Source organism: Psammomys obesus, unplaced genomic scaffold (assembly GCF_907164565.1).
Source record: "Psammomys obesus unplaced genomic scaffold, mPsaObe1.curated_primary_1811, whole genome shotgun sequence".
In the NCBI taxonomy this organism is placed as follows: Eukaryota; Metazoa; Chordata; class Mammalia; order Rodentia; family Muridae; genus Psammomys; species Psammomys obesus.
The window spans coordinates 13,969,757-14,041,646 of record NW_026592510.1 but is presented as its reverse complement, the minus strand read 5'-3'; the positions used below and the strand labels follow the sequence as shown (position 1 = coordinate 14,041,646).

At 45.2% G+C, this 71,890-nt stretch overlaps 1 protein-coding gene across 1 annotated transcript; it reads left to right on the top strand.

Moving 5' to 3' along the window:
- The first annotated feature begins 24,814 nt into the window (after nucleotides 1-24,814).
- Klf9 (KLF transcription factor 9) lies at nucleotides 24,815-50,015 on the top strand. Its single transcript, XM_055614251.1, has 2 exons — nucleotides 24,815-26,078; nucleotides 46,600-50,015. The coding sequence occupies exons 1-2, from the start codon at nucleotides 25,574-25,576 to the stop codon at nucleotides 46,827-46,829; spliced, it is 735 nt and encodes a 244-aa protein (XP_055470226.1). The 5' UTR covers nucleotides 24,815-25,573; the 3' UTR covers nucleotides 46,830-50,015.
- Nucleotides 50,016-71,890: the final 21,875 nt, after the last annotated feature.

The window sequence follows — 71,890 nt, the reverse complement described above, 5'->3', positions numbered from 1 at the left end:
TCAAAGTCCTCTCCAAGCTGACTGACTCACTCTAGCTTCCTTCAGTTTCTCATTGAACTGCTCTGCTTGACCTCAAACTTTAGCAATCTGTTCTAATCTTCTGGCTCCTTCTCATTCTCTAGCTCATTCTGTCTTCATCTGTGTCTAGTTTGTTCTCTCTTTAACCTCTCCCAGTAAAACTGCCTCTGAATTCCACAAACAGAACTGCCATGAACTCAACTTCACTGAACTGCCTCGAAACTCACTGACTCAACAGCCTGAACGGAATTCAGAGATGTGCATGCCTCTGTCTCCTGAGTGCTGGGATTTAAGGCATGTACCACACCTGGATTTAAGCTTTTCTTTTCCTGAAACTTGCTCTATAGGAGGCTGGCCTTGAACTCAGATCTGCTTGCCTCTTGTCTCCTGGGATTAAAGGCGTATCAGTCTGTGTAATTCCATTACACAGACCTAGAAGGTCTTGGATGTGAACTCTTGCCAAAGCAGCCATGTTCTGAGTTAAAATTCCTCTACAATCGGGAAAGAAGTGGAATAGGATGAGGAGGAGAAAGGATGAGTGGGAAGAAGGGCCCAGGAGTGGGAGGGCAGGGGCCTTCGGGAGAAGTATGGAGGGGAGGCACAACACAAAATTTGTATGAAAATGCCATTATGACCTCATGGCTTTGGATGCTAATTGAAGAACAAGCAAGCTTTCTTTTGCAAACAGTGTCCTAGTTTGTTTTCTATTGTTGCTGTGTCAAATACCATGACCAGCTTGGAGAGGGAAGGATTTAATTTGACTTGCATGTCTATTATTGAGGGAAGGACCTCAAGCAGAACAGAAGCAGGGACCATGGAGGAATAGTACTTGCTGTCTTGCTTCCCCTGGCCTGCTCAGCTTGCTTTTTTATACAACCCAGGACTGCCTGTCCAGGATTGGCACCACCCATAGTGCCAAGGACCCCTCTTATACCACACTTGTGCCCGTATACACACACACTACACAAAATAGTTTTGTTTGTTTTTGTTTTGAGAGATGTTTCTCTTGACTGTCCTGGACTCGCTTTGTAGACCAGACTGGCCTGGAACTGCCTCTGCCTCCCCTGAGTGCTGAATTAAAGGCGTGAGCCACCACACCTGGCTATAAATTAATTTTTAAGTTTTCTTTCTCAGAAAGACAGCTGCTACAGCTAAACAACTCTCCTGAGCAGGGCAAAGTAGCACACACCTTTAATCCCAGAACTCAGGGAGGCAGAGGCAGGCATATCTCTGAGTTCGAGACCAGCCTGATCCACAAAAACCAGCCCAGGACAGCCAAGGCTACACACACACACACACACACACACACACACACACACACACAAACCCTATCTCAAAAGCCAAAATAAAAAAAAAAAAAAAAAAAAATAATAATAATAATAATAATAATAATAATAATATATAGTCCTCTGTATTTACAAATCCAACTATGGATCAAGAAGAAAGTATGTGTTGGGGGTTATGTACAGACACACACTTTTCGTATTATTAATTCCTTAAACAATACAGTTTTATGACTATTTGCACAGATTTACATGGTATTTGGTATTATAAGTTATCTATAGGGGATTTAAAGTAACGTGCAAAGGTCATATGCAAATATTACGCCACTTCACGTGTGAGACTTGAACATCTAGATGTTGGTTTTGGTTCTGAATCCAGTCCCCCATGACTGTCGTAGAGCCAACTGACTGTTTCAGTAAACAGAACCTGCCAGATCCTGAGCACAGGGCACAGGTCAGTGAGATAGTGCTACAAACACTTGCTGCCATCTTAGTGCCTCTGACACACACACACACACACACACACACACACACACACTGAGCTAACCACCTCCTCCTGTTTGATAGAGAAAGCAAACACCACCTGCAGTGAATTCCGAGCCTCTCTTGATCTTCACCATCTCCAGACTTCTCCCATTTCTAGACAGGCTCAGTTTCCTCTTTCCACATCAAAAGACAATGTGGCCTTCCTTCTCCTTCTCTGGCCCTTGCATCTTGTTCCCTTCTGCTCTTTAAGCAACCATCTCTTCAGGGCTGTATCCTCCATTCCTCCCATTGCCTTTCCGTTGTCTTAGCTGATACCAGCCTGAATCAGGAGCCTCAGCTTTGTCTAGATTTTTCTCACTATTCTCACCTTTCCTGAGCCCCTTATTGCTGCTTCTTGACCACAGTCTCACCCCTGTTCCAATGCCCTGACCCTGTTCAGGTTTTGTCTCTCTCTGTCTCTGTCTTTCTGTCTCTCTGTCTCTCTCTTTCTTCCTCTCTCCCCTCTCTCTTCCTCTCTCCCTTTCTCTCAGATTTATTTATTTTTATTTTATGTGCATTAGTGTTTGGCCTGCATGTATGTCTGTGAAGGTGTCAGATCTTCTGGAATTGGAGCTACAGACAGTTATGAGCTGCCTTGTAGGTGCTGGGAATTGAACCTGGGCCCTCTGGAAGAGCAGCAAGTACTGTTAACGACTAATCCATCTCTCCAGTTCCAGGCTTTTGTATCTTTAATCAAGATTTTTATAATTACCTTGAAATTTGCTTCTGACTTCCTGGCTCTGTCTGCCTCAGTTTACCCTCCATCTTTTTCCACAGCAATGTTCTCCCATGAGGCCTGCTGTAGACCACTTGTCCTCAAAGTTCTCACATTGTATCAATGTGATAACATTAAAGAGACAAGACCTTGGTGAGTCCCAGTTAAAAGGCTGAACTCTCTATGAGCTGGAGAACAGCCTGGTCCACAGAGTGATTCCAGGACAGCAAGAGAAACCCTGTCTCAAAAAACAAACAACAAAACAAAACAGAAACCCAAATTGTGGCATTTTGCTATAGCAACACATGGACCAAAACAAGGCCCTTTTTGGCAGATTCATAATCCCTACCACTCTCAAAAGGGAAGCTTAACTCTTGCATGCATTCAATGCATGTGGCACTGTCTGCTCTTGCAGCCTCCCTCCTGCTGCTGGCCACTTACAAGATGTCTTTTCCTCCTCTTCTCATTGCCCTTCGAAGCCTAGCACTAGTATAATCTCCAGGATGAAGCCTCCCAAGAAAAAAAGAGCTGAATTGTGCTGATCTAAACTTCATCTTCCTTCACCATAATGTAACATCTTTGGGAAAATATTTCATGGCAGCCATCTGTGCATCAAATATATCTGCTCAGAAAACTTAGTAAATGAAACTAGTAATGTTATGGGTTTACACTATCCCTCACGCCAGAATTGCTGTGTAGAGTGCACTTATATTATGAGAAACCCTATAAAGCTATAATTTTGGACTTGAACATTCAATGTGTATTTATTATCTCTTTTGTTTGTTTGTTTGTTTGTTTTGTTTTCAACAGAGTGTTTCTCTCTGTAGCCCTGGCAGTCATAGACTCGCGTTGTAGAGCAGGCTGACTCCTAACTCAGAGATCCAATCAGCCTGCCTTTCCCTCCCACTGTGTGATTAAAGGTATGCCCCCCCACCACCCGGCCTCTTCATAAAATGCTTTAAAAGCCATTTGAATGTACTCACATATTTATCATTGCCAAGGCTGTGCACAATTTCTGAAAGAGCCCATTCCTCCAAGGCACAATAGCTATGATCCCACCAGCTCTCCTGAGATTAGGAAGATTGCCAATTGTTCTAGCCCAGCCTGAGCTATACAATAGGTTCCAGGCCAGCCTTGGCTAGAAAGTGAGACCGCATCTTAAAAACAAAAACATGGAAAGAAACAAATAAAAAGCCAAATGAAACAAGAGCTTTCCCCATTACAATCAGAATTCACTTTCCATCCTCAAAAACTTCTTATATGGATCTGCTGGTGACAGATTCTCGTTTTCCTTTAACATGGAAGTATTTTATTTTGCCTTCATCCCTGAAGAGTAGACACAGTAGACACAGAATTCTGGCTCACAGGATTTTTTTTTTCACTCCTGTAAAATGCCATTGTCGCTTCTGATGGGAAATCCGTGGTACTCAGATTCTGTTCCTGCAGTTAGTTACTCTTCTGATAGCTTTAAACTCCTCCCTTTATCTTCACATTTTCAGAGTTTGCCTGTGATATGCATACTTATTATTTTCCTTGTAATAATCCTGCTTAACTTTCACTGAGGGTTTTTTTTTTTTTCGTGTCTGTCAGTGTATGTCTTACTATATCGTTCTTCTCTTATCTTCAGGGGATGTGTTCCAAGACTCCCAGGAGTTGCTTGAAACCACAGATAGTGCCAAGTCATATATATAATATATATATATATCATATATATATATATGATATATATAATGTTGTATGTGTTTGTATATACCTACAAAAGGATTAACTCATAAATTCAGTAAAATAAGAGATTAACAGCAATAACTAAGGGTTAAAGATGGAGGTGAGAGGCAGAGTGATTGCTTAATAACTAATGATAAAATTGAATATTAATGGACTGTAGATGTAGCTTAGTGGCAGAGAGCTTGCCTAGCTAATTATAGCTTTGGTCCTTTGGACCTCAGAAAATTATAACAATATACTGTTATAAGAACTATATGATTTCCCACTCTCTTTCCCTCTCCTGCCACTCTCAAAATATCTAGTGCTGAGCCAGGTGTGCTATTACACAATTGTCATCTAAGTACTTGAAAGGCCAAGGCAGGAGGCCAGCCTAAGGTACAAAGCAAGATCCTGTCTCAAAACAAAACAAATATATAGGGCTGGAGAGATTGCTCAGTGAGTAAAGGCATTTGCTGCCAAGTCTAACAGCCTGAGCCTTGTATCCGGGGCTCACATTGTTGAGGAAGAGATCTGACTCATCCAAATTGTCCTCTGATCTCCACATAAATGTCACAGTACGAGTGCCCATCAATGAGTAAATGAATGAATAAATGTAATAAAATGTATAAACAATATTACATTGTGTTAATATTTTTTACCTGAAGTTGACAGTGGGTAAAAAGGTTTGCATATGTCTTCAAATACACCACCTGCCTCACTCCCTCTTTCTTTTTATGCTACATAGCACATGTGTTAGGTTTTCTGATGCTGTCCACCAAGTCCCCAAGGCTTGCTCTTTGTATTGTTTAGTTTTTCTTTCAGCATTTTTTTTCTCTCTGCTCCTCTGAGTGCATAATTCCAATTGATTTATCATCAAGTTTACTGACTCTCTGTTAATCATCATCATCTGATGTTAAGCCTATACAATAACTTCATTCCTCTTCCCCTTTTCTTCCTCTTCTCCCTTCCTTCCTTTCTGTTTTTCCATCTTTCTTTCCATGTGGTGCTGGGAATTGAACCCAGAGCCTTGTGCCTGCTATCAAAGTACTCTACAACTGAGATACGATACATTTCTAGGCTCTTTACGTATGTTTTCAAATTCTAAAACTTCCATTTGAGTTATTTCTCTCCTGGGGTTTCTTATCCACTCATCATAAGTAGATTCTTTCTTTTCATTTATACAAATAATAGCTGCTTTAGAAGCCTTAGGTCCAGTATTCAACATCTGGCCAACCTCTATCGATGACTGTCTTTTCTGGTGGTAGTGGGCTGTGATTCTCTCTCCACATGCTGAGTTTAAAATCCATTCTGGGCATTTTAAGTAATGACTCCACCATAGCCTACTCTCTAGCTCTCTCTCATTTGAAATTTCTTCTAGCTTTTCATCAGCCCCAAACTTTGTCCTTTGACTCTCAAGACACTAAGTCCAGGTGTGGTACCTTGGGCCTGTAATCCCAGAACCTGAGAGGCAGAGGCAGGAGGATTTCTGTGGGTTCATGGTTAGCATAAGCTACAGAGTAAAAGTTTGCCTCAAAGAGGGAGGGTGGGGGATAGCGAAAGAAAGAGAGAGGGAAAAACAAGATCATTTGTGTACACACACACACACACCCTGTTTGCATTTTAGCCACTTTAAATAGCACAGATTGGTAATGTCCCTGTTTGCTTTCTATTGCTGCAATCAAAAACAACTTGTGGAGAAAGGGTTTATTTTTTCTTACAACTCCCAGATCACTCATTACTACTGAAGCAAGTCAGAGCAGGGACTTAGGACAGGAACCTCGGAGTCAGGAACGGAAGCCTGGACCACAGAGAAAGGGGGCTTTAGCGGCTTGCTCCTCCTTCAGGCTGCTTTCCTTTAGAACACTATATCATCTGCCCAGTTGTTCCACTGCCCAGAGTGGGCTGAGCCTGCCTATATCTGTCTTCAGTCAAGAAAATGCTCCACAGACTTCCTCATAGGGACAATCTGATGGAGACGTTTCCTTCCATTGAGATTGCCTCTTCCCAGATGACCCCAGCTCAGGTCAAGTTGACAAATAACCATCGTAAGGATCTTTGCTCACTCTTGAAGCTGTTGTAAGCGAGAAGTTACCTCTTTTTTAATTTTTACATTTTTAATTGATTTCTGTGATATTAGAGATAAAGTCCAGACACTCACATGCTACACAAAGCTTCACCCTGAATCCTCAAATTTTTAAATATTTGATTGACAAATATAGATTATATATGCTACATGATAGCAATGACTAATCACCACAATCAATGGATTAATGCTTCTGTCACCAGCTATGTTGTACCTTAGACTTCAGAACGTTTTGGACTTAAAAGTGAAAGTGTGTGCCTTTAATCAACATCCTTTTTTCTCGCTACCTCTGTGAGCCTCTTCATAGTCATTCCATTCTCCAAAAACATCAGCTCCCTTTGCCTGCTCTGCTTGCCTTCCAGGGCCCTGAGCAGCTGAGGTATTTGTTTTTGTTTGTTTGCTTGTTTTTCCAGTTCACCTAGAGTTTTGTTTTAGATATGTAAGTTGTTTTGTTTTGTTTGAGGCTGGAACCGGTAATGCTCCTGCCTCAGCCTTCATGTTGAGATTACAGACAGGTATCACACGGAAAATTTATTTTTATAGTTTATCCAGAGTGTATAGTTTATTTTGTTCTTATATGTAGATGAATATATACCAGGAGCTTACTCAGCTGTACTAGATATAGGCCCAGCAACTATTTCCATCTCTCTGCCTTCTGGACATGTGGATGAATCGTGCTTTCTCTTCCTTATGGGCGAATGATAACATACGAAATGTGAGTGGAAGTTCTGCCTTCAGGGTTCCATATGGTGGCTCCTCCATCAGCCAGAGCCCTGGATTGTCAGACACACCATCCAATCTTTGTTTTAAATGTGTTCTGAACAACAAACAAATCATTTTTTATTTAAGCAACTAGCGTAGGGAATTATATGTTACCACAGCTTTGTCACCTATCCTATCCTGACTGATCTAGGCCTCACTTTATTCTCATTTATATTAGTCCCCGAGGCTGCTGAGACAATGTACCACAACTTGAGTGGTTTAAAAAAAAAATTACCAAAACTCATCAGCTTTGAAAATCAACAGTCTAAAACCTCACTGTAGTGCTGCATTCCTTCAGAGGCTCTTGAGGAAAACATCACCTTAATTTTCAGGCTTTCTGGAAGCTGCCTGTTCTTTTCTCCATCTTCAGAGCTAGAACCATCCCTCCATACTCCTCCCTCTTTCTCATAAGACGCTTGTGCTATGCCTCCTCTGTTAAGCTAACATAACTGTCCCATTCCAAGGTCCTCAACTGAGCCACACCTGAAAACTTCCTTTTGTTATATAAGGTCGTGTATTCAAAGGCCAAGGATCCAGATGTGGACATTTGGAGGAGACTAATATTCAGCCTAACAAAATGCCTGTACTCACTAATATACTAGCTTAGAGGAGGCGCTTGATAAATGTACACCAATTAGAAAAAATCTTTGCTATTAGTATTACCACCACACGGGAGCTCATTAAAATGTAGCACTCTGGCCCACCCCAAACCTACAGAACCAAAATCTCCATTTTAATAAGCTCCCCAGGTGAGCCTCTCTACCAGGAAGCATGAGGTGTATGGGGATGAGTCATCTAATCTAATAACAATGGCTGACGAAGACTGAACCCTTGCAATGGGCTTTTCCTATGTTCTACATGACCTACCTCTAACCTCGGCTATACCAAACATTTCTGTGGAGTGCAAATTTCCAGCTAATTCCTGATTACTTTCTGCCTCAGAGCCTTCTCCAAAGTTGAGGAGCCCAGAAATGGAGGGGTTGATATTACTGGAAGAGACTCATCAAAGAAAATTAGTGATGGTGAATAAGTCCCCCTGTTTCCCATTCTAGAAAAGGATAATTGTAAGAAGGGATTTGAACTATGCTCCCAAAATACTGGCTTTTCTCCTTCCATGGGATCAGTTGCAGAGGAGCTACTTGCAGAGAAGCTCCAGGTTCTTTCTACAGCAAACACCGAGGTGGTACTTGCGATTCTCCATCTGGAGGGAGTCTGGGACACAGTTGTGAGCTTCAGATGACGAACAGAAAGACCCCCTCTCCTAGGAACAGCTAGAGCACTATAGGGAGAGGCCAGAAAGTTTCCCTAGTGTTATTATTTATTAAAAAGCATGAGGCTGGTGACAACTGATATTCTCTGCAAGAAGTTTATTAGGAGGGAAGAGGGAGCAGGACATGGGGAGAGAGAGAGAAAAGGGAAAGGGTGCCCCAAGAGAGAGAGAGAGAAAGAGAAAGAGTGTAAGAGAGAGAAAGAAAGAGAGTGTAAGAGAGAGACCACATGTTGGGGTTATCCCTTTAAGGGGCAAGGTAAACACGCCTTCCAGGTGTGGCCACCTGGCTGGCGACACATGATGACATCATAGGTTGCTGGGTAACACAGGAGCTGGTTGTGTTCCAAACTACTAACACCAAGAAGGGTTACAGTTAGTTAGCTCTTTTAGAATGAAATCATAAGTGTCAGAGGCAGTGGAAATTCAGGAGTTCCAGAAACTTATGATGATAAAGTGTTACAGCCCTTTGGCTACACCCTTGTGTTAATGGCAGGGATTTGGGTCAAAACCCATGCCTAGTGGGCTTGTAGGCAGGTGAGGCCCAGGCCCAGCAGCCAGGAGGCAGGTCTGGTGATACACAAGCCCGTCAGGATACATGTCAATGGCCCCTGAGGAAGTTTTGCATGCAAGTGAATGGAGGAAACTGAATGCAGCACATAGCACACCAACAGGAGGCTCCAAGCATCCAAGCCCCAGGAATTCAGTGGCAAATCTCCAGGAAGGAGGGAAACCCTCCCTTCCCCAGAATAAATGAGGACGCTCAGGTGGTCATGGTGGGAAGATGATGGTATCATAACATGCAGCACCTAGCATATTTATTTCATGTGAAATCAGGGACTTATAAACCTTGGGCAGTATGTGGGGTTTGGAGAATGAATGTGTTTTATTTGATGGGACTAGAAATACTAGGGATACTTGATTTACATGTACTGTTACAGTGCCTCATTTACATGCAGTAGCATGGTCCTATCACAAGAAGAAGAATACATTACTTAATTATCCTATGGGTGGGGGGAAAAATCTCCAAATATAATTGAAGGTCATTGCTGAAAACTAAGATCTCCTTACTTAGGGTGGCGTATTTCCAGGAATTCCCATATGTTTGCTAAGCAGGTTTTCTTATCAGGAAAGGGTTCCCCCTGAAATCTTCCCTGAGGGCTATGTGAGGCTCCTTAGAGGAGCATCTCCTGTAAGATTCAGAGACGGCACCCTGCTGAGAAAAAGTCATCATAATAGACCAGGCTCAGTTGGCTATCTGGAAATGCCAGACTTCAGCCTTAAAAGCAGCATTCCACAGGCACTTACTCAGCTCCGGGTTCTCTGCTGAATGTCCTTTATAGCATTTTGTACTTGCCTCAGTTCTGTGAAGCGGTGCTATTTTTACTTTGTTGTTGTTTGTTTGCTGTTTTTTTTTTTTTGAGACAGTGTTTCCCTGGCTATTCTGGAACATATATAGACTAGGCTGGCCTCAAACTCTCAGAGACCTGCCTGCCTCTGTCTCTTGAGTGCTGTGATTGAAGGAATATGCCACCACCAGCCAGCATCATTTTTAACCCCTTAAATGAAATTTTAAGAACGTCATGTAGTGATACATGACCACAATCCCAGTCATGCTCAAATAGGGCAACTGTCAAGAAGACCAGACCAGCCTCAGCTACATAGCGAGAATATGTCTTTTAAAAAAATAGACAAAAAAAAATAAACCCAGTGTGGTGATGTATGCCAGGAATCCCAGCACTCAGGGGGTCGAGGCAGGGAGATATGAAGTTCAAGGTCATCTTCAGGTATATAGCTAGCCAATTGTAGGCTAACCTGGACTATATGAGGCCCCTTCTCAAAAATAAACAATTAACAACCTTTCAAGTCCATGACATTCTAAAAGAAATTATATAATTTATCCAACTTCAAAGAAATAGTGTGTAGTAGAACCCAACTGATAAGGGCCAACTGGCTTGGCTTCAGAGCCTGTTTACTCGGTGTATTGAACTTCTTCAGAAAGAACACACAAATGGCTTCATGGAATAGAATTTCTCATAGTAAGACTGAAAAGAAAAAGGGCCTGCTGCATACACTTTAACCAGTACTGGGCAAGGTAAAGTAGGTAGATTGTCACAATCTAAGGCTAGCCATAGTTACATAAGGACTGTCTCAAAAAAGAGGACAGCAAGATGGCCCAGTGGATAAAGACACTTGCCTGCTGATCTCCACTCTCTCCTTGACACCCAACTGTGCCCATCGTGTATACATGTTAATAATAAATAACACTTTAAAACTACAAGCAAAAAGAATTAAAGAGTTAAAACTGAAAAGGAGCAAGGCCTGGTAGGTGGGGTTGTCATCTCAAATTACTCAGAAAGCTGAAGACAGAAAGATTGAGAGTTCAAGGTCTGCAAAGTCAAAGCCAGCCTGTTCAACTTAGCTCAGAATAGACCTAGCTCAGAATAGACACAGGTCGGCTGTGGGGATGGACAATAGCTCAAACAGAAGAACACTGGCTGCATAAGTATGAGGATCTGAGTTTAAATCCTCAGCATCCACGTAAAAAGCCGTAAACCTGGTGTGGTGGTATGTGTCTGTAACCCCAGTGCTAGGGGATGGGGTTGGGGGATGAGGAGACATAGGGATCCTAGGGCTAACTGGCAAGTCTAGCCAAAACAGTGAACTCCATAGTCAGTGAGAAACTTTGACTCAAGTCTTTCTGAAGACCAGCATAAGAGGGGTGGATAAAGCAGGCAGAGGCCCCTGCAGAGGAAACACCAGCTACCCATCAAGCTCCTGTTTCATCCTTCCTTCCCAACAATATCCCAAATGCCACACCTCCTCCATTGTGACTATAGTCCCCAGCAAAGAAAATCTGCTTCTAAATCCAAAAGAATTTAATCTATAACAAGGTCTAGTGTCCCATCCTCTTTTCCTCCTTTCCTTTATTCCTTCCTCCCTTTCTGCCACTCTTCCACTCTCCCACTCTCTTCCCTCGCTACCTACCCCTTTCTTCCTTTTTTCTTCCTGTTTCTTTTTTCTTTTCTTTCCTTCCTTTCTCTTTCTCTCTCTCTTTCTTCTGTTTGTCTTTCTGTCTTTCTTTTTAAAAAATTAAAAAGAGTTTTGGGTTACAGCCCAGGCTAGTCTTGAACTGGCAATCCTCCTGCTTCTGCTTCTCAGTTACTGGGGTGACGGGTGTGAGCCAATGTGACCTAACTCTTTAGAGCTTCTCAATGGGCCAGCAAAACGGTCTTGAGTATACCAGGCAATGCATTTTTCCTTGCTTTACAATTCCCAGCCAAAGAAAGGCTTGTCACTTTGCTACTCATTAACTTTTTAAAATACATTTTCCAAAACCTTCTAGAAAGAGCTGCTGAATCTCTAGAAAGCCAAGGTTATCTTCAGCAAGTACCCCCTAGCCTCCATTACAGGTCCATAGAAGTAACTTAATTTAGCTCAGTCAAGCTGAAGGAAAGACTTGAGTAAGCCATGAGTGACTTTCTCTTTATTATGTTGAGCACAAACAAGAAGGCACATTACACCACTGTCCCTGGCTGGCATTTCCCGCAGTGTAAAGAAGTGGACCAGGAGGAAAATGACACGGTGAAGCAGAGTGTGTGTGTGTGTGTGGAGAGAGAAAGAGAGAGAGAGAGAGAGAGAGAGGAAGAGAATATCACCAGCAGGTGATATTGATGAGATAGACATGCGTTGATCATGCTAAGTCAGTGGACCCTTTGGGTCAGGAGCTTTTCCCACTACCATATGATGTCTTTACACAAATCTGCTCAGCATCTTCTTGAGGATCAGATACTCCAGCCAAGACAAGCATGCAGCCGTGTCCTCACTCTGCACCACTGTTTCTTCAGCATTTGTGTCTGGATTAGGAGAAGTAGTCCCTGTGACACACCCTGACCCCCAGCACATACAGATGACATCTGGAAATGCCATTGTGTGTTTCTGCAGCTGATGGCAGCCACAGCAGAAAGAGCTTGTTTACAGGTTTTTGTTGTTGTTGTTGCTGTTGTTTTGTTTTGTTTTCTTATTCACAGGCAGAGGCAGGATAACAGAGTGCTCAAAAACAAGTTCTCTGGATGCAGGATCCTGGGAGCAAATCCCAGCTTTGCCACTGTGTGACCTGGGTTGGACCTTAATTTCCCCATCAATAAACATGGAGTGTCTAAATCACACAGTGCATATTTTCGTTGTGCCGGGAAAATATAAAAGTTCAAATGTTGCAGGGCTTTATCCTGTATTTGGCATTTGGCAAAATTTGCTAAGAATGTACTATCTTTCAAGCATTGTTGTAGGGATGAAGAATATGTCAATGAACAAAATAGCTTGTATTTCAGCAAGGGAGAGACTCAGAATTAACAATTAATATGAAACAAGAAAACAAAGCCAAGGAGTCAAAAAAAAGGACAACAAATGTTTTCTTTGGAAAAGAAAATGTAAAACAGAGCCAGGAGCAATAGCAGGCAGCAGCATTTGCAATGATAAACCGGCCAGGGTAGCTTTCTCTTGGAAGGGTCATTTGAGCAGAGGCTTGAAAAGGTTAAGGAAAAGCTGGGTATTGTTTGCATGTCTATAATCACAGCATTTGGGAGGTGAAAAGGGAAATCAGGAGGTCAGGGCTAACCTTGGCCGCGCAGAGGCCAATCTGAGACCCTGTCTTAAACAAATAAAATAATGAATGAATAAATGAATGGATACCAAAAAGAACAAGGAGTAGGATGGGCCTTGGGGAGAGAGGAGCCACGTAGGATCTGGGAGAAGGGGGTTCCAGGATAAAGGAATGAGCCTTTGTGAAGCTTTCTAAGGCTGGAGAGCAGTTAAGTAGCTTCCATGAGAAGAAGGTGAGTAGATGGTTGGAGTGGAGTGAGGCTCTGAGAAAGTACAGGAAGCTAGTCCACGCCCTACCCTGTAGGGGCTTGTTCCCACTACACAGACTGCAGCAGGGGTTCTGTGGGTCCTCTAACCTGCTGTGTTTTAAAGAGTCTCTAGGAGTTGTGTGAGAAGAGAAACCAGGGCCAGGTGGAGGTGAGGACACCCACTGGGAATCGGTGTTGTGACTGCAACAAGAGTTGAAGGTGGCAGCAGTAGGAGGTGATGAGAAGTGGGGGGTTGTGGAGATGCGAGGAGAACTTGACTCATAGAAGTTTCTGTGGGGCATAAAGTTAGGATAGCCAGGCATGATGCTGCACACATGTAACCCCAGCACACCAGAGGTAGAGACAAGAAGATTACCGAGAGTTCTAAATCAGCCAGAGCCTCACAGTGAGAGTCCCTCCAAATAGACATCTGCCACATCAGCTTTTGACCCAAGCCACCAAATAACATGGGGAACCACCGCACAGAAGGTCTGAAGTCTTAAACACATTTAAAGTCACCAAATGAGTAGGGAAGATGAGTGCAGACCTCTGGAGTCACTCAGCTCTGAGAGAGTTAGAAGAGGACTGGAGAAATGACCAAGCATGTAAAAGCATTTACCGCACAAGCCTGATAAACTGAGTTTGATTACTGAAATTCAGAAAGTGGAAGGAGGGAGCTGACTACGAAAAGTTGTCCTCTTACCTCCACAGACACTGTGATGTTCACACAACAATTCTTCCTTCCTTCCTTCCTTCCTTCCTTCCTTCCTTCCTTCCTTCCTTCCTTCCTTCCTTCCTTCCTGTCTTTCTTTTTTTCTTTCCTTTTCTTTTTTCCAGACAGGGGTTTTCTGTGTAGCTTTGGCTGTGCTGGACTCACTTTGTAGACCAGGCTGGCTCCAAACTCATAGAGATCCACCTGCATCTGTCTCCCTGAGCACTGTGATTAAAGGCATGCTCCACCACGTCCATTTTTTCCTTTCTTTCTTTCTTTTTCTTTCTTTCTTTCTTTCTTTCTTTCTTTCTTTCTTTCTTTCTTTCTTTCTTTCTTTCTTTCTTTCTTTCTTTCTTTCTTAGATAGGATCCTACTATACAACCCTGGCTGGCCTGTAACTTGCTATGTAGACTGGACTATGTAGACTCCAGCTCAGAGAGATCCACCTGCTTCTGCACCCGAATGCCAGGATTAAAAGCATGCCCGACCTTTTCGTTGTTGTTTTCAATTTTATTTTATGCGTATTGGTGTTTTGCTGCACATATGTCTGTGTACCACATTAGCAGTCACAGAGGCCAGAAGAGGGTGTTAGATCCCCTGGAACTAAATTTATAGACAGTTGTGAGTCACCATGTGGTACTGGGCCTCAAGGATCCTCTGGAAGAGTAGCAAGTGCTCTTAACTGCAGAGTCATCTCTCCAGTGCCTTATAAATAAACTTTTAAAGAAGGGAGACAAATGGAGGTCGTTGAGGGGAACCGTTGAGGAACTGGCCTCTCTTTGCTTTGGCTTCTGGAATATCTGAGTCTGCTCTTTTTGTGATTCTTCACTGCCTGCTCCTTGTCTTCCTTGCTGTGGGGGAGTCCATGGAGAGAGATAACCTCTGGAGATTTTTCAGGATGAAAGTCACTTGTGACCTCAACAAGAGTCGTCCTTTTCTAGTGACACAGGTGACAGCATGACTGGTTTCAGATGGAGAGAGAATAGGAGCTGAGTGAGGACATGAGTGTCACCAACCTGGGGCATGTGCAGCCTGGGAAAAACAGTTAGTGAAGTTTACAGAGGAGTATGGGGCCCTTGAAAAACACTCATGCACATGTATATCCATGTATAAAGACAGGAGAGTAAGCTACAGGCCTCCAGACCTTAGCACAACTGATGCCATGTCTGAGGTACCAAGGCACCATTTTGTCCTAAAAGCCCAACATGGCGACTTCACCAAAAACAAGAACAATGACCTAATCCCTCGTAGCCCTCAGCTCTGGGAAAGTCCTTACGTGTACTGACCTTGCCTTTTGTCCTCTGTAGCTCTGCTTATTGTTACCTGTTCTTACTAATTAAAGTGGGCCAACCACAATATGATTTGTATGCATAAAAAGCCAAGAACAGTAAGCTGGTAGCTACACAATCTGGGCAAGTTCCTGGTAGCCAAATAGACTTTCTATCGGCTTTAGGAGTCTGTGTGTTTTATGAAGTTACCTCATTACAAGTGAACACATTTTTGTGCTAAAATGAATGACTCTGATGATGAGCGGGGGGGGGGGGGGGGGCTAAGTTCAGAAGTTATTAATAGATGGCTTTGGTATAAATACTCGCCTCTAAAGCCCTACCCAGGAAAGACATCATTCACACACACACACACCCATAAGTGCTCATGACTCCATATTTATTCACACACACTATACACACACACAATAAAAAATGAAAATGTTAAAAGCTGTTTTATTCATCTGTTTTTGATTACTGTCTTTGGGTTTCTGTGGCCGTGAAGAGACACCAGCACCCTGGCAACTCTTAGGAAGGAAAACATTTAACTGGGGCTGGCTGACAGCTTCAGAGGTTTAGTCCGTTATTGGCTTGGGGGGAAACACGGCAGCACGCAGGCAGACATAGTGCTGGAGAAGTAGTCGAGAGTTCTACATCTCGATCCACAGGCAGCGAAAGCTACTGTGAGCCATACTGCGTGTAGCTTGAGCATATGAGACCTCAAAGTCCTGTCCCAAAGTGCACACTTCCTCCAACAAGGCCACACCTACTCAGTAGGGCCACACCTCTTAATGTTGCCACTCCTATGGGACAACCATTCAAACACCTGAGTCTATGTAGGCCATTCCTACTCAAACCACAATTACTGTAACAAAATAAAGCAGGCTGCCTTATGAAGAAAGTTAGAGTTTGGCTCATGGTTCTGGAGATACAAGGCCTAGGAAGGTAAAGCTAGTCCTGAAGGCATGGCACATTACCTGGCAAGAGACAAGGATACTGGAATCTGCCAATGACTGTCCTCTGAGCCAAACAACCTCCCTCTTGGGGAGTTCAGCTGTACCCCTTTGCCAAAGGATTCTCATAGTTGTGCTTGCTGACTGTTTACACCCTGACATGGAGAGATGGGAAGAACTGGAGGACCCTCACTTGAGTATCTAGCACTCCCTACCATCTCTTGTATGCAACTCTGTCTCCATCACATGTGATCTCAGGGAGGCAGCAGAGTGTACAGGCCTGAGAAAACTTGCGGAAGGAAGATCAGTCTGTAGGGCTCCAGAGAAGTCCCCACCCCTGCTGGCTAAAGGCTTTCCTGGAGGGGGAGGGGCTCCACATCCCAGTAAGCATCCACTCAGTCTGCCCTGTAAGGAAGCCCACCCAGAACACTCATGGTTACTCAGAGCAAACCCAGGCAGAAGCCTGGCTTGGTTTGTTGCTGGGATCTTAGCAGAAGGGTTAGGTAGAGAAGCATTTACATGGCTTCTGGGGATCTAACCTATTGTCGTCTTGCTTGTAGAGCAAGCACAAAGCACAAGGCAGCACTGGGCAGGGACATGAACCCTGGACTCCCAGATTAAATGATACTCTCACGCTCTGCCAATTTACCTATCCGGGCCTATTCTTTTACAGTCTCACAATAGGGATTAAATTTCAACGCGTGAAGCCTTGGGACCATTTAAACAATATTCTACCCACAGCAACAGACAGTGGGGAGGCTCCCTGGTGCTGTGTGTGAAGTATGGATGGGTGTCCAAGGGACTGGAGTGTGGGCAGCACCTGAGCAGAAAGACAGAGAGCATGGAGGGTGCAGTGGGTGGAAGGTGAAGGGTTTTGTCAAATTGCCTTTATTTTCTCAGTGAAATAAGCAGCAGGGTTTGTTTGTTTTCCTCCTCAGAGTGTGTGTGTGTGTGTGTGTGTGGAAGAAAGAGGGTGTCTGAGGACAGAGGTGCAATTCATTTATTTCAGAGTGTGGGAAAGGAAAGTCCCTGGGGATATTCAAAAGGACAGTGTTGAGAGCCCACTAGTGACTTATGATCATAAATTTAACGTGGCAAACAGTGAGCTTTGTTATTTTAGTCCAGCATGGTGAGTTGGAGCGAAACTGGGTTTTGCGAAGAGGTCCCAAGAACCAGGTGAGGGGGTTCATGCATACAGACCGTGGTGTCATGGCGAGGCAGGATGTAAGGCGAGACTGAACAGTGAAAAAGGAGATTGGAGGCCAAAACCGAGTGGAAGAATTGTTCAAATGTGGTTATTGGAGCAAATGAACTAAAAGAGAAAGTGTTGGTCAGGAAGTAGGGGGCAGGACAGGAGCTCAGAGATTTCAGTGGTACCTGCTGTTGCAAAGGCCTAGAGGACCCTCATAACAGCGGCGTACTTCAGGGACTAGAGACTCAGATGGGCCATTCACCTACTACTGCTGCTAGAATCACTAGCAGCGTTGACAGCGGTGGCATGGGGGTGGAGGGCTATGAGTCAACTGTGTGGGACTCTCAGAGCATGAAGGAGAGTGAAAGTCAGCTGAAGACATCCGCAAGGCATGAGGTGGGGCTGGCGTAGCAGAGGGGCAAGGTCCAAAGCTCGCGGGGCAGGAAGAGACAGACTAGCTTAGTGAACCCCGCTAATGCTGACAATAGGTTCTGAATCTGGAGGCCTCATGAATTTCATCGTCTCACTGGGGGCTAAGAGGCCACCCAGGGTAAAGGATTTATTCAGAGTCCTGGAGTCCGAGTCAGAAGGAAGCAGGAAAACAGTCAGACCTTTTATTTCCATTTCTCTGCTTCCCAAATGTCAATGCAGTGTTTTGGATATTTAAAAGAACACTTAAAATGCCCTTGTTTGTTTCTGCCTCTGTGCAACCAGTGCTGCTCAAGGACAGGGAGGTGGTAACCATGGCAGTGAGTAGAGGGTGGTGAAGAGGTGGGTTTTTGGTTTTTTGTTTTTTTTTTTAATGGGGTGAACCTCAGGCAGGCAGCATACAGAGCCGGAGCCTCTTGTCCTCCTTGGGGCCCTTTGTTCATTCAGTTAACTGTAAGGAAAAGCTGAATTCTTCCTTGAAGGAAAGCAGGCTTAAAGGAGAAGGGTCTGCCTCTCTCCAGCTGCGTCCCTGGGAATAGATTTCGGGAGCCACTAGGCAAAGTTGGGGCAGCTGGGTTAAACAGGACGGTCTGTGGTGGGAAGGAAGCCAGCTTTCTTGCCTGTCCTGGGTGTAGGGTTTTTAGGACCTGTCTGCTGTTTCACCGTCTCTCCCCAGACAGGTGGCCACTCATTGGGGTGGCCCAGTATTCCGGCCCAAAAGGCTGACAGGTCCTGCATTTGCAAGAAGGTATGGGGGCGGGGCGGGCAGAGGAGACGAGAGCGGAGGAGAGAGCTGACGCACTGCTGGATTAGGAGCCACAAGCGCCTTCCTTTCCGGGACGAAGACGCGCCCCAAGCGGTCACAGGGCAGGGCAGGACAGGGTAGAAACAGGGCACACGGGCGCAGGAAAGTCCCATGACTGCAATGTTTTGCGGCAGGTTTCCCAGCTGCTCTGGACAGGAGGGAGGCAGCCGGGGTGATGGGCGAGGAGAGGGAGGGAGGAGGAGGAGGAGGAGGGGGAGGGAAGTAAACAGGAGACCACGGAGAGAGCCAGTTCCCAGTGTTCAGAGAACACCAGCCGCCTCCGGTCCCGGTGGGCGGCTGGATGTGTGGAAATGAAACAGGGAGTGGGAGGGAGAGTGAAGAACAAGCACACACTTTTTTGCCTGTCATCCACTCACCTCGCCTTCCCGACCCTGCAGCCCACGTCCCTACTGGGGTAGGGGTGGCAGGCGGTGGGAGGAAGACAGTTCGCCAACCACCCACCCCAAAGTACAAGCAACTGTCGGTGAATCAGAGCTGTCTCAGCCGCCTGTCACCTGTGCTCGCTCGGGAGGGGAACTTGGCACCATCCCTGACATGGTGGGACTTGGCAACGAGAGGGGGCGGAGGACTCAAGCAAACGGCCAGGGTGCGGGGTGTCTACCTCCCAACATCCTGGGGACCTCTGAGAGAATGGGTGGGACCAGGATCTTGGGGTGGGGTGGGGGGGACTTGGAGAGGCAGGGGAGGCGAAGAGGGAGGGCATGAGCGTTCTGAGGTAGGAGGCGCCGGGGTTGAGGGGCCGCTACTGCCGCCGCCAGTGCGCGGGGTTATGCGAGGTAACCGAGCCTGGAGGAGGAGGGAGGCGGCGTGGGCCGCGGGCCGGGGTGTCTGGCGCTCTTTGGACAAAGAGATGATGAAACGTGAGCGCTATATTTACCAAGGGGGTGGAGACCGGGGGGGGGGGGGGGTAAAAAGGACAAACTGTTCCACAACAACCACAGGAAACACAGCCCTTCTGACTCACCCAGAGGGCCGCGCCGACCCCAGCGCAGGCTTTAGCCCCGAGGCAGAACCAGAGTCGAGCGGCGCCAGCACCGGACCGACCCGGGGCGCCTGGGCATGGGTTAGCTTATAATTGAAAGGCACACCGGGTCGAAAGGCTGCCCGGGTGCGCGCGCGTAGCTTTGGTGGGTTGGGAGGGACATGGAACGACATTAATGTTTTTCAGCCGCGTGGCGGGGTCATCGCGGGAAAGACGCGCCTGCAGTCGCCCAGAGCACGATTCCTGCAAAGTCATCTCCACCCGCACAGCCTGGCCGGCCAGCCCGCCCCGCCCGGGGACAGCAGCACCAGCCACACACACCCCCCCTTCTCCTCCCCACCCCCGCGCCTCGCTCGCAGAGCCCAGAGTTGGGGTGCGGTGCAGACTATGTTTAGAAGCTGATGTCATCGCGACACCCTACTCTGCAGTGTTCCCAGGGGGACCGCAGGGCAGGTTTTCCTGATCTTTGAGGATGTGGGGGTGGGAAGCGGCCTGCCTTCTCAGCACACCCCGCACTGGTACCCCAGAGATTAAAAAAAAAAAAAAAAAAAATTCTCGCTAGAGTTACGAAACAGGGCGGTTCGCGCCAGTGGTAGCGCCCCAGGGGCCACCAACCCTCCCCAGTCGCTCCACCTCCAGCTCAGGTGTGGGGGCTAATTTCAAGGTTAGCTCACGTGGGCGCAGGCGCCCGGAGCTTCTTGCACGAGTTTGGGGCGGGTTCCTCGTCCCCCCAATCTAGGGCAGTTTGTTCAACTGCAGCAAAGAGAGCTTGATGTTCCAGTAGGGAAGGGATTTCTGAGAACTGGGACTGTCCTCAGATGAACCTGCCTCCTCCGGCTGCTGCGGCGGCGGCGGCCGCCTGCGGAAGACTTTTTAAAAGGGCGATGCCAGCCTCAGACGCTCGGCGCGCAAGTGGCTGAAACCCCCGCCACTCTGCGGCCGAAGCCCAGCACCCGCCCCCGAGCGCCACACGGGGCTGCTCTGAGCACAGAGGGGCGCGGGCTAAACTTATCCTCCTGCATATGCATGAACGGATGGCCTTTCCGCTCCGCAGTGGAGAGGCCTGAAGTTTTGCAGCAGGCTGCTTAGTAGAGCGAGAGTAAAGTAGGGCGTCGTGTAAGTTTTCGCGCTTGCCAGAGCTCCCCGCCCCCTCCAGACACTGGGTGTTAACTCAACCTGGCCACAGTCTTTTCGCCAGATCCGGCTTTATCGGATTGTGTTTCAAATCCAGGGACATTACTAGATCGGAGAGCCCACCCCTTCAGTCCCCGTCCTTCCTAAGCCCACCACCTCCCCTCTTTTCTGCTTTCAGCTTTCCCCAGTAAGGCTCAGTATGTACTTTGGGTGGAACTGCTAAAGCTGCGGAGCCCAGGCCCGGAAAGGGAGAGGTGTGGTTCCAGCCCAATGTGAGGTCTGACACGTGATCTCCTACCCCCAGCGGGCCATCTGTTCTTGTTCCTTCCCGCCGGGAGGCTGGCAACTCTGTCCAGGCACGGTCCACGCCTCTCAGCAGGAAAAGACTGAGAAAAGCCAGAATCGGCAGAAACCTGTATCTACAGCATGTGACTTCAGGCTGAACTTCGGGCCTAGAGCAGGGACGATATTTGGCCCTCTGCGTTTTAAACAAAGTGCCAGGTGATCGGCCCCACCCAACAAGATGGAAAAACCCTCCTTTGGGCTCATTCTAAATATGTCTCCAGGGGAGAGGCCCAGAAGTCAGCAGTATTAGCCTGGAAATACCTTACTGGGGCTTACGTAGGAAAAAGAACAGATTCCAAGCTTCCAGGCAACTTCCTACCAGTGTAAGAAGTGGGGTGGAGGTGAGATTAGGGTGTGTTAACTCTAGCTCTTGGGAGGTTGAGAAAAATCTAGAGTTGGAAGCTAGCCTAGACCCTGTTTTTTTTTTTTTTTTTTTTTTTTTTTTTTTTTTAAGAATAACATTGGAAAAAAAATGCGTTTTCGTTAAATAGTGGCCTTAAGGTTCCCAAACCTTCAAGGCAGATAAGGTAGTGTTCTGAGAAGGCAAATCTTATTTTAGTAATTCCACCCCCATTTTTGTTTGAGACAGTCTCAGGTACCCTATAATCTCCTTTCCTCTATCTCCCAAGTACTGGGACTACAGATGTGCCACTCCACAGCCCACCCTACCCTCCAGGAATTTTTAAAGACACCTGCATCCCTAGAGTCTGACAGAGACTATGGGACTGAGTTAATCTAATCCTATCAGTCCAGATAGGAAATGGCTCAGAGGTGGTGAGAGGTCACAGATCTCATTTTAGGCCCAAGAGGCCTATAGCCTTCAGGTACAACCTTGTACTAGATCACATAATGATAATTATATTAGGAAGCGCTGTACACATGGCTCATTTCTGGCTACAGGCTCATACACAGCCAAAAGAACTTGGATAGTAAAGCAGAGGCTTAGGGAGAATGTGGAAAGGGAAACAATATAAACTAGACACAGTTACAATCCGTGAATTCTCTTGTGGGTGCCATTTGTAGTAGAAATGTATAAAAACTAACTTGGGAAAGCTGACCTTATATTTATGTGGCATAATATTAACAGGATATTTTGCCAAAATTGAATTGAGACAACCACATGCTGGCTAAGTAGCATAAGCTGGTTTTAATCATAAAACTATTATAGTACATTCCAACACAGCAAGGAAAATATTGTCGAAAAATACAAAGAAAAAATCGTGATGTAAGAATTATCAGTCCTTGTGATATCAGACACATGTATGATTTTTAACGTGTAGCTGACATCTAATGAAGGACAGACAGAATCCTTTGTATTTCTATATTCCCTCATGCCCAGCTCCTTGGCAAGAACATAAACACCTGAGAATGGTTGAGGAAGGGGAGCGTGGTACATGAAATGCTAGAATTGCTGAATTTGAAACGATTCTCTAAATCGAGTAGCGACTGTGTTTGCAAATCTGTAAGAGAAATTCAAATGGATGAAATCTGAATCTTCATAACTGGATCTAGGGTGTTAGGGAACGCAGTCCAAACCATGTGAAATTAAAGGGCAGTAAAAAGAAGGCAGTACGAAGGGCACTTAAAGTTAAAAAAAAAACCCTGAGGTTACTGTTTTCAAATTCAGAATCATAATCTCTAAGGAAAGATACAGTCCCAGGATAATGCTGATGTGAATCTTAAAGTTTTTGGTAGCCACTCAGACCTAGACCTGTGGAGACTTCTTCATGAGTGCAACTAAGGCCAGTCTGGGAGGCTGTGTAGGCCTTGATCATGAGGCCCAGGACTGATCCTTCTGGTTATCTGTGCTGTGCCCTAGGGACACAGGCAAAGGTAAAAATTCTATAGAATCATGTATCCTAGGGACAGACTTTATTCTAGAAAGAAAAGATCTCGAAATGGGCAGAATCAATCCTTCCCTTTCTTTTTTTTTTTCTTCTTCCCTTCCTTCATTCTTTCTCTTCCTCTTTCTTTTTTTTTTAATTTTTGGAGACAGGATCTCACTCTGTAGCCTAGGCTACCCCCAGGCTGGCCTCCTCAGATGCTCCATCCTTCAGCCTCAGCCACCTAAGTTCTGGGACTTGAGGTGTGCGCCATCAGGGCCAGTGAATTCTTTCCTAAAATTAAGGTTATTAGAATGCAGGATTTCCAAGATGGCTTCTCTGTTGGTTCCAAGATGGCTTCTCTGTTACATACTATACTATTCTTATACTTACCTCACACAGTTGTTTTAAGGGTGCTCATGGGTCTTTGGGCCTGGGCCTGGCACAGAGGAAGTCCTCTGGTGATCTCATGGGGCTGGATATTGATGTCATGGTGCTGGTAATTCTCTATGGGTCAGCACCTATGGTCTACATGCTCTGTTCCCAGAAAATGACCTTGTGTGGTGTCTTTCCTGTACAACTTTAAAAGTCAAGATAATTTACCCTAACCTTCAAACTGGAAGGGTCCTTCTGAGATCCTAAAGAACCTGCTGAAAGCATCTGAAACCTTAAAAGGTTAATCACTAGTAGGGGGTCAGGGAACAGCTTGTGAAGTACATATATCTCACAGAGAGCCTTTCATACTCAGGATAAGTGGATGGATGTTTTTAACGAACAGTGCTGACAGTATGCCCCTGCTCAGGATAGTGGCCCTAGATTCTTTGCTCAACTATCAAGATGGAAAACAACTCCAGCATTCATCACAGGGAGCAGCACACTGAGTTAATCAGACTCCCAAACCCACACTAATTGTTGACTAAGTAATGCCACAAGATTCAGTTGTTAAGGATGTCTGGCTGGTTCCAGTTCTTAAGAATCTGTTTAACATAGTTAATATTTCACAGGGGTGGTGGTGGTTCTTCTAACGCCGAGTCAGGGACCCGGTGGTTTCTATTGAGTTCCGCCATTATCTACCTGATAAGATAGGCAAGCCTCGTACTCCATTTTTGTAAAGCAATGAGAAGGAAATATGCCCTGCAGGAATTGGGAGGAGTCCCGGAAAAGAAAAGGATTTTTAAAAGTTATGCAAATAAGCGGTTTATGGGTTAAGACAGTTAATTTAGAGAAGAAATGATTCTGAAGAATAGGAACCGTGAGGTATAGCGAAATACCAAGATGGTGGCGCTTCTGTGCAAGGGCCACTGAACACTGAGCCAGATCTTTTGCTAGCTGTGAATGTTTAGATGGATTTCTCAGTTAATGTATGTGTGGTGGGGAGAACTTTTAAACACTTCTAAAGCGCTGCATTCCAAACAAGATCGAATGGATCCTGTCTCGTCCTCGTTTGTCCTTGGACAAAGTGGCCTGCCATATTGAGGGTTTGTTTAAAATTATAGATTCACGCTGCACTTATTAATCGTTCGGTCCTCCCATCTACCTATTTCAGGGTTTCCATCAGCAACACAGTATGTAAAGATCTGTCCGGCTTCACTACAGCTCCTCAGGTTTACAAGTGTCGAGAGCTGGCTTTCGGAACGCCCTTCTGATTGGCTGAGCCAATGCCAGTGACATCAACCAACTTACTTTTCATTGGAAGGCTGGTTGCTGGGACTGTAGCGTTTGCAGGAAGCCACTTAACTGTTTGAGGGCAGGGAACCCAAAACTGAAGTTCTGTTCCGTCCCTAGGGACGGGTGTAATTGCCTAGGGGAGATGCGTCCCCAAGCCACGCCAGCTGGCACGTGGGCCGGGAGGCGTGGGCGCGCGCGCGGTCTGGGAGGCATCCGCGGAGATGCGCAGCCGCCGGTCGCCCGGCTCGGACTAGTTTCCCTTTTAAATGTCAGCGCTCGGGGCTGGAGGGGCAGCACGCGGCGGCGGAACGAAACGGTCGGATTGGCCGCGCGCCGTAGTTCTAGGCGCACCTCTCCACCGAAGGGCCCTTCTGACTGGCAGGGGGAGAAAGTAAACAGAGTTGAATCACCCTCCCCACTGGCCAATTGGAGGGGGCCTGGATTGTGACGTGATGGGATTCTGCGAAATTGTTACTGAGCCGGAGAATGCCGGAGCGGCGCGGCGCGGCAGGACCAGGGGCTCGGCGTCCGTCGGCGGACGCGGGAAGAAGTGTCTCCTAGGCGCGGCGCCCCGCTCGGCCCCCGCCCCCGGCGTCCGCGTGCTCGGCTGATCACCCGGGGCATCCATCCGGCGGCCGAGGCGGTCTAGGGCGTGCGCCTGGCTCGCAGTTTGCCTCTCCCCGCGACTCGGACGGGTTTGCAGTCGAATAAACTTGCGACCGCCACGTGTGGCATCTCTCCAAGGAGCCGGCTAAGGAGGAGGGCGCGCCCGTCGGGGGATCGCGCGGGGCGCCGGGCAGGGCGGCGGCGACAGCGGCGGAGCCGGCCGCGGCTGCTGCGTGCGGAGGCGCTGCCGGTTACGTAAAGATGAGGGGCTGAGGTCGCCTCGGCGCTCCCGCGAGTCGCAAGCTCCCGCGCCCCCGCCCCCTCGGCCGCGCCGCACCGCGCTCGTCGTCCGAGACCAGGGCAGGGCTAGCCGAACCTCCGCAGCCACCGTCAAGTTTGGTCGCACCGCTCGGGCTGCCGTCGCCCGCACCATGTCCGCGGCCGCCTACATGGACTTCGTGGCTGCCCAGTGTCTGGTTTCCATCTCCAACCGCGCCGCGGTGCCGGAGCATGGGGACGCTCCGGACGCCGAGCGGCTGCGACTCCCTGAGCGCGAGGTGACCAAGGAACACGGTGACCCGGGGGACACCTGGAAGGATTATTGCACGCTGGTCACCATCGCCAAGAGCTTGTTGGACCTGAACAAGTACCGACCCATCCAGACCCCCTCGGTGTGCAGCGACAGTCTGGAGAGTCCCGATGAGGATATGGGATCCGACAGCGACGTGACCACCGAATCTGGGTCGAGTCCTTCCCACAGCCCGGAGGAGAGACAGGATTCTGGCAGCGCGCCCAGCCCGCTCTCCCTCCTCCACTCTGGAGTGGCTTCGAAGGGGAAACACGCCTCCGAAAAGAGGCACAAGTGCCCCTACAGTGGCTGTGGGAAAGTCTATGGAAAATCCTCCCATCTTAAAGCCCATTACAGAGTGCATACAGGTTAGCGGCGTCGCCTTTCTCTCCCCGCTCCGGGCTTAGCTAACCTTTGTCCGCTCAGCGTTCCTGGGCGCCCAGGACACCGCACTCGGCCTAGAGGCTGCGAACGTTTCGGAGAAGATGCTGTTTAACTCTCGCACTCTCTCCTTACTTGGCCCCAACCTTTAGGGGAGCCACCCGGAGCCCCGAACTGCAGGGCTGAGCGAGTGGCTTGCGTGGCTCGACCTGGAGCGGGCCCGCCCCTCCCCTGCCCGCCCCGCCCCGCCCCCGGGACTCCGCACCCCGCCGCTGCGGGGCCGCCCCACCTAAGGGAGACGCCGGCGACGGGCAGTTAGATGGCGCAGCTTTTATTCGGTTCCCTGGTGGGGTTGCCGAGGAGGGGTCGCGGCACGGGAGGGGAAGCCTCACTTGGCGTGAATCCTTTCAGGGATGACTAAGGACTCGTTTAGCTGGATGGCTGCTACTTTTCAGGGCTTGCCAAGGTGGCCTTAAATTTGGCCAAGAGTCCCCTGAGAGGTTTAAAATAAAACTGCTTGAGACTGCAGGGGGAGACTGATGAGGGGATGGTTGGTGGGCTAACTTCTTGACTAGTTAGCTTTCCTAAGGAGCGTGATTCAGTGCTGATCTGTTCCCATGTGACTTATTTGGTCGCACGCCTGAAGCCTAAGTAGAGAGGTGTGGTCCTTGCTGGAGTTCAAGGTCTCGGGGATGAATGTTGGGCGCTTCAGCTAGCTGTAGGCGAAAGAACACACATCATCGTGGTTGTGAGGACGTTTGCTGTGAGGAATGGGCTTTAGGGACTTAGTGGGACCTGGGTCAGCTGGCCCTGGTGGTTCTAGTTAAACACACGCAGGAAAAGTTGGAAAGCCTTCACATCCGGACAAGCCCTGTCTGGTCAGCTAGGGAAGGGTCGGTTGTAACTGCTCTAATTATCAGGTACCCTGAGACATCATGCTTATGAGGTTGTTGGCTTTGTGTGCAAAGGTGTTGAGGTTTTTGGTGTGAGGGGTTTGATATTTTGTAGACGAGATCCTGAGCCATCGGTTTCAAAATGATGATACTCTTGTTGGAATTCTCGGTTTTGCTTGCCTAAGACTATGTAACCACCTCTCCGATTTATTTCCTTTGGAAAGCGAACCTCTTGGAGGTGGCTGCCAGCACCAGAATAAATCTAAATTTCCGAGTGATAATGAAAAACCGTTTGCTGTCCGGGGTTCACATCTAGGTTTCCATATGAAACAGCACCTTTGAGAGTTTGCACCTGTAAGGCAGTTAGGCCTGTACCCTCAGCGGGGGGCGTGACCTTTCGCAGGGCTCTGGGAGGTGAACAGTGGTACATTAACTCAGCATGCTACTCACCACAGCTGTTGGGCGGGCCTGGCCGTGTCAGCCATGTTCCCAAAGTTCAGTGGCTCCCATGGACACCCACTGCCACCTTGAGCAAAGGCATTTTCTCCTTCAGGAGGGCTTGCCCAGTGGTGCAAGTGAAAAGGCCCGCAGTGCCTCTGTGGCTCAGCAGTAGACACCCAGAAATTCTGGGCCATTTCGGCTGAGTGCTTTTCTCGGGCATTTTATAGAAATGGCTGCTCATGTGTGCGTGCATGCGTGCTGCTCTTTAATTCTCCATAAGGCACGTCAGCTCAGCTGTTTCAGGAGAACCTTTCACACAGATCAGAGTGGAAAAGGAAATAGATGTTCTTCCCGTTTTAAATGCTACAGTCGTTCTTTTGGCTCTAGTGGTGTGGTTATCGTAGGTGTCTTATTTATGTTTGGGGGGATGGGGGAAGGACTCTCAGTCCTGCCAGTGTGGACAAACAAACAAAACCCCAGCCAGCCTCCACAGATATTGCCCAGAGTGTACTGGTGAGGAGGCACACGCTCAGTTGAGTTTCAGGCACTTGGCTTCTCAGCTTCAGGTTAGATCATGGTTGGGTGGGGCAGCTTCCTGATTTTTCTCTTTTTTTCAGCTGGTTCTTCAATCCAGAAGGTGCTTGGAGACAGCCATGGATGGGCTGCATTCCGTGAAAACCTAAGAGCTGAAATGCCTGCCACACCCCCATGTTCAGCTGGGCTCCACACATTCCCTGGAGAATCCCTCCTGCTTGCTCACTTCCTTATAGAGTCTTGTACAGCTCGGCTTCCACAGCCAAGCAGCTTTAGAAGTTGAATCATTTCAGAATCTTTTTTTATTATTATTATTTAAAAAGTGGAGCTCCTTCCATGATGTCCTGAGGAAGGACACCGTGGAAGAGGCTGAACTAGGCTCCAGTTTTACCTGTCTCTTTCCTGAGACCTTCCAGCTGGTCTTTGTGATTTGGGGTTTACAAACTGGATTCCTGCTGCAGAATTTGCTTTGCAGATTTGTTTGCTGTGGACAGCACAGAGTTTATAAAAATTTCATTAGTTACCAGCATCTAAAAATCAGGAATCTGGCATAAATCCAGACTTCTAGCTTCTCTGGAAAAATCAGAAGATCTGACGAATAATGGGCCCGGATTCTTGCCTAGCAACAATTGGTTTGAACTGTTTTGTATCGGGTGGACCTTGTTTATTTATTTTTGGTTTTTGGAGAACGGTGTCTTGTTATATAGCTAAGCTGAACTTGAATTTGAGATGCTCCTGCTCCTCTCCTCCCACCTCCCAAATGTTGAGGTTACAGACACACACGTACACCAGCTTTACGCTTTTTCCTTGGGCACTCAGACTGTAGGGCAGAGTATCCATAGCAAAGCCTTCCTCCAGTATTGGAATAGAGTCTTTGGTTTCCCTCAGAATATCCATCCTGGTCAATTCTCGCTCAGGTGAAGAAGTTGGCTTCCAGGCACCCAGAGCTCTTTAACTATTCTCTGTAGCTTCGTAGTCACTGGTTTGGTCAAGAAGAGTCTAATGTTATTAGAAATGTGATATGACCAGATGTGGTAGCACATGCCTTTAATTCTAGTAGGTGGATGGATCTTTGGGAGTTCGAGGCCAGCCTGGTCTAGGTAGCAAGCTACAGGCCAGCCAAGGTTATATAGTGAGACACAGTCTCAAACAATAAGCGTGATGTGAAGTCACAGGGACTAGAGGTGCTCAGTGGCAAAAGATGTGCTTAGCATGCCCAAGGACCTGGTTCAGTTCTTAGCACCCAAACAAAAGGGAAGTCTGGATTTCAGGGCTAGAGCCAGCTCTGACTGTGACTTCAAGCCCTAGACTGTGAGGCCTTAGTGGCTGCATTGTTGCCATCTGGTCATTTTATCACTCTTTTCTCTTTTTATGAGTACAAGAAAGCCCAGTGTCCTGGTCGTTAAGGAGGTGTGCTCCTTGCCCTTTTCTTTCCAGGAAGCTTCCCACAGTGCTAATGGGATAGTATGTCATAAACTGCATCCTTCCTAAAAGTGTTTACAGCTAAACCCGACTGAGTGGGGAGGGAGGGACTTGCCTGTGGAATTGTTTCTCCACTTTCTCCCATTGTATGTCCCCTAAGGAGACTTGTGATGAAATTTTTTCTACAAATACCCATATACTACCCTATGGTGTCTTGACATAGAGAGAATGGATTATAGAGCTACTTATGGACTGCGCCCCTTTAGAAGGCCACAGATCATCCTTCATACCTAAGATTGCTTTCATCTATCAAGAAATCTTTTTATTTTCCCACTTGGGGATAATGTTAACCCACCCACCCCAGTGAGAATGTCTAGATCCACTTTCAAGTGAGTACAGAAGCCAGCCCAGGGCCACATCCAGCTTCCCATTGAGAAGATGGCTTCCAAGATGGGCCTGTTGGTGCACGCCTCTAATCCCAGCACACTGGGAGGCAGAGCCAGGCTGGATCTCTGTGAGTTTGAGGCCAGTCTGCTCTACAAATCCAGTCTAGGACAGCCAGGGCTACACAGAGAAACCCTGTCTCGAAAAAGAGAGAGGAGGAGGTTTCCTGTGTTCCTTAGGTTCTTGATGGTTTGCTTGTGATTTCCAGTCAAGGTGCACTTTTCTTAGGTCCAGGGCAAGGTGGCCTTCGGTTGTTAGTTGGAATCTCCCCTAGACATGGAGGCCCACCCTGGTGGCTCTTGTTTGTTCCTAGTCTTGAAGAGAAGGACCAGTTGAATGAAGGAGTGAGGACGCCTTCATCTCTGAGTTGGACCATTTCTCTGCCCCAGCACTGAAAAAAGCAGGGTGGCCTTGGGAGCTTCTGAAGCTGGCAAGGATCCCTGCTTCACAGCATGAAATGCAAATGGGGTACAATTACAAAGCACGTGGTGGTTGTTTCCCTGGTTTCCCTCCCAGTGGAGTGCAAGTGGGCTGAGGGTTGGAGGAGGGAGGCACCAGAGGAAGCAGAGCTCTCTGGATGGTAGCACCCCTTTGCCTTCAGACACAATGCCACGACAGAAGGGGCGTGGACTCTTGGACTCCATTCCCTCCTCAGTTGTTGATGCTTATCCCAAGAAGCAGTCATTCTGCAGTGTCTGTGGGAAACTCCCAAAGTGAACTTCCCAGGGAGAAACATCCTAGGCCATACTGGGAAAGTGGCTGACAACGATCTTCCCTTAATAAGCTCATTGAGAGGAAAAGAGGGCAGATTATTTCCGAGCCCTCTTTCAGCAGCCCCTAAAACCACAGGGCTAGCTCTGCTTGGAGCCTGGTTTCCAACTCATCAGCTTGGTTTCTGGATGCCTTCCGATCATTAGCATTGTTGGTATTGGGGAAAAAAAAACACCCAGGCTTGTTGTGTTTCTTAGGCTGGTTTTTATTTTCTCTCTCTCGCCTTATCTATTCTCAGGGTTGGGGAAAAGCTTACAGCTAGAAACCTCCCCCACATCACCCTCCCACCCTTCCCATAGTGTTTCTTCAGCAAGTGCAGCGCCCACGGAGGAGCGTAAATTAATGCCTAGTAATTGGTACAAAGGCACTTTCTGTTTCTATGCAACACACGCAAAAAGGAAAGGCAAAAAGGAGGAGAGAGAAAGAGAAAAAAAATCTCACTGATGTTAAAAAGGGAAAGAGAGATCCTCCCAGCAGTGGTCTTGGGTAATCCTGGCTCCGAGTCCGCCCCACTTTTTGTTGGAAGTTAGTCACACGCCTAGGCCTAACTCAGAGTACTTGGCGGCAGTATTTTTTGGTCTAAAAAGAATGAACTTGAAGGTTGGAAATGACCTTGAAAGGTCATCTCATCCATCATTTTGTCTATAAAAGAGCCTGTGCCCGCCCACCCTCTGAGATGGGCTTGTTCTGCAGAAGCATTTGGAGGAACTTGGGAGATTTGGAGGCCCACTGCCTGGACACAAAGCCTTCTTGCCTTCGCTAGCATGAGCTTCTGGAATCTTCTAGTGCCTGCAGTTTTTGCTAGAAAATGCGAAAGCCTGTGGCTTCCAGCTTGCTTCTGTGAGTGCTCAGTTCTCCCTCCACTGTGAGATCCTGAGGTTTTAACTCTGTGATTAACAAGGTTTTATTTTTATTGTTGTTTTAAATCTGTGCCTAAAATGCCGCTTAGGGGCATTAGTCAGGTAAAAGGGCTTGGTGTAGAGGCCCGGCCTCTGCCCCTTTGTTACCAGCCAACTCCACTTCCTGAAGCAGCCCCAGGCAGAGCTCAGGGAGTGTCCTTGCTCTCCCTTCCTGGAAGGCTCCTGGAAATTTAATACCGGTTTGGTACATTAAGATCAAGAGTTAGCGTTTGTCTTGTCTTGGCTTCAAGCAGCTTCCTTAGCAAGTCTTGGACTAACATTAATATTGAGGAGAATGGAGTCCCCTGCTAGGAAGGGAAGAGTTGGGTTTTTTTTGTTGTTGTTGTTTTGGTTTTTTTTGTTTTGTTTTTTTCTTAATTTCTGGGGTCTTTCTGGACATTCATTCTCACTTATACCTAAACACACACCTTTGTAAGTAAGGTGTGCCTTCAAGCTCACTTTTTTTTCTCAGTTGTAGCTACCAACTCCTCCCAGGTATACTGAACGCCTGTGGTGAGGATCAGGACCCGGAATCCAAAGGTCCCCAGGCTCATCAACCAAGCCCAGACCTGTGGTCTCTGAGTGAATGAATGTATTTTCTGCCGTTGGGATGGAACCTGTACCTTCTGTGTGATAGGCAGGAGACCAAAGCACTATATCCTCAGGCCCCTGCAGTTATTTTTGAAGTGAGATTGAGAACGGCCACGATCATGAACAGGAGAATGGAATTCATCCCTGACCGACCACACTATGTCCTTTGAAAAAGTGAAGACAGTGTTTAAGTACGTTAAAACCATGGGAGCTTATACCATAGGAAATTCATAGCCCGGTTTTGAAATGCAGGCAGTGCAGTGTTTTGTCTTCGGTGAAGTTTAGATAGGTTTTGGAACCTCCCTCTTTGTGGAGGTGAGTGAATGCCTCTGGGAGTCTCTGACCAGTGGGAGCCACTGGGTAGGCAGGGACAAAGGTCCAGAAGCTAACCTGGCGATGACAGAACATGTGTATCTGTGGCTATGTGCACATGAGTACAGGTGCAGACAGAGGCCACGTGTATCCAATTCCTTGGAGAGGGAGTCACACAGATGCTGTGAGCAACTTGATGTAGGTGCTGGGAACCAAACTAAGGTCCTCGGGAGGAGCAGTGAGCACCCCTTACCACTGAGCCATTTCTCCAATTTAGAATAAAAAGAATTATGGGTCGTTGTTCAGAAAAAAAGGGGTGAAAGGTGGGGGCCGTCTGCCCTTTCTGGGAGCCAGCTCTGCTAAGATTGCAGTTAGTGAAGAGGCCCTGGCCTGTCAGACTAGTGCCCTCTAAAGGGCTAGAAAGTAAGGGGCTTTCAGAAGAGCCTTTATGGCAAAGCTTTCATCTCCCTGAACCTCAGGTTTCTCCCCTGTAAAATGGAGTTCCATAATTTATATATTCATGAAGTTATGAGGTCAATTTTCAGATGAGGCATTTAAAAGATTTCACATGTTAACAGTTACAAATGAATACTCTGCCCATACATCCCAGAAGCCTGTGAGAGTCTTAGAATGTTTGTTTGAAGTTCTAGGTGGACCCAGGGTTATTAGATGATACTGAGCGCCTATTACAAGCGAAAGGGGTGTTAAATGCTGACAGCTAATGTGACTTTGTGAGTGCCATCTTATTGAACATATAGTATGTGGCAGGGCCAGAGCCAAGTGGCTTACATGTGTCACATTTAAACATCAATCCCATGAGATAGAAATGTGCTGAATTTTCTTGTTACTAGCTGATTTTTCTTGTTACTTGTTAATCTATTCCACGGTTATGCTGGAATATTTCTACTGTTTCTAGGTCTGAGAGTTGTATGTGAGGTCTGTTGAGGGGCTTTTTCCCAGTAAGAAGAGATTCTGTGTTTATTCTTACGGCTTTTTTGGGTTTGGCCTTAAAGCCACCATCTTGGCCTGTCTTCTTTGTGTCCCTGCTCTGATGTAAAGATGGTTTTCATGAGACTTGGTTAGGAAAGCCAACAGAAATAACTGACTCTAACAGTGTCACCCAGAACTGTTTCCTTCCAACTGGAGAAAAAGCCCAATTTGTCATTATTGTTTCAATTTGCTTTTGTTTTGTTTACCTTTCCTTTTTTGCACCAGGGTCTGGCTTGTATCTCAGGACAACCTGAAACTATGCCATCCAGGTTGCCTTCAAACTCCTGCTCTTCCTGCCTCAGCTTCCAGAGTGCTGAGATTATAAACCAGGGTCACACGGTCTGGGGTTTTGATCCATAAGTAGGTTGCAAACAAGAAAGTCCAGACTTGGACTTGCTTAATAGAAAACAGCACTCCAAGCTGGGTGTGGTGTCTCACACCTATAATCCCAACACTTGATAGGTTTAGGCATTAAATGATTGCCACGAGTGAGAGGCCAACCCAGGCTACTTAGCAAAACTTTAAACAACTAATTAAAAAGTTGACTTCCAGGTTCATGTGTTGCTGGATGCAGGCATTCAGTGTCCCTTCCCTCTATAGCTTTGCCACCCTGTTGCAGGCTTTGGCTTCATTCATGAGCAGGCTGTCTCTGAATGGTACTAAAATGGCTGCCAAGCAACACCAGACTCACTTCCTGCCAATTCAGCAAAGCCCCACAGAAAGGCTACTTCCCATTCCTAATGATTCCGACAAATGACCCAGGCTGTAAGCCATGGCTGAGTTTAAATTGTGTGTCCCTTATGAAAACAGTAACTTCTGCAGGAGTGGGCCCCATTTAATTTAAGCCTCTGAAGGTGGCTCAGAAGGTGGCCTCTGAAGGTGTGGGCTCAGCTCCCGAACTACGTGAACTGAGAGGAAGGCCAGGTTCCAGGGGGAAGCAAGGTGCACTGTTTCTTAACCACAGAGGAAATACAGGCCAGACAAGGCAGATAGAACACCTATGTCCTCTTAGGCTTGTAAGCAGCATGCACCAAAGAGCAGCATTTATTTTCTCTGCTCTCTGGAACTTAGCAGAAAAGATAGGTCATAAGTGAATGGGTAGAAAGGACTTTGCAGAGAACAGATGATTTCAGCATATGTTTTACAAGTACTCAGACACCCATAGGCCCTCCTGAGGAAGATGATCAGGGAACCAAGACGAAAGGTTCACATGGGACAAGCTTATCTGTAACGGTGTGACCTTAAGGGGTTTGTTTTCACACGATCTTCACTCCAGACTGTCCATTTCAGTGCTCAGAGAAAGGAAATGGAATCACGCCTAGGTGAACATTTATTATCCAAGGCGCTATTTGATAATAAGGTCTGTGTAAAGACGAGCCATTTATGTAGTGGTTCCTCTTGAGATTCCAAAATCCTTTCAGTGTGCACAGTACTCAGCAGAAACACCACAATAAATAGAAGAAACAGAAAATAGAGCTTAAAAAAAGCACATCAACGTGACTTAAATTCCTGGGCTGCCATAATTCCATCGTAGCTTTATAGCATTAGAGCTTCAAAGACAACGGCGGAATGAAGCTGGGCACAACAAAGCGCAGGCCTCTACTCTGATCGCTTGGGAAGGGTTAGGCGGGAGAATGACTTCTGAGAGCATCCAAGGCCAGCCTGGGCCAGCAGGCCAGATCCCGTGAGGCCATGACAGTGGGGCTGCTTCATGTTTGGAGTGCTCAGTCCTTCATGGTTTCCAGTGATGAACACTACGCCAGCAGAATCTGTGACTCATCCCACTGCAGGAATGAATGTTTCAAGCTTTCTCATGGAGACCTATGTGGGGTAAGACTGTCACCCTGGCCATACCTTGATACCAGCAATGTGAGGAGGGTCCCCAGAGGGGTAGCTGGGGTCAAGTGATGGTGTAGTTCCATCTGTCACTTTTAGGCCTTAGCGGCACAGCCTAGCTAGCCAGTAGTGTGGACATAGCTAATAAGCACCTCCTCCCCATTTCTGCTGTTGGAGGAAAGCTCTGTCTTGGCAGTGTAGGGGTTCTTAAAAGACAGTGTTCTCTAGCCCATACCAGCCTCAAACTCAAGGTGATCCTCTGCCTCAGCCTCCCCAAGTTGCTGGAATTACAGAAATGGCTTGTTAATGCATTGAACTGTATTGTCTTTCTAGGGTGACACTCAAAGCAGCTACTCTAACTTGGGGCCCTTGGCCTTTCTTTCCCTGTGTGATATCTCATCTGAAATAGTAAGCTTACCTGCTGCCCTGGCATCACGAAGGGTCACCCATGTGGCAAGACTTCCTGCAGCCTGGTGGTCCACTGGCTATGTGCCTTCACTAACACCCTACGCTGAAGAGTGAGGCCCTGCGTACCGTGACACTGTCTTCCTCCAGTGGCACCTATCCAGTTGGAAGGGAGGAAATCCAGGTCTACATAGAGGCATGACCCACTTGGCCACAGCAGTGCCGCCCCTCAGGTGCCATTCAAGTGGGGCCTGCCTCGCCTGGGCTTCCATAAGCTTCATCTGTGATCTGTTGAGGCTGGGCGATGGCAGGCTTTCCCGAGCATTTCCTGGTCTGTCTGGCGCTCCCTAGAGACCTTTAGCATCTGTGCGGATACTGTTCTGTGGACCCTGTTCAGATCTCACAAGCCCATAGTAAGTTAAGCCAGCTGCTGATGGTGGTGGTGCATGCCTTTAATCCCAGTACTCAGAGGCAGGTGGATCTCTGTGAGTTCGAGGCCAGCCTAGTCTTCTACAAAGGGAGTATAGAACATCCAGGACTACACAGAAAGGAAAAAAAAAAAAAAAAGAAAAGTAAAAAGCAAAGCAAAGAAAAAGAAAATAAGTGGGTAGAAAAGGTCTGTGTATACCTCATAACTCAACAGCCCAGCCCACTATGGACCATAGGGCTTCCTCTGAGGTGCTGGCTGGCATTGTGCCCAGGAAAAGATCAAAATTCCAAGTAGTCTCTGCTGAGGCCTGTTGCTTCTGCACTTTTCACAGAGATGAATGAGCAGAGCCGTCAGAGGTCAGGGGTCACGTGTACTCCAAGGTTTTGGAAGGGCTGGCAAATCCAGCTTAAGGCGCAGAGAGTTTTGCTTATTGAGGCAAGGCTTTATGTAGCTCAGGCTAGTCTTAAGTTTATTAGGCTACCAAGGATGACCTTGAACTCTGCCCTCCTGCCTCAGCTGCATCAGTGTGTTGGAATGTATGATTCAGCTCCTGATTTGGTACACTACATTTATAAAAGGTGTTACTTAGAAACTGAAAAGCTGTTGGGGGGAGGGGTGGGAGGGACCGATAAACTGCCTTAACAATGAACACAGCCCCCCACAGCCCCCCAGGCAATGCATTTGGAAAGAAGGTCTGGGAAGACTGCAAACACCAACCCCCCACATGCCGTGAGAGGTTCTTTTGGCTTTCAGTTCAAGCCTTGGCTCTTGCCTCACACAGTGGTTCTGCGCCGTTGTGCAGTGTCCTTGGACAAATCATCTGCCCCTTAAGCTGGCTGCTTCCGAAACCTGACCAGTTAGAAGCTGCATGGTAGCAGCTTTCCGCTCTAAATTCTGTTGCTGACCTGAGCAATGCCTTCTAGTGTACCACGAGGCAGACCTTTCAAAAAAAAAAAAATCTGTTTGGGGTTTATATTTTGCTCCAAAACAGTGTTAGGATTTCTGAGACGAGGCCACAAGACACAGTTCCTACTTTGCTGAGCACCTGAGGGCTCACTAGTCTTGTCTGCCATTTTTCCTCAGTTTCACTAGGCCTGTGTGTTTCCCACAGATTTATTGAGTGTGTGAGGGTCCTGCAAGCAGCAAGTAGCAGGCAGATACCAAATGGCTGGCGGGAAGTATGGCCTGGTACACACCCACTTCCTCTTGATTTCCTTCCCACAGATACCCACTGGGACTGGGCAGTAACAGCACACATCAAAGCAACAGAGCCAAATGGAAAAGGAGCGAAACCGCAAAAGCTGCAGCAGAGAGGTGGAGCGGGTGGGGAGCTGTGGGGACAGGATTATTCACTCAGAGGCTGCCAGGCACCCTCCTTGCTCATTCAGAACATCTTCTGGGTATGGCTTCTGGTGAGCAGGAAGACTTGTCCTTTCTTGATATTTGAGTCCAGTGTTCACTGAAACGGTGTATGTAGAAGGGAAGAGTCGGTCTGGGAGGTTCACAGACCGTCTAATGTTGGGCTTGCATGTGAGAACGCTGGAGAATGGAGGCAGCCCTGCTTGTCCTGCCTCCTGCAGAGCCACCGTGGGTGGAAGAAAGGTGGCAGCAGACAGCCAGGGATGTGGGCAGGTCCACGTGGGATCCAGCCACATCAAGCACCTCGCTTGAGGCCGTGTTCTTGGGCTGGTCCTCTGCCTAGCTAGGATGGCAGTGGTTGGATGGCCTTGCTCATTCAGGGCGAACACCACTCAGGAGGAGGGGTGCCTTTTCTCTCATCTATTCTTGTTAGGGCCCTTTCTAGGTGGTAAATGGAAAGAGGAGGAGAGAGGAGGCGTGGGAAGAGTGAGAAGACAGAAAACCTGCAAGGTTTTCACTTTCTAATGAGTTGCAGTAGGAAACAGTGACTTCCTCTTTTTTGTGTCTTAGACACCTAGAGTACCCAGTAGTTTCTCCATAGAGAGTACACAGATCTGCTCCCACAGAGCGCATTGGTTTCAAGACGGGCTCGTCTCATAGCCCTGGTTGTCATGGAGTTCATAGTATAGACTGTCCTTAGACTCTAGGATCCACCTATATAGCCTAGACTGGTCTACACTCTCCGTACTTGAGTCCCAGCTACGCAAATGCTGATTTATAGGCATGTGCCACCACAACCAGCCTTGGAATACTCTTTGATAATCTGTGGATTAATTTAAGCTGGAATGCATCACTGTTTTCAGTAAATTTGTATATTTACACAAAAACATTTATTGGCTTTTGAAGCAATGTCTTCACAAAGCTCAGTTTGGCCTTGAACTTTGTAAACCAGACTGGCTTTGCATTTGTAAGCATCCTGTTCTAGCCTGCTAAATAACTGCTAGGGATACTGGTGTCACCAAACCTATCTCTTAAATATTAGATAGCATTCTATTATGTATGTATTTATCAGCATCTGTGCATGAGAGCCCTGGAGAATGGGGGTGCCTGCTCCTCTTCTGCTTCTGCTGACCTCAAGCTCTCTAGATCTCACTATGAAGGTGAGCCTGGACTTCTGACCTTCCTGCCTCCATCTCCTAAGAGCTTCAAGGACAAGCCCGGACCACCATGCCTGGTTTATGTGGTTTTGGAGGTCAAACCCTAGGCTTCATGTGTTAGGCCAGCAGGTACCAACTGAGACACACCCACAGCTTTTCTCCCTTCATTCCTCTTTCTCTTTTGATTTTTTTTTTTTGGGGGGGGGCGTGTTTTGATTTTGTTTTGTTTTTTTGAGACAGGGTTTCTCAGTGTAACAGTCCTGGCTGCCATGGACTCGATTTTGTAGGTCAGGCTGTGTATGCTGCTGATCTACATGCCCAGCCATCAGGCTACTGTTAATATTTTTAAGTTTATTAATTAAGATTTTTGATATTATGTTGTAATTAAAACAATTCTTCTTCCCTTTCCTCCCTTCAACCCCCCATATCCCTAATTTTTTCAAATTCATGACCTCTTTTTATCACTAATTTTATGTGTGTTTATGTGTATATAAACATGTATAGTATATGTATATATGTATAGCACATGTGTAACCTGTATATACTATGTGCAGTCTGTATAATGTAACTTGTATGTTTTCAGGGCTGACCGTTTGGCTCTGCTCTTCCATGGGGAAGACCATCTCCCCCTTACCCAGCTTTCCTCAGTGTGGTGTGTGGTATGTGTGCGTGTGTGGGTCTGAGGATATTGTTTAGGAGTTGTTTTTTTCTTTCAACATGTTGGGGGAGAGTCTCTCATTGTTCCTGCATGGTGCATGCTTTTACATGCCTGTAGACAGGCTGGTCCTCCAGCCTCTGAGGGGTTCTTTTGTCTTTTCCTGCCATCTTTCTGGGAAAGCTGGGAGCACAGATGTGCACTGTTGCATCTGTCTTTTTTTTTTTTTTTTTTTTTTTTTTTACCGAGTTCTAGAGATCAAACTTAGGTGACTAGTCTTGCATAGGAAGCACTTTTCCTGGTTGTAGGCCAACCTGCCAGCTCCCTGCTATTTGATTTTACTATTTATTATATGCTATAATTGCATGAATTTGTTGCCCAAGTTTCATAAAGTTTTACGATGTGTATAAAGTTTCATGTGTATATATTGCCATGCAGACTCTGAGGCAGAGGGATGGTGAATTTGAGGCCAGACTAGACTACTCCGAGAGAGATCCTGTCTCAAAAATAAAAAACCGAGAAAAACGTTCTTAAATTTTGCTTCCTGTATTCCACTATGATTCAAAAACATTTATCTGTATTTTCTATAGCTCATACCTTGAAAGCCCACTTACAATTCATTTAAGTAAAGAGTGTAAAGTAGGGTTGCAGATTTAACTTTTTGTCTGATATTGCTGTAATGTAATATAAAAAAAAATTATATATATAGCCACTGATTTGAAATACTCCACTTCAAAATCCCAGCCATGTCTTAGGTTTACCGTGTACTCAGTCTCAGTAGTTTCTTGGGTATGTTTTCAGTTCTGCTCTGTTGCTGAGCTGGTGGCTCACAAATCTTAATTATTGTAGCTTTAATAACACGTTTCAATAAATAGCCTTGCAAATACTCATTCTGCAGAGTTTTCCTGGCAAGCCAGACATATACTCATTCTTCCAAATGAACTTCAGAAACTCGTCAAGTTTAAGAAAAAGAAATCCCTACAGTGTGTGTGTGAATGTCATGGATGGGTTTGCACCAAGCCGTGTTATTCCTGACACCGTGTGTTTTCTTTGATTCTTCTGGTTAATTTGTGAAGGTCCTGAGCTCTCATTTTTAGGTCTGTCCCGACCAGATCATAACAAAGCCATGGCTACTGCTCTTGTAATTTCTATGGGAATTCTACTACAACTGCCCATTCATCTTAACTTTTTACAATCAGGTGTATCATCTGCAAATCATTCCACAGTTTCCTTGTTTCCTCACCTAACTGCATCCACCCCAGTTTCCTGAACAGAGAGAGACCCAATGTAATGACAGGGGAAGTGTTCCTGAAGGTTTTGGACTTTTAATTTACTGCTGACCTTGCTGGAGGAAGGTTTCAGATTTGTATTTAAACTTGCTGAACAATTATCTTTCTGATTTCCTGAAAGCTTTTATTAGGGATGAATATTAATTTTTATGAAGTGTTTTGCATCTCTCGAGGTATTCATCTGTAAGTGCACAAGCAATAACATTTTCTAATGCCAAATTATCCTTTTTTCCTATAGATTTTTTTAGTGTTTGTTTTGTTTTGTTTTCCTGTTAGAAAAGCCCTGTTTTTCCTGAAGAAGGAGCCTTGATTTTAGATACTTGCAAGAAGCTATGATTCTTCCTTCCAACCCTCTCCCCAAGACAGGGTTAGGGTTTCTCTGTGTAGCCTTGGCTGTTCTGGACCCTGTAGATCAGGCTGGCCTTGAACTCACAGTGCTCCTCCTGCCTTTGCCTTGCTTTCTCCAGTGCTGGGATTAGAGGTGTTCCACAGCTTCATGTGTGATTCTTGATTGACACCTGTAGAGCTCTGTTCTTAAACAGAAGCCTTTGTTGCTTGGCCAGAAGCAATGAGAGCATTTGATTCTGGATTTGCAGCCATGATGTGGCACAATTACAATTGGACCTCCTTTGAGCCCTCTCTGGCTAAGGAAGGAAAGTGAGAAAGGCCAGGGAGAAAGAAGGATTGAAGGCAAAGGCTTCTCTGACTCTGGGTTCAGACCTCAGTGAGCCTTGACTCAGAGAACCCAGGGGATCCTGCATGAGAGGGTCTAACAGGCAGGCTTGGTACCTGCCAAGCATTCTTCTCTTTTCTCACATATGGGGTCTCAGCTCCAGTTCAGGACTTTCCCTATAAGAACCAGCTACATTTGCCATCAACTGTGCCAGTTCGCTTTCCATCACTGTGACAAAATACCAGAGATATGTCAATTTCAAGAGGATTTTTATCAAGAGGAAGTTTATCTTGGTTTCAGCCCATGGTTGCTTGCCTGGGTTTCTTTCTTTGAGCCTGTGAGGCATTGCATCATGGTTGAAGTGTGGGTGGGATAATGGAGGATGTTCACCTCATGGTAGCTGAGAAACTGGGAGGAAAGAGAGGCCAGGATCCCAATATGCCCTTCAGGGACGTGCCATCGGACGACCTAGCTTTCTTTCCCATGAGGCTCCATTTCCTATCCGACCAGCCACCTCTCATTTGCATCATCAGCTAGGGACCAAGCCTTGAACACAGGAGCTTCTGAGCATTTGAGATTCAGTCCATCAGGACTGACTTGCTAGTAGCCAGGAAATTCCTTCTCAGAAACAATGCCGGCCATCATGACCATAGCTGGAAGGCACAGGCTCAGCCTCTCTCCTGCCTGGGAGCATTCTTAGAGACCTCGTTGTCTCCACAGCATGTTACTCATGCTGTGCCAGGTTCAGTAGCTTTTTTGGTCAAGTTTATTTTCTACTCTGAGAGTCTGTCAGAAAGAGGTGCTTAGCTTCTGCTGCTAAGGGCGGGAGTGCGATGTAAATAATAAGAATTCAGAAACTCAGGCTGTTAGCAGCTCTGCTCCAGAAAGGCAGAGTTTATTGTGTTATTGCCTCTGGGTGTGTTTTCCAGAGAAGGCCAGAAACAAAACTTTAGCACAATCTTGCTTTTCCCCCACAAGAATGGTAACTCTCATTAAAACACTGCAGTTGAAGATTCACTGACTGATGCTTGCCTTGACATCAGTGCGGTGGAGAAGGTAGGCCGTTGCCCTTTGACCTTGCGCAGTGCTGAAAGTGTGAGCCTGACTTAGTTTCCTCTCAAAGTAGAATTGTGACATGACAGGTCACAGTTCCTCCATCTGTCTTCCCTTCTCTCAGTAAGATCTCTGTTCCCTTTAGCCTCATGCTCCTCTCTGCATGATTTTCCAGTCTCCCCCTCCTTCCCGGTTTTGTTTTGTTTTCTCTGAGATGGGGTTTCAGTATATCTCATAGCAAACCTGCCTCAGCCTCCTGAGAGTCAGGGTTACAGGTGTGCCCACCATGCTTACCTTCTGTTTTACACTTTCTTAGGTGCAAATCTTGTAGCATTTTGTCAATAACACCTTGTGTTTGCCATTCACATATCATCATGCATCCCATAATAGGTCGTGTGCACATTTTCACCGGGGTGAAGAGGAGCAAACAGTAGCAGGTTTCTGTGCAAAGGTTTCAGGCTAAGAGGTCCTGAGTTCAGTTCCCAGTAACCACATGGTGGCTCACAACCATCAATGGTGGTCTGGTGCCCTCTACTGGCACGCAGGCACACATGCAATCAGAACACTATACATTTTTTAAAAATTCAAGCTTGGTGTTTACAACAGCACCTTGCTTTGTTAACTACTTACAGACTGGACGCTAGCCTCTCTCTCTTCTCTAAAACATTTCAGGGATGAGGAAGCTCCCTAGCGACAGCCCCTGGATTAGGAGCAATGGGAACAAATGGTGACTAGCCATAAATTAGATTGGAAGTGAGTCCCATGAAAATGAACCCTAAGTGCCCTTGAAAAGCTCTGTATGAGAGTGTAAACACGAAGAGTGTTTCTGCCCTTCATCTGACCCAGCCTTTGTGACACTTTCCACTGCTATAGTTTGGTGAAGCCGTCTTCTAAATGAGAGAAGCCCCCTTTCTCCTTGGCAGCTCTGTCTACAGAGTAGCCCTTGGGTCCATTTTTCCCTGAATCCTGACTCAGTTGACTTACATAATAAGTACATGTGCCAGTGCGGAAGCTAAACCATATGGTATACTGCCAAGCCACCTCACTCTGGGAAGACAAAAGCTTTATTTTAGGCCTTCTCACCATTTTCCTGAGCACTGTGGAGTAGATAGATACCCTTGGATAGAGGTCCAAGGGTAAAAAAAAACAAGAGTTTTGTCTTTTGCTTGCAGTTTATTCTATGGATTCTGTCATCTTTTCCCACTTTTTATATATAATATAATGTGTGTATGTATATATAATTTTTTAAAGGCAAGATTAACACTATGTAGCCCAGGCTGCCATGAACTCATTATTCTGCCTCAGTCTCCTGGGTTCCAGGATCCCAGGCCCAGCTTGATTTTTATTCTCCCTTAATACATTTTTAATATTCTATTGTTTAGAAAAACATTTCCCTACAGATACATTTTTGGGGTTAGAGAGGACTGCTGCAACCTAATTCTAGAATAGTCTTGAAGTCTGCTCCAGTGACCTAACTTCTGAGGTTTTAATCAATATTAGTGGTGTTAAAACACACACGCAACCACACTCACACTGTTACACACCTGGCCCTGTGTCTGTGGGTTCCATGTCAGTTGATTCAATCAAGTGTAGATAAAAAAATATTCAAGAAAAATGTGTTTCTACTGAACATGTATTGACTTTTTTCCTTGTCATTAGTTCCTAAACAATGAAATATAGCAGCTGTTTAAATAAGTAGCCTAGGGGTTATTTAGAGTATATAAAATGAGCTTATGAAATGAGAATATAAAATATACAATTTTATTTAAGAGACTTGGAAGTCTTTAAATTATGGTATCTATGTGGGGGGTCGGGGTCTTGGAGCCCATCCCCCACTGGTACTGAACATTCGCTAAATGCTGGGCATAATAAGTAATACAAAAGTGACATAGAATTTTTCCTTGCCAAAAGAAGCTCAGTCATAGACAGTTATTACCATCTGGATTTCAGAGACCTGTTGAAGTGGGTGAGATGCTTTTTGTTCAGCAGGAGGAATACTGTTCGGCCCCTGACTTTGCTGGATTGCTCTGTGCAAGCTTGCTGGCTGCCTTTTCTTCCTGGCTCTCCTCGGGAACCCTCTGTGCAGTGTCACTCCTGGTGACACTCTCCGCTCTCATCCTGTGGCTAGCTCCAACATTCCCGGCTATAAGGATGTAGCCCTAAGCTTGCACGTAGCCCTGCTTGGCACAGTTGAGTTCCCCACAAGAATGAGTAGGCTGTGCAGTGTTAGATCTGGACTCTGCATGGAACATAGAGAACACCACAGGTATTGATTCCTGCCAGGGCTGGGCAGTTGGCTGGCCTGGCTCCATTATTTGTGCATCTCATTGGTGCAGGTGAAGGAGGGAGAGAGGGTGACTTTCCGGTGACTCAGATGTATCCCGCTGGACAGCTCCCAGCCTCTGCAGTGCCCTTCCAGCTTCCAGCAAGCCTGGGACAGAAGTGAGAAAATGGTCACTCTTCACACCTACGAAAGGCGTGTCTGGAGAATTTTGTGGAAACATTTTGTGTGTCCCGTATGCACCTGAAGCAGCTGGTTTGGGCTGTGCTTGGAACAGTGTGAAGGGCAGGCAGGTGGTCCCAGAGCATGGTAATGACAGGTACTTGCAGGAACAATTGGGGGGAGGGGTTACTTGTCTTACCCAGAGCAGTCAGCTTTTGTGTCTGTATGTGTCCTTCTGGGATGATAACATAATCCCACCCCCCTTGCTGGCATCTTGGTGTGGGTGTGTATGGGTACCTCTTAATGCTACCATGAGCATGTCTTCCAAGTGGGACTCAGCGTTATGGTATGAGTCCAACCAAGGAGAGCAGTCAGAACCAGGAGCCATGTGGAAAGAGTGCCAAGTCCTCAAGACCCACTAGAGCAGCTAGGAGCCCGGGGCTTGACATCAGACAGTGAGCTCACGACTCTGCTCCTTTAATTATGTTCCCCAGTAAGAAACCTAACTCTCCAAGACCCCCATTTTCTCATCTGTACGATAGCCCCCATGTGTGGAATAGTGACTGGGTAGCCCTATTCCCTACATGTGCCAAATTTAATGGGAGGAATGTGGAGCTTTTGGGTTTGTGTCATCTGGGGAGGAGATGGCTAGTGTAAGCAGTAATAGCTGGGTCCCGAGTCACGCTGACTTGGAAGGTGGCTTTGCAGGAGGACACACAATGAACAGCAACGAAAGTTTGTGCAACTTATCCGTAAGCACTGCCAGGCTGCCTCCCCAGGTAGTGGCTTCCTGTCGCCAGACTTTTGCTGGTAGATGCCAAGTAGCTACAGTCCTGGGGAGGTCTAAGGGAAATGGCTGTTGTGGGAGGGAGCGTGGCCTCTCAGGCCTCTACTTTCATCTTTACAATGCTAGGAAATGTAGCAACGGGCTTGGCCTGTGGCAAGATCTGAAGATCTCATGAAACCAACAATTGTATAGGGTAAAATTAGAGGAGAAGAAGAAGAAAGAAGAAGAAAGACCACCTTCTGGAGTGATCACTGTGCATACTGCTTAGGAGAGTCTCGGCAATTTCCTCATTGCTTAGTTCATCGGAGCTGCCAGAGGGACTACAGACAAGCTCTACCTGAGTCAACAGTACTTTTTTGAGCTTGGATGCTCACTGAGGTCTCAGCATGGTGGCCGTTTCTCACTGTGGTCTCATGCCCCTGCCCTGTTCCTCTTTCACAAGGACGCCCAGTCATGGGATGAAGGTCCACCACCCAGTGGCTTCATTTAAGAGTCCATTACCTCTGTAAGGACTCGGTGTGGGCACCAAGCCCCTGACAATGCCAGGATTGTCAGGTGGAAAGTCCTAAGCAGAAATTGTGAGCATTTAGTGTGGTGAGATGGTTGAGCAGGTAGCCTTTGCCATGGGAGTCTGGTGACCTGAGTTCAATCTCAGAGCCCCAGTCAATGTGGAAGAAGAGACCTGACTCCACAGACTTGTCCTCTGACCTCCATGTGAGTGTCAAAGCACATATGCCGGTGTGCACGCACATGTAATCATGATTTTAAAAAATTCAAGTGTTTGCATGGAATGAACGCTGTCTACATTGCTTACGACATCTAATAGAAAAAGTCAGCTCATGTTTTCCTTTTCAAATATTTTCCTTTTCGAATATTTTTCCATCCATGATGGGTTGAATTCAGATATGGGTGGGACAACTCTACAGCCACGTTCTGCGATGTGTGCATGTGGGCAGGGTTAGGACTTCAGCTGAGAGTTTGGGGGAGCTGAGAAATACAGCAGAGTCCATAAAACTCACGATGAGGTTATCCTTTGTGTCGTGGGGATTGTCACTCACAGATGGCTCTCAGAATGCTTTTGACATGCCTTTCAACGGTGTTCTGTCTTGATTCCCTTCTCTTAGGTGAACGGCCCTTTCCCTGCACATGGCCAGACTGCCTTAAAAAGTTCTCCCGCTCGGATGAGCTGACCCGTCACTACCGGACCCACACTGGTGAAAAGCAGTTCCGCTGCCCACTGTGTGAGAAGAGGTTCATGAGGAGTGACCACCTCACCAAGCATGCCCGGCGTCACACTGAGTTCCACCCCAGCATGATCAAGCGATCAAAAAAGGCTCTTGCCAGCCCCTTGTGAGGTGTTTGCCATGGCAGCCAGGCAGAGATGGTCCCAGAAGGACAGAGCTCCCAGGAAACAGACGTATACATGGAAAACATGCCCCAGCAGAGGCGCGCTGGCCCCAGGAGGTCACTGCTCTTTGGTCAATATTCTGATACTCTCCCTGTACTGTTTCCAAAAAGCACATGGTAGCCTAAGATCAAAGTCAACATTTGGTTTCCTCGCAGAGGCAACTTGGAACCGTCTCTGACTGTCGGAGGGCAGGCAGATGCTTTTGGTATTTTCTCCTTTGTTTTGGGGGGTGGGGGGAGGGGGGCAAGGCCAAGACTGGGGATAGGAGTTTGAAGATTCGCAGTGGTGTACATACGTCTGACTGGGTGAGTTGACCCCTGGCCCCCCACAGTGACTCTGGATCCTTGATGCTTGCTGACTCTCAGAATTGTTTTCCTCTCTTTTAATGTAACGACCAGTGTGCTTCAGTTTGTTTAGCAGAACCACTCTCTTGAATCATGTTAACGTTTGAAATTTAAAAAAAAAAACAAAAAAAACAAAAAAAACAGCCCTCCATAGCACAGCTGTCTTTTATGCAAGCAAGAGCACACCCACTCCAGCATGATCTGTCATCTAAAGACTTGAAAACAACAGCAACAAAGTTACTTACAGTCAAATCGATAAGCAGAGTCAGAATTTACACTAATCAAGACAGACCTTCGAGAGGTCAGGATAAGTCCGGAACTTTCAAACCTTGCTTTGTATGAATCGTACTATCTGAACATAAACTGCACTTTTTTTTTTATTTTCCAATAACCAAGGGTGAATATGGTAAATACACGCTTTTGAGGGTAGAAGCCGACGTTCTGTTTGGCACCACGTTATAATATGCTTATTTTTATAGTATACATGTTTCCCTGAGAACCCATGGCAGAGATGTGAGGGCAGAATGTATAAAACACATGCTGAGGAGGAGGGGGAGGAGGAGGGTAGTGTTTTAAAGAAACAAAAATGAGCAAACGATTTTTCACTTCATGAATTTGTTTGAATTTCCCCATCCTTTCAGATAATGCCATCGTGTTACACTCGAGGCACCAAGACGCAGAGCAGGCACTCAGCTCTGTCCAGCGTTAGCTGATAAATGGGTGTAGAGCCATCACCAGGCCTGGAAATGCCCATTTGGGGTGTTAGAGGGGTCTTGGTCTTTTTCTTGTGTTCCTACGAGACTCCCACTATGAGGTGCAAGAGTTTTATCAAAGGAAAGGGAGCTGAAATACGAAAAAAAAAAAAAAGTTTGCCCCTGTAAGTAGTTAAGTATCTAGGGAAGACACCACCATGATTTCAGAGGCGACCCCGCCGAACAGGCCTCTCTGGTGAACACAGGTCAGAGAAACACACGTGAACAGGGTGTCACCAACTGTCTGCATCAGTAGCTCTACCACTACTTAGCTCGTATCCAGGTGTCTATACAATGGCCTGAACCACTATATCCATCCTATGCCATTTACTGAAAACTTAATTTTGGCTTTTACATGGCCAGAAAAGCAAACTCAGTTTTCATAGTTTAAAAAACAAAAAAACCTCAATTGAGGGGAGTCAGCAGTGATCATGGGGAAATGTTTACATTTTTTCCTTCAGAAATACCACTTTCTGATGATTTTATCTGATATGTAAAACAGGGAGCTATGGTGCCCCCTAGTTTATCCATGTGCTGCACATGGTGTGTAAACTCTGGGTTCCCACCTGCAACGAGCTCCACATTTCACCCAGCACATGCTCACTTCCATCTCGGCAGCAGGTGCTCCTACAGTGGGCACAGCTGACTCCGACTTCCAATACAACAGCCATCGCTAGCACAGTGTTTTCTGTTTAACCAATGTAGTCGTATCAGTAGTTCTATCAGAACTGCTTTTAACATTAGGGACTGGGAGCAGTCCATGAGCTAAAAAGGAAAGTGTTTTCTCACGAGAAAACATGTCAGGAAAAATAAAGAACACTTTCTACCTCTGTTTCAGATTTTGAAACGCTTATTTTAAACCAAATTTTAATTTCTGTGTCCAAAATAAGTTTTAAGGACATCTGTTCTTCCATATGAAATAGGTTAGGCTTGCCTATTTCTTCCTGAGCTCATGGGAAGGCTATGCATAGGGTCCTCTGCGCGCTGCCTTTTAGTGAGTGAGGAGTTTGGCGTTGCCTAGCAACTTGCTAACTTGTATAAACTCAGCTTTCCCTCACAGAAAGAAATGAAGGAAAACCAAGTCAAGTCAGTGAAAGACAATCTTTATTGTTTCAGGAGTAAATCTGTATGTGGCTTTTGTCAAACACTTAGATGGATATAAATGCAGCAACTTGTTTAAAAAAAAAAAATGCACAATTTACTTCCCGGAAGAGTTGCTACTTGCCTTTTCAAGTTGTTGACAGACACACATTTGCTATTCTCTTATATGTTATAGTAACGTAACGTATAAACTCAAGGCTTTTTATTCTTTGTGATAAGTCCTGTTTTACGATGTCACAAAACAGGAACCAGCATTCTAATTAGATTTACTACATGGAGATATGGTTCAAATAGGACTACTAGAGTTCATTGAACACTAAAAACTATGAAACAATTACTTTTTATATTAAAAAGACCATGGATTTAACTTATAAAAATCCAAATGCAGGATAGTAATTTTTGTTTACTTTTTTAACCAAACTGAATTTTTGGAAGACTATTGCAGGTGTTTAAAAAGAAAGAGAAGCCGTTTTATCTAATACTGTAAGTAGTTGTCATTCATGGAAAATATACTAGTTTTAGAATTAAGATCTCTCCTCTCCTTGGTTAGGGAAGAAGACAGCCCTTCACCATTGTGGAATGACACCCTGGCTTTAAGCTCCACGTCACGCTTCTTTTGAGAATTATATTTGGTAGTTACAATTACAGAAACCAGTTAGTTTGTCAGTTTGCAAATAGGTTTAGCACAGTACTCATCACTCTGGGTAGGTAAGATGTTCTTTCACAGCAGATGAATGGTCTGTAACACTGTAAGATACTGATCTTTACAACTGTTTAATCAGTTTTATTTTTGTACAGTATTAGTGACCTAAGTTATTTTGCTGTCCCGTTTTTTGTAAATCAAATGAAATTATAAAAGAGGATTCTGACCGTAGGTATTTTGTACATATGTATATATGTTGTCCAAATAAAAATAATAAATGATTAAGATTAAATTGTTCCAGCCATTATGTTCTTCCATAGGGGAACATTTCCCTCTGAGGGAAATTGCCTTGTTAACAAATTTTCGCAGAATCCCATAAGTGCAGAGGCGATCAAGCACTGTGCCTTTCAGCATGCGCCACGTTTGGACAAATTTGTGTATATTTACCCTTCACAGACTTCAGTGGGGTACATGGAATGGAAGCCACTTGAAACCACTGTATTATGTTGGAGGGGGATATTTACGTTTTGTGGTAACTCACAAATGTACTAGGGACAGATCAGAGAATGTCAAAGGCTTGGGCCGAGCTCCTCCTGTGATTGGTTAAGAGCACAGAAATGGGTTTCCAAAGTCAAGCAGGAAAGAAAAGTCATGGCAAACCGAGAACACCAAACCATGTGCGTGCTTCTGTGTGTGTGTGTGTGTGATGCGTGCGTGTGGTGCGTGCGTGTGTGCGCACGCGCGCTGTGTGGATGATTTGTGTAATCATAAAGCTGCTGTTTAAGTCTGAAATGGATTTCAGCAAGCTTTTTCTGGGTGCTGTATGGATAGCAGAGGCGCAGGACTGAAAGCTTGAGTGACAGCAAGGAGGCTGTCAGTCACTAGCAGTAGAGGAGGAGAGACATGGCTAGTTTCAAAAAATATGTCCAGATACCATTTGGACCTGATGTCAGGATGTGAGAGGGCAAGGAGAAACCAGATAATGACCTCAGGTTTGTTGCCCAAACAACGGGTAGACATTTACCCAGACACTAGATGTGGGGAAGAGACGAAGTGGGTGGTGGCAGGGGCAAGGCACGCTGCAGGCTCTGGTAGGGATGCTTGCAGCACAGTCAGAGGTACCTAGAATTCAGACGAGGGTCTGGACAAGAGTTGGTGGTAATTGTCATAGGTGACAGTAACTGAAGTTAACTAGAGGAGCATCCTGGGCTGCGAAACAGAACACTGGTTAGAGCCTAGAGCTGAAGGGTACGAGAGGAGTGGAAAACAAACCAAAGACTGACGTGCCAGGCGTGTTGGTGCACACCTTTAATCCCAGGCAGGATCTCTGTAAATTCAGGCCAGCATGGGCAACGTGAACTATATAAGGACTCAGGGAGCAAGGCAAACAAGAGCCAGAAAACTTCAGGGTAGCAGAGTAAGGGTGCTGGGGGAGAATCCTTTCTGTGAAATAGTGTTTGCGTATTGAAATAACACTAGTGTTGAAAAGCCTCCACCATGCTGAGTTCACTGGTACCTGGCAGAGCCATTTCATTCAAATGCCAGGAATCTGAATCTGGTTGGGCAAAGGAAGGAGCAAGTAGGAGGGACACAAAGAAATGGAGTCAATTCTTGCATATTTTGCAAAAAAAAAAAAAAAAAAAGGCTTTGATCACTACACAGCAAAAAAGACAAAGGGACACAGAAGGGACAAAGGGAGAAAGTAGAATCCACATGTCATTTAAATCTCCTTATTACAAGGTAGGTCCTCAACTTAAGCAAAATCAAACTGAGTTTTTGTGGTTTTGTGTATGTGCATGCTTGCGTAGGGGTGTCTACGTACTCATGTGTACGTGCATGTTTGTGTATGCCTACTCAAATGTATGCATACTTGTATGTGCATGTTTGTATGGGGGTGAGTGTGCGTGTGTGTTTGTTTTCTTAGAAGCTTGCTTAAAATGAAATACAAAGACTAAAAACAGAGTGTTAAAATGAAGAGTAAAGGCCAAAGAAAAGAGTTCAGTCACTAATATAGCTCGAAACAGATAAAACCAATAGAATTTAAGGTAGAGATAACCAGGGTCACAGAGGAGATGATTTTATATCAGCATCTATTACCTGAAGACATAACGGTATCTAATAACTTCCTGTCAAAATAAAAGGCAAAATGCTAAACAAAGCAGGAAGAATTGATAAAAACGTACTGCCCCCCCTACCCCCCCCAAAAAAGTAATGTGAATGTGTTTCATAAAATAGCTCATGCTGACCTGGAAATCACAACAGCTCAGCTTATCCTCACACTCAGCAGTCCCTTCACCTCCGCCTCCTAAGTGGTAAAAGTCGACATTCCAGGTTCACTGCACAGTGGTGGCGCACACATTTAATCCTAGCACTTGGAAAACACAGGCAGGCAGACCTCTGAGTTCAAGGCCTTCCTGGTCTACAGAATGAGTTCCAGAACAGACAGATGGGCTACACAGTGAGACCTGTAGAGAGAGAGAGAGAAAGGGAGAGAGATAGAGAAAAAAAAAAGGAAGGAAGGAAAGAAAGAAAAAAAGAAAGGAAGAAAAAAGGTCAAAGAAAAATCACTGTGTAAAGTTTAAAGCTATAAAAATAGGAAAAAATATTCAACATATACCATAAATAGAGAAAACTTTAAAGTCTCATTGTGGTGGTTTGAATGGGAATGGACCAATAGGCTCATGTATTTGAACACTTGATCCCCAGTTGGGATTGTTTGAGAAGCATGAAGAGGTGTGGCGTTGTGGGAGGAAGTGTGTCGCTGTGTGGCTTTGAGGTTTCAAAAGCCCGTGCCATTTCCGGTCCTCTGTCTGCCTCCTGCCTGTGGATCAGCCTGTACACTTTCAGCTGCTGCTCCAGCACCATGTCTTCCTGCCCGCTGCCAAGCTCCCTGCCATGATGGTCACAGACTACACCCCTCAGAAACTGTGAGCACCAAATTAAACATTTTGTTTTCCTATAAATCTCCTTGGTCATGGTGTTTTGTCATAGCATAGAAAAGTAACTAGGGGGCTGGAGAGCTGGCTCAGTGATTAGGAGCGCCATGTCCTCTTCCAAAGGACCTGGGTTCAATTCCCAGCATCCACATGGCAGCTCACAACTGTCTGTAATGCCAATTCCAAGGGATCTGTCACCTTCACACTAATGCACATAAAATAAAATACAATACAATAAAATAAAGTAAAATAAAATAAATAAAAATTAAAAGTGTTGTGGGGGGAGGGTTGGAGAGATGGCTCAGAGATTAAGAGCACTGGCTGCTCTTCCAGAAGACCCAGGTTCAATTCTCAGCAAACACATGGTGACTCACAACCATCTATAATGAGATCTGATGACCACTGTTTGCATGCAGACACACATGGAGGCAGACCACTGTATACATAATAAACAAATCTTTAAAAAAAAAGTTAAATAAAATGAAAAGTAACTAAGATACTCATATACTTTGTTATACTTCAAGAATGTGAAAAAATTTAACTAGTCAATTCAAGAAGCCATAAAATTAATAAAAACTAAGAAAGATGCAGGGAAAATGGGACTTAAATACAAATCCAAGAAATAGAGCTTTGAAGAGACCTTCAAAGCTACACTGTGATAAGCCAAACAACAACCAACAGCAAGAAACTGCCTGATGTGAATGAATACATAGCTATAGTTATAATATGCTAATAATTTTGGAGGCTTTAGTAAAAGCACATTGATTTTTCCAGGAAGAAAATTCTGGTGGATGAAACATGAATAGACTTAAAATCTATCTTTTTAAAAACTACGTTTTAAAAAGGCATGTGCTCTTTAAAAGCATTGTTCCACCAGGCATGGCACTGTCTCCCAACGAACCATGTGTCTGCTCACTGGCCCACGTTTCAATTCTAATAGTAAGCAGAAACATTTTAAAATGAACTATTTTTAGTTAACTCATAAAATCATGGGCTCCATTACGAAGCATTAGGATTAATATGTTCAGTGTATAATCCACAAGGACACATGAGCGGGTACATACTGGGGAGAATCTGACAAGTGATATAAAGTGAGGCTTCATAAGCATTTAACAATTCTCCATACTTTCAAAGCTACGTAGTATACAATAAGGAAACATAATTTGCTTAGGCAATTAACTGAGATGGTAAAGGTTTGCTTTTGGCTCACAGTTAAAGGGCATAGTGAGTCATGGCAGAAGGGGTGTAGTGGCGAACACAGCTCTAGCTGTGGGGGTAGGGGTATGAGGAGGCAGAGGATGAATGCTTTCTCCTTTTTATTCAGTCTGGGAGCCCAGCCCACCGAATGGTGCTACCCATATCAAGGTAAATATTCACCCTTTAGTTAAACCTCTCTAGAAATGCCCTCATAGACATACTCAGAGGTTGTTTAAGTGATTCCAACTCAAGCTGACAGTAAAGATTAACCATTACCTATGTTCACCATATATGTACTATTTAAAAAATACGTGCAGTGCAGGCGCAATTTAAGAGCCATGTTTAGAAAAATAAAGCTTAGAAAGATTGACAGGGCAGGAGTATGAATTCATTTCTTTACAGACAAGGTCTTGCTGTGTAGCTGAAGATGACCTTGACCTTCTGATTCTCTTTCCTCCACCACACAAGTGTTACAGGTATGAACCTCCCATACCCAACATTATTTCCCAATGCTGGGAAAAGCCCGGGACCTCTGTCATAGTAGCTAAGGGCTCTACTACCAAGTCATGTCTCCAGGTCTATGCTCAAATTTCTAGTGAGAATGTAGATTTTGTCTATAAAGGGAGAAGAAAAGAAATGCCCAGAAATCAAACACCATCGTCTCAGGACAGCAGCCCAAGCCCCTTGCTTTATATGAGCACCTGCTGTATGCCCATAAGTGAGGTCTTCTGTTTACTTGTGGACTGCCTGCCCCACCCACCAGGGGTAGCTCATCCACGGGGTCCCACCTGGAAGTCCACTTGGGTTGACCCAGGGTGGTGTCTGGCTGCTAGGAGAGCTGTGAATTCTTCTTCCAGAGCTGAGGACCGAACCCTGGGCCTTGCACTTGCTAGGCAAGCGCTCTACCACTGAGCTAAATCCCCAACTCCGAGCTGTGAATTCTTAAGCCATCTCATCAGTCTCTAGTTCAGGTAGCCTCTTTTGACCTTGGCAGTGAAGCGCTTTGCTTCTTGTGTTTCCTCCCAGGAGCAGGAGCTGAGTTCAGTCTTTTCTGCTCCCACCTGCTGCCACCGTAACCTTCCTAGGTCAAGATGCCACGTTTAAAGTTTACAAAGATTAACCCATCTCCCATTCTTAGCTGGGTCTAATGAATTTTTCCTAGGCTCTGTGTCCTCTTAAGAAGAGACATGTTCAAATCTAATATCCTTTAACTTGCCTGCGGAAAGTAGGCTGTGTAAGCGTCTAGGGTTGCACCAAGAAGGTGCGATGGTTTCAGCTTCTGCACCTCTCTTCTCTCAGAGTGTACGTGGCCCTTGATTAAGTAAGAGTTAAAAGCCTTTTGAGTCCACTGTCTTCACATTAGCTTTGTTTATGAGAATGACCTGGAAGAGGAGGTTTGATGTTTGCAAAATTATGGCCCTTGGTTAGTTTTTGTGCTGTCAGTAAGCTGAGAATGGTTTTTATCTCTTTAAATGGTTGAAAGTATAAAAGAGAATTGTATCCTAAGCGCATGAAGAATAGATGCAATTCAAATGGAAGTGTTCATAATAAAATGTTATTGCAATGCAGCTATTCATGTGCATTTATATATAAGGCAGGTGAGTGGTTATGACAGAGACTAGAGAGGCCACAGCGACTTTACAGGAAAAGTTTACACCGTCAAGCCCAGCTCTTGGCTATTATATCTTCTTTTGTAGAGAATGTATTGGGGATCAGACCTAGAACCTCATGCATACTAGACATGCGCTCTATCATTGTGCTCTATCCCTAGAGCTCTTCTTCCTTTTGAGCCAAGGTCTTACTGAGTTACTCAGGCTGGCTTTCCATTCCCTCTGTAGACCAGGCTAGGCTTGAACATACAATTCCCCTGCCTCAATTTCTTGGTTTCAGGCCTGTACAACTAGTCGCAGTGTGGTGTTTTTTTCTTTTTCTTTTTTATTAGGCAAGGTCTCAGGTAGCTAGGTTGACCCCAAACTGGGAGGATATATAGCTTAGGACTTTGAATTTAGGATCCTTCTCTCTCTACCTCTCCACTGCTGGGATTACAGGCTTGCACCACACACAGTTTGTAAAGGTTTTGAAGGATCAAACCCAGGATTTTCTGCATGCTCAGCAAACATTCTACCAATAGCTACATTCCAAGCCTCTGTATTTTTATTTATTTATTTATTTATTTATTTATTTATTTATTTATTTATTTATTTTTAGATTTTTGGTGGTTTAAATTAAAATGGGCTACACAGGTGGGGTGCAGACACCTAGAAGCCCTCTAGCCACCAGTACACTACACATGGTAGAGGTCACCCAAAGGCCAGCCAGCTGTGTGGCTCACATGCAGAGAGAACCACAATAATGTGCAAGTGTGTGGTGAACAGATGAGAGAGAAAGAGGAGGAGAATGGCTTGAGCATTATGAAGAGAGATGGAACTGGGGAGGTGAAGGAGGATGGAGAGGAATAGCTTGTTAGGAGTGGCCAGCCCTGCCATCTGAGGCTGTGGTGAAGTCCCGGCCTTGGCTGCTGCTGAGAGCCATGCCTGGGGGGGTGTGGCTATGCAGTGGCAGAGGTCAGTGTCGAAATCTGTGGCTCATATTACCACTAGAGATCATGGGGACATCCCTGGTGTGGGCAGCCGCTGGGGACCATGTGGATTTCCAAGGGCTGTGCAGAAGTAGCCCCTCCCCCCCCATTCTCCGGCTGCAGCACTTGAAAGAGCGTGCCCTCCACGTCTCCTTGGCAGTACAGTAGCACTAGCTCTGGATGCGGGCTGGGCTGGGGTCAGGGGACCAGACAGGTCACAGGATGGAAAGGACTGGTGAGCCAACCCATCCCCAAATCTACATTATCTGTGAACTGTTGGAATGCATGAAATGGCAGGTCCTGCTGATCCAAAGCTGCAGGCTCTCCATGACATAGGGCAACAACAGCAAAACCAGGAGGAGTGCCTGTGAGGATCCAGCATTGATGGTGGGTGTCACAGAAGCCAGAGGCCTCAAACCAGACCAATGACTCATTGCAATGAACATTTGCAAATGAAGAATGACAACAGAGAAGTACACTGAGGGACACAGACGCACTACAGCTTCCATTAAATATTTTTTGTGTTTTTTTTTTGTTGTTGTTGTTTTGGTGGGGGGGGGGAGGATGCGATTGCAAGAGTAATGGGAAGATATGAGGGGGGGGGGAGATAAGTAGAACTGGGTTGCATGACGCTAAACAAAGAACCAATACGAAGTTGAAAAGGGGGTGGTGGTGGTGGTGGAGAGGTGACTCAGCTGTTAAGAGCAATGGCTGCTCTTCCAGACCACCCGGGTTCAATTTCCAGCACCCACATGACAGCTCACAACTGTCTGTAACTCCTGCTCCAGGGAATCCGACACCCTCAAACAAACATGTATGCAGGCAAAATACCCGTGCATGTGAAATAAAAATTAAAAAAAAAAAAAAGAAAAAGGTAAAAAAAAAAATTCAATCTCATTTTTATTGTGAATTCAAATGCATATTTGTCAGCAGTACCCGAGAATGTTGGACACTGACCCCTTGTTACCTGATAGTTAAACATCCTAGAAGATACTAACTTTAAGGAGGTATCTATGTGCGTTTGAGACGTGTGACCATTTTCACCCCATTTCTGTAGGTAGGTGGGGTATCCTTTTTGAGTCAGGGATTCCTGTATCCCAGGTTGGCTTTGAGCTTTCTATGTAGGGAAGGGTGTCCTGCCTCCACCTCCAGAGTACTGGGATTCCATATGTGTGCCCAGTTTGTGCAGTGCGGGGCACGGAACCCAGGGCTTTATGTGGGCAAGGGAGGTAATCTCAGAGCTAAGTCCTCAGCCTCATTAAATGCAGTTAAGTCACGAGAACAGGCTATAAAAGGCCAGAGCCATGGAAGTATAAGCCCAAGTGGTCCTTCCCTAAATGTTTGATTGATGAGAAAAGGCCACATCAAACTCATCTGCTTATTCTAAGTGATGTTCTCAGGCTGTCTCAGGCAGAAAGTGCACGTTTCTCTGAAGACATCATGCGGGTTTTCTTCCGAGGCTACCTCTTAACAATCCCATTTACCCGGCATGAGAGCAAGCAAGCTTGCTGTCTGTTAATTCGAGGGAAAACCTTAGGGTCTTCCAGCTACACATTTACTAGCAGTGAACCATCCAGTCTTAACAGCTTTTCTGTTTTCCCAAAGCAGCAAGACTCCGGCCCCATTTCTTTTCTCTCTCTCCCTTTTTTTCCTCCTTCCCCACTCCTTCAGTCTTATTTTTAATTTAATTTAATTTAATTTTATTTTATTTTATTTATGCTCATATGAGAGTATAGGTGCCCTTGGAAACCAAGAGGGCATTGGGTCTTAAACCCCTAAACCCCTGGAGTTGTAATCCTTACAAGCAAATTGTGAGCCGCCCGACGGTGATGTGGGTGCTGGGAATTGAAGTTGGGTCTCTTTTGAAGAGCAGTGTGCATGCTTCACCACAAAGCATCTCTCTAGCCACACAACCCCTTCTTTCTGAATATACTTTGCCTTTAGGATCTATTTGCTAAGACAAAGATGTATCACTAAAGCAATGAGACAATAGGAAAGCTAATTAGGCTTTATTTATTTTACAGAACTGGGGATCAAACTCAGGGCCTTACACAGACAAGGAAAGCACCCTGCCACTACACTGCACCCCAGCCCAGTCCAGCCATTTCCAATCCATTCAGGTTCTTTGGTTTTGGAGCCTCAGTTCTGCTAGATTCTTTCTTCAGTGTGTCCATAAGTCTTGCACTGTTGCTTAGGCCAGGCATACTCTCTAATGTTTTGCATGATTAAATACACATTTGACAAACCAGAACAGTTCTAAAACAGACAGGGGTCTCTCCAGAGAGGGGATGCTAAGTTGTTTACAGTTTCTCCAGCAGTTCTCATGCCCCTGGATGCACTTGATGTTCATTATGTCACGTTTCCGCTGTCCAAGATTCCAGCTAAACCTTGCTGGAATTCTCATGGAAGCTGAGGACACTGCAAGTGAAATGACTCATTTCTCCGACTGAGCTGAGCTTGGCACTGATGCACAACCCACTGTTTTAAAGCTTCCCCGCTCCCAACCCAGCAACGGGCAGCATGTTTTCTTTAATGCAGACATAATAGAAACAGACACTCTCTCTGTTTCTGTGTTAGTCCTAGGTAATCAGCTTTGGGCATCCTAAAAAAATAGAACACAAGATGTTTTAAAATGGGTAAACACTGTAGAATGACTAAAGCAATCCATTTTATTATTTTTATTTTTTATTATTTAATTATTTTTATTTTTATTAATTACAGTTTATTCATTTTGTGTCCCCCCTGTACCTCCCTCCCTCCTCCCCTCCCAATCCCACCCTCTGTTGTCCCCACCTGTGTCCCTCTCCCAGGCTACTGATAAGGGAGGTCCTCCTCCCCTTCCCTTCTGACCCTAGTCTATTAGGTCTCATCAGGAGTGGCTGCATTGTCTTCTTCTGTGGCCTGGTAAGGCTGCTGCCCCCTCAGGGGGAGGTGGTCAAAGAGCAGGCCAATCAGTTTATGTCAGAGAAAGTCCCTGTCCCCATTACTATAGGAGCCACTTGGACACTGAACTCCCTGGAACCATGGCAGGGGTTCCAGGCCATCTCCATGAGTGGTCCTTGGCTGGAGTATCTGTTTCAGAAAAGACCCCTGTGCCCAGACTTTGTAGCAGCTTTATTTGTAATAGCCAGAAGTTGGAAACATCCGATATGTCCCTCAGTGTAAGAATGGATACAGAAATTGTGGTACATCTACACAATGGAATATTACTCAGCAATAAAAAACAAGGAAATCATGAAATTTGCAGGTAAATGGTGGAACTGGAAAAGATCATCCTGAGTGAGGTATCCCAGAAGCAGAAAGACACACAGGGTATATGCTCACTCATAAGTGGATATTAGACATATAATACAGGATAAACATACTAAAATATGTACACCTAAGGAAACTAATCAGGAAGGAGGACTCTGGCTAAGATGTTCAATTCCCATTCAGAAAGGCAAAGAGGATGGACATCGGAGGAGGGATAAAACAGGGAACAGGACAGGCACCTACCACAGAGGGCCTCTGAAAGGCTACTGTGCAGGGTATCAAGGTAGATGCTGAGACTTATGGCCAAACTTTGGGAAGAGTGCAGGGAATCTTATGAAAGAAGTGGGAGATAGTAAGACCTGGAGAGGACAGGAGCTCCACAAGGACAGCACAGATCCATTTTATTACTTTTAAATTATTTATTTTCATTTTATGTGCATTGGTGTTTTCCCTCCAAGTATGTCTGGGAGAGGTTGTTGGATCTCCTTCAACTCACAATAGTTGTGAACTGAACCCTGATTTCCTGGAAGAACAGCCAGTGCTCCTAACTACCAAGCCATTTCTCCAACCCAAAAGCAATCCATTTTTTTAAAAAGTATCTGGGGGGTTGGGGCTGGAGAGAAGGAATTTGTACTTGTTGATCTTGCAGAGTACCCAGGTTTGGTTCTCAGCTCCCATATGGTGGACCACATACATACATGTAGGCAACACTTACAAACATAAAACAAATCTGAAATATAAGAATAAAAAAGTCAGAACAAGTACTTGGCTACTCATTCTTTTGGGCTCCAGTAGCATGCCGGATTATGTAATTCTAGCCATTTGTTGCCTCTTCGTTCCACTAGGTTCTTAGTTCTAGACTGTGGCTCATGTTAGGGTTGTATGCCTACACTCCTTCCTTTCGGGCACCCCAACATCTAGTCTTCTCCTCAATTGGAAAGACAACTGTTTCTGTTTTCTACCTTATCTAAGTGAATGGGTCAAGTCCAAAACTGCAAAGTTATCTTTCCTGGCTCCATGAACTGGCTCCCTTGACAGGAGAAAGCAAAGGGCACCATATTGAAGGCCAGGGGTGAGCCTGGAGATGTGGCGTGAGGTCTCCGTGCAGCTGTGCCCCAGGCTTCTGGGTTTGTGCATGGGAGGGAACATGCATACCTCCGTGCGCGTGTGGGGACTAGAATCCAACCCTTAAGGTCATCCACTCTGGGATTTAGTCGAACCTGGCTACACAGCGCCCTTTGATCCCTCCGTGTTTACTTTCCCAGAAATGAGATCACAGGCATACAGCATGACGCCTGGGTTTTTCTGTGGGTTCTGGGGGTCAGACTCCATCCTCACGCTGTGTGGCAGCCCTCATCAGCACACCTCTCTCAGGCCCCCCCTTCCTATTTCTGCTTTCATTAAAGCTAGGCCTTTGTGACTTCCCAACCAAGGATTCTGCCACACACCTATTGTTTCTACAAGTTGGTGAGAAAATGTAAAAGTAACAAAGGACTGAAACGATTACTTCAAATCTTTTATGATTTTTTAGGCTGTGGTCTCTAGTTAATTTATTACTGACCAAATAGGATCATGATGTTTTATTGATCAATAGTCAGTTTTTAACCATTTTTCCAGGAGTGAGTGTGAGATGAGGACAGATAGTAATCTGAATGAACCGCAGATCTGAACCCCTGCCAGGCTTTTAAGTTCCTCTGGATATATCTGAGTTATAAATTATTTAGACTTATTCTGCTGCTTAAGCAATAGTTTCATCATTTGAAAAATTTCTGTCTTTAAGTACATAGCCTAAGAGCAAACTGCTTTTAAAAATCATTATTTTCTACAATTAATTCACATATTGATATCTGTTTATTCCAGAAAAATTTACAAAGCAGAAAAGCTTTGTGTTCATTTTTGAGGCATGGTCTCATGCAGGCCAGGCTGTTTTTGTTGTTGTTGTTTTGTTTTTTTTTTTTTTGGGGGGGGGTCTAAGATCTTCCTGCCTCTGCCTCCCTGAGTGCTGGAATTAAAGGCGTGTGCCACCATGTGTGCCTGGCTAACCAGGCTGGTCTTGAACTTACCACACAGTAGATAACCCTGAACACCTGCTCCTCCTGCCTCCCTCTCCCTGGACAATAGACATGTACCACCATGCCTTGACTAAGAAGCATAAAAGTATCCACCTTAATCCCTGCTATATTAATGAATTAATTAATTTCTTACAGAGAGATGTTTACTCTTAGGTGACATTTTTTTTTTTTATATTCAAAGAGCTTTGATGTTTTATTAAAAAAAAAAAAACAACAACTCAAGTTTCAAGTAAGATAAATATTTACATCATATTCCTGAAAAGACCAAAACCTCTTGTGTGAGCACTGGGTTGTGAGGCATCTTCAGGGAGACTTCTCATTCAGTGTCTGTGCTGAGGTAGGGGGATTGCCACAAAGTTGGGACAAGCCTAGATCACAGTGTGAGACTTGTCTCAAAACATTCAAAAGAAAGGGAAGAAGGGAAGGAGTGGGGGAGAGGGCTGTAGGTGGTTAACCCAGTTTTGGAAGTCTCAACAGATAATGCCAGTCTAAACTGGCTTCTGGTGCAAGACGGGAGAAGGGGCAGAGCAGGAGGGATGCTATAGAGATTCCTGAGAGGATGGAGCAGAGACTCCCAAGAGGCCAGTGTGCTTACAACAAGCAGCTCTCATAAGCACTAACGTAGTTCCAGAAGAACTAGAACTCCCAGGAGACTGGCATTCATCCCTTGTGAGGGCCACACTCCAGTGATTACCTCTACCACCTGTTAATACCATGACACTTGGCATCAAGCTTCCGTCCCACGTAGTGCTGCGTGACACATCAAAGCAAGCCTGTAAGAAGTGTGAAAAAGGCAGGAAAGGAAAAGGATGGATTTGATATGACAAGAAATCTCACAGAGTCAAAGTGCTGAGAATAAATAACCTCCACAGCTCAGGGAACATTACAGAGGCAGAAGCCAGAAGAAGGTGAGAGCCAGGAGGAAGCATTGTGACGCTGTGGAGCACCAGCTTCTAGGCATGACTTGTCCACTGCACTCTGGAGCTGTCGGCGGCCTTGATTATCTGCACCAACATTTCTGGAGGGTGAAGGACTCACAAGGCTCCACCTCTCCCTGAAGATCTACAGGCAGCTACAGTTGCCGGGATGAAGAGCTATTTCATTAGCTGGTAATTTGCTAAAGACCTTGTAAATGACTCTTTACCCTTGTACCTGTAACTAACCACAATCAATGGATAACAAAAAAATGAAACAAAACAAAAACACCAACAAAACAAAACAGACAGACAGACATAAAAGTAGACTGGGGAGGTAAGGGGATGATAGGGAGTATGAGAGGGAAAGAGAGGCTAATGGGAGTGAATATGACTTAAAAAAATGAAAAAATGTAAATAAGTAAAATGCCAGAAACTTCAAAGATGCTAAGAAGTCAGTGTATTTATAGGCAAGGTGACAGCTAGACTGTGGCTCAAAAGTAGCAAAATAAATAAATAAATAAATAAATAAATAAATAAATAAATAAATAAATACCACAGGAAATGGTTTGCTCCTAACAGGCTTTAACTATCAGTATCCAACTTTTATTCATATATATTTTGTTTAGAAAACATGGAGTGATAAGATCAACATATCTTATAAAAAGGAGGAGAGGATGTGAGGCATCCAAGAGAAGGATGTGGAGATCTTCCAGAAAGCCAAGGAAGCATCAATTCTCTAGGGCTCAGGCTCCAAGCACACAGCAGCTGGGTTCACTGTGATCTTGAGTGAGAATGCCTCTGTATGTAGCACTGTCTTGTGAAACAAGTCTAACGTCAAGAATAACAGGGCTGTGATAATTCAATTACATACATGTGTATGTCTTGCTGAGGGTGAGGCCTGGCACTTCAACTAATGCTGGGGTTAACAGATGTAAAAAGATTTTGAGACTACTTGGTAAGAAGGGTGGGAAGGGAGCTGGTCTCTTTGTGGACTGGACATTAATCACTTAATCCTCCTCCCAACAACTCACAAGGCACATGTCAATAATATACCCATTCTGCAGAAGTAGAAACACAAATTTAGTGTGACTGGTCCAGGACAGGCACTGCCCCAGAAGAGCAAGCAAATAAAGCTTCAGATAGGGCTTCAGAGTATCAGACTATGCTATGCCAAATTTGCTTTTCTTTGTTACTCACTGATGGATACAACATTGGAGAAGAGAGGAAGAATAATGAATCTTAGAAACAAACATAAAAGCCAACAGTCAGGAGACAGAAGAACAGAACCAATGGCCCAATGTAAAGATAAAAAGTACACAAAACCAGAGGATAAAAAAAAAAAAAAAAAAAAAGGCTGTCTGCTGTATATTGTATTAGGAAATTATGCGGTTTGTGGAAAAGTTCTTGAAAAGAGTGTATGTAAATATGAAGGCTGCTCTTGTGAAGAAGAGATGTGATAACTTTATAACAAGACAGTGGTGAAAACAGGGGCTCTCTGTGCAAATGGGCAGTGCTGTAAGAGGCAGTTTTTTTTTTTTTTTTTTTTTTTTGGCTATGGCACTTCTTAAGGGGAAAGATGCACAGTAACGAGAAAGGGCATATCTATACAAACAGTGCCACTTTAGAGTCACTGAGTGCCTCTCTTACAATTTTTTATTGACCATTTGTCATTATTCATTGGCTATACACACATTTTTTATGCTTCTAGCAGACAATACAAAGCTCAGTAAAAAATAATAATTTGTTATTTCTCATGTCTCAAATTTGCTATCGTACTCTTGCTTTAAATTCCTTAACATCTAGTTTCTGAAAAATTCCCACCCACTGGGAACTGGAGCCAGAATGGGAAAGACTAGCACAGAATGAAAACGGGAATTGTGTATCACAATCTCAGCCCACGAGAGAGCAAGACGTCGTTCTTTCAGTGGCTCACCTGCCCTTTGTGACATGCTAGCATCTATGGACTCCTTACACGATGTCTTACATTAAACTCTGATAAATATGGTACTACATGGTTGAATTGGCTCTCTATGAGATGTTGCCCATTTGGAGACTATATGTGAAGCTGGGGGCTGGAGGGTAGAGAAGAGTCCCTCCATGGAGACACTCTGAGTTCCAAAAACTTCAAGCTTAGGTATATAAACTCAATTCAATCTTATAGAAAAGAAGTTTGTTTTTACATATCACAAAAAGGGACAAAACCAAGTGGCACAAAATCCTCTGTAGGACCAGCCAATCTATCAGGCTCTCCTGGCTTACACAAGGTCAAGACTTGTTAGACAAGCCTTTACTTTCCCAGCAGGAAAGAGCTGTCAGCACTGAAACAGTCCTTCTCGATCTGTAAAGGTGACACGTGAGTTGCTCATAATCACAAAGATATTTTCAAGAGGACGCCCCCTCCCCCCCTTTTTTTTTTTGCTTATTCTACAATGAAATAATCATGCCAATTCTAGGAACTGGCATAAAAAAAAAAAGACCTTCTGGCCAGGCCTTTAATCTCAGCACTTGTGACATAGAGGCAGGCAGATCTCTGCGAGTTCATGACCAGCCTGGTCTACAGATGGAGTTCCAGGACAGCCAGGGACAGAAAGAGAAACCCTGTCTCAAAATGAAACAAACAAACCAACAGACAGACAGACATTCTGCCTCTGGGTTACACCAAATTTCTCTCTTCACTTCCAAAGCAGTGATGATCACTATTCTCATGGGTGTGCAAGCAAGGCATCACATGGAACCCATGAGCAACAGGCCCATGCTGGGTTTGGTGTTCTGCTGTTACTATCTTGTAATTATTAACACTCTAAAATTTACATTTATTTGTGTATGTGTGGATAGGAAGAATATGGGTGGAATTGGGGATAGAAAAATAATAAGATCAAAATATATTATATGGAAAAAATTTAAGTCAAGATATATTACAAAAAGAAAAAGAACCCATACTAAACAAAGACAAACGACTCTCCCCAATCAGCCAACCAACCAACCAACCAGAAACCCAAATCAGGAAAGAAACCATCAAGTATCAGCAGAAAGGGGAAGTTTGAAAGAAAAATTACTGTAAAAGCATTTCAGACACTTAGCTATAAGTATAAATACTATAAAAAGTGTAAGTATAAATACTTAACTATAAAGTAAAATATAGAATGAAAATAAAGGAGATGATAGCAATGGAAAATGCTCAACCAACTAACCAACCAACCAACCAAAAAAAAATAAATAAATAAAAAAGGAGTAAAACTTAAGCTAAAGAAAAGAGATTATGAAATGAAGACCATATTAGAAATGACAACAGATGCCAGGCAGTGGTGGTGCATGCCTTTAATCCTAGCACTTAGGAGGCAGATGCAGATGGACCCCTGAGTTAGAGGACAGCCTGGACTACACAGTGAGTCCCAGGGCTACACAGAGAAACTGTTGTCTAGAAACAAACAAACAAACAAACAACAACAAAAAGAAATAAAAGTAACAAAGCAGAAATAATCTATGCATCACTAAGATGAAATGTAATAACAAGGGAAATCTTGCATATAACGAGCAAAAGAATGAATGCTACTAAAAGCAAAATATTAGGTATAGAAGACAGAATCAACACGTGTTAACCAGTGTTCTCTGATGAGACAGAATGAGTGTGGATCAAAACTAAAACAGAATAGCCATGCAGAGACACCCACTGACATGCCATCCCAGGTACCCTGCAGCCTTTGATCACAGACAAAAGCGTGAAGGCAAGGGGTAAAGGATCCTAGGGTTCAAGCTGGTTTCTCCCACCACAAGCCAACCAGAGAAACATCGCTGCAACTCTGTAACTACCTTGTTCCTCCTGAACAGTGCACGCACTTCCTCTGAAAATCAAGGAGACAAAGAGAATCTCCTGAGGAGAGGTCTGACTATCCCAGGAACAAACACATTACAAGAGATCTCAATACTGCAGGGGCCAAACTCAACCAGTCCTCACTTAGTGAAGGTTTTTGCAATCCACTGTCACAGCCTGAGAATGGATAAGGGACCCCAAAGTTGAGAAACTTGCACACACATGGACAGGAGTGTTTTGGAGCCACAGGAAGTATCTAAACAGATTGGGGAATGACATCTGATGAAAACTACAGGTCCAAGATACACAGAACGTGGAGATTGTTTCCAGCCACAGCAGGAAGAGCAAAACTCAACTTAGTTTGTGACAAAACTTGTTGCAGTGTCCAGAGCTGAAGTAAACCCAGGGAGCCGGCTTTCTTGCAATCAGAAATGCTGACTGAGAACATACTTATTTTAATCTCTTGAACATATCAATTTCAGTTTATTTATTTATCTATTTATTTATTTTTTAAAACTTTTTTCGAGACAAGGTTTCTCTGTGTAATAGCTCTGCTGTCCTGGACTCGCTTCATAGACCAGGATGGCCTCAAACTCACAGAGATCCACCTGCCTCTGACTCCTGGAGTGCTGGGATTACAAGCGTGCCCCACCACACCGAGCTTAGATTTTTATCTTTAAATACACTCACTCAATCATTCTCTCTCTCTCACACACACACACTGTTTAATTTTTTGCTATTTTTAAAGTTAATTTTTTTTTAGTATGTACATTTTTGTATTTTAAGATAAAAAATAAGTTGTATTTTCCTGGGGAAAGCTCTTATATCAGTCACTTTCTCCTCTCTACTGTGTTTTTGATCATCCCCCTAACCCACATGCTTCCAGAACGCCTATTTGACCCACTTTTACCCCATTACTTAAAATACACATTCCCCCTAACCAGGGCCCTGCTACTTCTGTTTCAAAATCTTATAGGAGACAAGAGCAGAGTAGTATTTCCTTGCAGCTGACGCTGAGACTTCTGTCAAAGCATCATGGCTGTTACTGCAGTCAGCCTTATCGCTGAACAAAAATTCCATCGAAGAGCCCACCAGGAACGTTCACGTAAAACAAGCAAAAGCAGTATAAACGGGGAGAAAACTTACAAACCAGAGAATGCATACACTCCTGGCTGGTTAGATTTTTGTTGTTGCTGTTAATTTGACACAAGCTAGGGTTATGAGGGAAAAGGGAACCTCAAGTGAGAATATATCTCCATCAGACTGGCCTAAGGCAAGTCTGTGGCACATTTTCTTGATCAATAATGGATGTGGAAGGGTCCAGCCAACTGTGGGCTGCCACTTCTGTGCAGGTGGTCCTGAGCTGTATTAGAAAGCAAACTGATCCCCACATGGAGAGGAAGTCAATAAGCAGAGTTCCTCCACAATTCCTGCCTCTCTGGTCTTATTTAAGTTCCTCTTTGACTTTCCTCAACAACTGTGAGCTGGACATGGAAGCCAAATAAACCCTTTCCTCCCTAAGTTGTTTTTGGTCATGGTATTTTTCACAGCAATAGAAAGCAAACAAGAACACATCCCAACAATTGAACAAATGACAACAACAAAACAACACAAGAAACAGGAGCTCATAACCGTCTATGGTGAGATCTGGTGCCTTCTTCGGGTACCCAGGCACACATGCAGGCAGAATGCTATATTAATAATAAATAAATCTTAAATAAACCAAAACCAAACCAAACCAAAGAAAAACAACCACAACCCACTGTCTGCTGTATCCACCTAGGAAAGTCATCTCAAAGCTGAGAGGTGAAGGTGGTACACCGAACTACAAGAAGGAGCCTCAAACAGTAAGTTGTGGCAGTAAAGTAAGTTTCAAGTTAAGATAAGTCAGAAGAAGTGAAAGCCACCACACACTAACAGAAAAAACTCACCAAGGGAGTATAATTAATATAAATATGTATGCACTGAATCATGGAGCCCCCAATGTCATAAAACAAATGCTAAAAGGTATTAAAGACCACACAGGTCCAGACATGTCAATAATGGGAGATTTTCAACACTCCTATCTCCCAGCTAAATAGGTATTCTCTATTAAAAAGCAGCGAAGAAACCTCAGAACTAAATTATTCCATACCAGTTGGGCTTTTAACAGGTATCTACAAAGCCTTCCACCCAAGAGGTAGGGAATACAAATTCTTCTCAATGGTGTATGGGACTATCTCTAAAACTGACTGTATGATACAGGCCAGAACAAGCCTTAATTAAAAAAAAAAAAAAAAGTTTGCTTTGTGCTATTATGTGTTGATATTAAGTTTGCTTTTTCATTTTACAAGGGTTCACAGTTAAGAGGATTCCCTGAGTCTTAGAAGAGACAGTGGGCTTTAAAGCGGTGATGGGGCCTTTAAAGTTGGATTGAGTACAATATGCCTTTGGGAGCAGGAGTGGGGTTTTGTAATTTGGATGTGAAATGTCCTACACAGACTCATCTGCTTGAACACTTTGGTAGCCAGCTGGCAGAGCTATTTTGGGAGCTTGCAGAAATGTTGTGTATGCATGTGTATGTGTGTGTGGGGGAAGCAGAACCTTGCTAGAGGAAGTGATAGGTGGTAGGCCTTGAGAGTTATAGCCAGCCTTACTTACGGCCCAGGCCTTCTCTGCTTCAGGATGTGATGAGTATCAGCACATGAGAAGCTGCGCTGTAATATTCTCCTACCATGTGTACCATGGCTTTCCCACCATGATGGGACTAAATTCCTGTTAAATTGAGACCCAAATAAGTCTGTCCTGTATTAGTTCCTTTTCTTATGGCTGTGATTAGATTTCCTGACAAAAGCAACATGAGGAAAGAGTTATTTGGCTTATAGTTCACGGGCACACATTCCATTCTGGTGAAGTCACGGCAGCAGGGGCAGGAGGCAGGTGGTCACATTGCAGCTTCAGCTGGGAAGAGCAATACTGGATAGTGCTTTCCTTTAGTTTAAAACTCCAAGCCAGGCATTGTGGTGCAAGCTTTTAATCCCAGTACTCAGGAGGCAGAGGCAGGAGGGACAGAGTTTGAAGCCAGCCAGGTCTACATAGTGAGGCCCAGGACAGTACAGCCAGGACTATATACAGAAGAGACCTGCCTCAAATACCTCCAGCTTATGGAATGGCGCTACCTATTGTTGAAGTGAATCTCCCCACCTCAATTAACTTCTCACATGTGGGCCCGGAAGTTTGCCTTCTAGATGAGTCTAGATACATTCAAGTTGACAATCAATCACATCTATCTTTACTTAGGGAATGAAAAGAAAAATAAATTCTGTATATATTCAGTACAGTCAAAATTTTTCAAATATTTTTTTTCTCTTTCCCTCCAGTTTAATATCTCAGGTGTGAATGGTTTAGGTCAATCTGGACAGCTTTATAAGCAGAGACCTTGCTCTAGGTCCCATGGCTCAGCCCCCACCCCTCTTCACAAGCTCAGCAGCCCACAGTCCTCCAGCTGTGGGCTAATTCCTCCTCCAATGCTTGAGACTTTTCTATCACTATGCCAATGGGTCCTTTCAACTGGTGCTCAGTTATGCTTGCAATTGAGGTAACTACATCATGACCTTTCAGGCTGGTCTTCAATCATGTCAACAAGAGAGATAGTTCTTGTGTAAACAGGGATGATCTGTCTTATCATTCTCTTCCTAGAAGAATGCAAAGGGCAGGGCTGTGGACAGAAGTGATTATGGTTTAAAGCTTATGTGAAAGCACTGTTAGAAAATACTTGATTTTACATTTATGTTATAAAATTTTCAATGATAAACTTAACATGACCAAAACAAGAATTATGGCTCATATCTTTCTGAACAGTCTGGGTAAAACTTGTATTTGTCCTCATAATCAGTGAAGCACAGTAAAAATCTGACAGTCACTGGAAATCAGTGGGATGATGTACTGTCACACGATAATCTAACTCGCAATAAAAAAGTACCAGGGAACTACATACGTAAGATAACCTATTTTGTTTTAGCACGACATCACTGCTGTGGCATTTAAATTAGTAAGTTGTTCCCGTCCCCCCTCATAGTGGATATATTATCCAGGATGGGTGTATCTCTAATAGACATGTTTACTGTAACTGAACAGAAAATTAGGGTATTCTTATTGAACAATATGTACACATATAAGTACTTCCGCTTTATTCTTTATGAGTAAGTCACTATATGTACCTTATAATGAATTATTAATTTTGTAGTAAGTTTAAAATGCTTTAAAGTCAAAAGGATTTTATTTTGGTTTTTTGTTTGTCTGTTTTGTTGTTTTTTTTTTTTTGAGACAGGGTTTCTCTGTGTAGCCTTGGCTGTCCTAGAACTCACTCTGTAGACCATGCTAGCCTCGAACTCACAGAGATCCACCTACCTGGTCTGCCTCTTGAGTGCTGGGATTAAAGGTGTGTGTCAATGCACCCAGCTGCCAAAAAGACTTTTTAAAAGAGCAGGCAGAATTAAAAAGTTTTACAGAAACTGTGTCATTAACTGCTGGTTTTATAAGGAGTTTTTTCCTTCCACTTTTTTTGGAGACAAGGTACTGCTATGTAATTCAGGCTGGTGTTGCTTCAAACTTACTTCAGCCCCCTTAAGGCTGGGTTTGCAGGTATGCATTACCTATGTTCTATCTGTAATACAGTCATACAAACACACACACACACACACACACACACACACACACACACACACACAATTGGGTTGGAGGTTTCCTTGCTTCTCTACCACAGCAGCAAATATCTAAGATAAGTCAATTCATAAGAAAGTTTATCTTGGTTCATAGTTTTAGAGGTTTCGCTTCATGACTGGTTGATTTGTAGCAGAGAAGAGTGTTTCCTTTAAGGATGGCTGATAAGCATTAAGAAAAAGAGCCTAGAGTCTTAACACACTCCTAAATGGTATGCACTGAGTGACCTAACTTCCTCCCACCAGCCCCACCTCCTTGGAGTTCCATTCCTTTCCAACAGGGTTACAGGTAGGGACAGCACACCTTTCATACATGGGTCTCTAAGTATATTCTAGATTTCCAAACTACAGCAGGGATGCATGCAGCTTAGTGACGGAGGTGTGCTCACATGAGCAAAGGTCCTAGCCCATGGTCACATCAGTAGTTAAACACGAGACTCGATTCTGGCTCCAAAAATCATGCTCTTCTCTAAAAAGATATTTGAGGCTGGAGAACCTAGTCTGGGTAACACACTGAGTCCTTGCCTAAAAATAAGTCAATAAATAAATATAAAAAATAGGGCTGGAGAAATGTCTCAGTGGGTAAGAGCAGTGTAATGCTCTGAGAGGACCTGGGTTTGCTGCCCAGCGCCCAGACGGCAGCGCGCAATTGCCTGTAATTGCAGTTCCAAACACCCTCTTCTGACATCTACAGGCACCAGGCA

Bases quoted from the DNA above. Each gene is read 5' to 3' on its own strand.
- Klf9 (XM_055614251.1), top strand. From the start codon at position 25,574: ATGTCCGCGGCCGCCTACATGGACTTCGTGGCTGCCCAGTGTCTGGTT. The intron at 26,079-46,599 runs GTTAGCGGCGTC...CCCTTCTCTTAG, and splicing joins CCATTACAGAGTGCATACAG to GTGAACGGCCCTTTCCCTGC.